We start from the raw sequence: 63,522 nt of genomic DNA, 5'->3' as shown, positions 1-63,522 counted from the left end.
TATCTGAAATTTGCAGGGCTTCATGTATTTAATATGAAACATTTGTTCCTGGGGTTTTAAGAGGACTGGGAGAGGGGTGGGGTTTTCTCTTAGTGTATTGATTACTCTGCTGTGCCTTTCCTGATTTTGCAACCTGTGTTTGAGTGCTCTGGGCGAGCTGGTGTAGACATTTGGGAGTGAAGTAGGTGGATGATGTGCAGTTCTCCTTAGTACTCTTCACCCAGCTCATGGTGGGCAATGGGTGTGGTCCTGCTAACTGGGAAGTGTGAATTCAACATCTTAATGGTGTTCTGCTCCCTCTGGCCATTTAGGTACTGGGGATGCTCCTGGTCCATTTACCGTGCCTCAGATTTGAGGTCATGGTTGTTGACAGTAGCACTTGCTTAAGTTTAAAATGTTGCCTTTAAACTAGTGTTTGAGATTTATATAATGTATAACATCATTATTGTATGTGATGCAACAAAGAAAAGGGGAGTAATAATACATAACCATAGCAGCCAGAGGTTTAATTGCACAGTGCCACTGTGGACTGTAACGTTTGCAGCTGGAGTTTGAATACTGTTTTCACATTCGCAACGTCGGGTGCGTATGCAATAAAATCTTGATAGGATTTGCATTTTAACATTAGCAAATGTGCAAATTTGGTCTCCTCTGTATTGGTTTGCTTTTGTTTAAAACAGATTTGGTGAATATAAGAGTTTGGCAAAGGGTTCCAAATTTCATAAAGGAAATTATGGTACAACCAGAAGTAACTCTGTTGCACATAAGATGTCAGTACATTGTGAGTGAATTGTTAAACTTTAATTCAAATCCCAGTGTTGTAAGGAACAGGTTTTTCCATACATTGTCTCCTTGGTTTGGGAGGGAAGTAGAGCATACCTTTTGATTGCCATCTTTACAGTTTTTGAATGTATTCCATGGTGTTAATTCATATAATCTCAGCCAGATGCAGATACATAGACAATTGTCTTCTTGTGGTCCAGAAGGGAATGTAACATGTAGCTTATGAATGCAGTTGCTCTTGTTGTTCACCCTCTAGTCTTCAGTAAGACATGTCAACGTTTTCAAAGGAATTTGTATAGGGAATAATTCCTAGCATTCTCATTTTTTAAAAAAACAAAACAAAAAAACATTTTCTGCTTGTAAATGATAAAAGTACTGTGAGCCTTAATTTTTATCCACAAATAAAAGCGACCCATTTGGATACTTGTGTGATTTCTTTAAGCTGTTTTTTGCAACCCTTTATTTTTTCTGTGACTTCTTCCTCTCTGAAACCTTATTATAGAGTACGTAATGTACACAGAAGAACAAAATCGTAGAAGCCAGCGCAGACTATGACAGCAGACCTAAACAGGTCTACTCAGAATCCAGTTTAGGTCTGTGCAATTGGTCTTACTCCCAAGAAAATATTCTTAGGAGTAACGACATGTAGACTCGGTGGGAGGAGAATTCCAGGTAGTTGTCTAACCTCAGCCACCCCATCACATGGAGGATGTAACAACATAGACTGGTCCAAGAGAAAGATCGGACTGGAAACATTAGAGATGCAAGAATTTAATCTTCTGCTCCGAACCATCAGATTCCCCTTGGAGTTATTACCACAGGACAATTTTTGGGGCAGATTCTGTGGATTGGTGAAAGTAATCAGGCTTAAGAACATGGTGATACAGAACTAGCATTAACTGAAGATCCTAAGCAAATTCTCTTCCACAGAGTTTTAACATTTTCATAGTAATGAAATACTGCACTCCCCTCCCCCAACACTCCCACTGCAGTATCTTTACAAGTGCTAACTTCAGGAACAGACATTTGGACCATGCAAGAAATGTGTAACAAATGTCAGTTTTTGCTTAATAAACAGATTGTTTGGAAAGGTTCCTATCTTCACTTACTCCACCCCAGCCCTTTCCAGCCAACAATACACAAAGAAGTAATATGGTTTAAGCATTTTTTTAAACGTCAATTCTACTAATAAACTTTAAAATGTGCTATAAATTCAGACTGTAAAGCCCTAAATGTTGCATTTTGGAGATGCTCTGATGAAATTTTAAATTGCACTTTATATATACATTCTCACAGACACAGGCTTAAGTGATCCAGGTATCTTTGTATCTAATTTCTAAGTGTGGCTCCCACACGGATCAGGGCCACAATTACCCCAAACAGATGTTTCTGCAGACTTGGGGAACCCCTTAGGTCTACAGAAAAATCTGACATTAGAAAAAATTAAGGTGAATGGTGGGGGCCGGGAGCAGAGATGGGCCCATGGGCCTCCAGTTTGTAGCTATTTCTAATACTACAGCAGATGACCCCCATTACTAATCACAAAAGTGAAATTAGGATGCCCTCCGATAAATTAGGGGTCTGTATATATATATTTTGGCAGGGAGCATACAAGAAAGTAAATGCCTACAAGGGGAGAATATGAGGGGAGGGATGGGCTTTCCAAATGATAGCCCCCTCCTGTGGTTCCTCACAGGGCTCCCAGTTTGTTTAAATCTATTCCTTAATCAGAGCAGCTTTACAGTACCTTCAAAGAATGTTAAAATGTGTGGGGTGGTAATTACATGAATCTGTTACAAAGTGGATCGGGAGACAAAGAGGCTAGCAGAAGACTGGATGAATCAGGCAGAGCATGACCACAGAGCCTATTAGGTGGCAGTGATGGCTGCCACCATTGCATCAACAATCTCATCCAGCTCAATTGTTTAAAGTGGTTTGTGACTTGATGTTACCTAAATCCAACCCTGTCTGATAATTTGACTCCTACTTCTGATGTCACTGTGAGGTTCTTTGCTGATAAAATTTCTCCTACCATTCCAAGTTGAACACATGAAGCTGCCTTATACTGAATCAGACCCTTGGTCCATCAAAGACAGTATTATCTACTCAGACTGGCAGCTCCCCAGGGTCTCAGGCTGAGGTCTTTCACATCATCTACTTGCCTAGTCCCTTTAAATGGAGATGCCGGAGATTGAACCTGAGACCTTCTGCATGCCAAGCAGATACCACTGACCCACAGCCCTCCCCTAAGTTGAGAACAGATCGGGTACCTGACATGTCAGAAGCCCTGCATATCCTTTTGTTGCTGATGGATTCAGATGGATCCTGATAATGATGCTGACAGGGTCCTTGGAAGTGTGAGAGCTTTTGACCTGTGTGTGGCCTGGTTTCTAAAACAACACTGGCAAAAGGTATTAAAGCAATTTGGTTAAAATCGTTAGCACCTCGCTCACTGATGGAGCTCTCCGTAGAGGGTTGAAGGTGGCTATTAAACCTTTGCTTTAAAATCTTTTTATTTTATAGGTCAGTCTCCAGACATATGACGGCAGACCAGCTCCAGGTGTTCTTGGATGACAGGTCGTTTCCACATGGGGGTGAACTTGTATGTTTCCCACTGCTGGTGCAGCTGCCGATACAGGACTGCAAGCATTGGGCTTCCCCATAGGTTGCCCTGTCCCAGAACCCCACCAGCAATACACACCCTCAGGGTTCTGTTCTTCCATTTATGTTCTTCAATATCTATATGAAGTCATTGAATGAGATTGTGTGGAGCTCTGGGATTGAGTGTCATCAATGTGTGAATGGTACCCAGCTCCTAAGCCTCTAGAAGGGTCCACTGAACCAGTGCTTTGAGGCTGTGGTCAGGTGGCTGAATAAGCTGAAGTGGTTTTCATACGAGACAGCAGTGATGCTGATTGGGAAGGATGATCCTTTCGAAGGATTGGATCTACTTCTCTTAGAAGGAGTGGAGTTGGCTTCTGCACAGTGTGTTAAGAGCTTGGAGGTGCTCATGGACCTAGCCTTGCTGATTGAAAAGCAGATTGGCATAGTGGCCAAAAGTGCCTATCGTCATCTGTACTTGGCTTGCCAACCCTCACATGAACATATGAAGCTGCCTTATATTGAATCAGACCCTTGGTCCATCAAAGTCAGTATTGTCTACTCTGACCGGCAGCGGCTCTTCAGGGTGTCAGGCAGAGGTCTTTCACATCACCTACTTGCCTAGTCCCTTTAACTGGAGATGCCGGGGATTGAACCTGGGACCTTCTGCATGCCAAGCAGATGCTCTACCATTGAGCCACTGCCTCTCCTCTCTGAGATTTAGACTACCTGGCCTCATTGATCGATGCTTCTGTAATTCACAGTTGGATTACTGTAATGTGCTCTATGTTTAGCTGCCCTTGAGTATAACCCGGAAACTGCAGCTGGCTCAGAATGTGGCAGCCTGATTATTGTCAGGGACTAGCTGATGGCAACATACCTGGCCCACCTTAAAACAGCTACATTGCCTGCCAGTGTGTTCCTGAATCCAATTCAAGATGCTGGTTATGACCTTGAAAGCCTTTCACATCATAGGACCCAAATATCCAAAGGACCATCTCTGCCTTCCTCTATGTCCATGTGTGCCAACTATAGTTTCAGGCTGGCCTCTAGCGTCAGTTCCCCCACTCAAGCTGGCTCACCTGACACCAACCAGAGCTAGAAGTGTGCACTTCAAAAAAATTCATTTTGTTTTGATGTATCAGGAAGGGCATGATTTTCATTATCAGGAACTTTTGAGGAGTGTTAACATTCTAGAAATCCATTTTAGGAACATCATTGGGTTTGGGGATAGCAGCATCTGAAAATCATGGCCTTAAGAACACCCAAAATTAAAACACAAATCCCTCCCATATGCAGTAAGAGAGGAAGGAGGAAAGGGAGAGAGTGCCCCGTTGGGCTATGACATTGTCCTTAATGATCCACTTCAGCCACATCTATTGCACTGGATCTTTAAAGTTTAATTTGGGGCGGGATTAAAGGGGCGCAGTCGATCTGGAGCTCTTTCCCCCTCCCCAATTTTGATGTTCCTGCTGCCTCTGCCAAACCTAAAACGATCCCAAAATTTCAGGAGATAAATTTGCATTACACCAAAAATGTTCAGTGTTTTGGGCCTTTCTGGATATCCCCAAACTGACCTGAGCAAAGTTCATGAGTAATTTCGGCGGGGGAATATCCAAGTGCACACCCCTAACCAGAGCTCATTGCTTTTCCATTGCAGCTTCGGCTTTGTGAAATGGATTTCCCAAGGAATTGAAGGGTGGTTGTGGCATCATTAGAAACCTCCAGAAAGCACTGCAAGCCCAATGGTCTCTGAAGAAGTGAGCTGTGACTCACAAAAGCTGATACCCTGCCAGAAATCTTGTTAGTCTTTAAGGTGCTATTGGACTCTTGCTTTTTTTCTACTGCAAGCCCATGGTATTCACCAGGGCTTTTAATGGGGTCTAAACTGTAGGTATCTTTTGTGAGGAGGGAATAACTTGGATTTTAATTCATTAGTTTTAAACTAACATTTCCACTGTGGCGTGTAAACTACCTTGAGCCACAAGGAAAGGTGGGATAAAAAATATTTAAATAAATAGCCGTCCAATCCAGGGGTGTCAAACATGAGGCCCGAGGGCTGGATCCGGCCCCTTAAGAGCTCTTATCTGGCCCACAAGCCAGCCGAGGTTCTGGGTTGGCGAGGCATGGCCCGGCCAGACCAAGTGACATTTATGTCATATCCGGCCTTTGTAACAATTGAGTTTGACACCAAAATACGCAGAGCTTTATTAGAGAATGATTGTTAGAATATTGTACAATTTTATTAATTTTAATGTGATAATTTTACCAGGGCTTGCTTTTATTGACCTTACACCTTTATATGTATGGGCAGTCTGATTCTGCGGTGCAAAACTATTGTGTCTGGAAATTTTGATGTGTTGGCACGTGATTGGTCAGTCGACCGTATTAATAAACTTGACTTGACTTGAGTTTGACACCCCTAGTCTAATATAACGTTTGCTGAAGGCCATGATTTACTTAGAAGAAAATACATTGAAATCAATCTGGTTTACTACCAAGTAAATATGTTTAGGCTCAGAAAAGGCTTACATATAAAGAAATGGTGTGGGGTGATCACAAGCTACAAGGTTAAAACAGTTTCAGTGGCTTCTATAGCACATTGGTTTGTAGGATTTTTCACCCCCATATTTCATTTCCCCTTGAGTCACGTGTGTCACATTGAAGAGGGGAGAATATCTAGTTAAATACTCTTGGTTGTCATGAGGATAACCACAAAATTAGATGTGCATTCCATGCTGTACCACCCTTTAAATTATAACAAATTTCAACCACAGCAAGAACATTACTCAACGTTCCATCTGATTATGTAATTGTCTCAGGGTATAAGCCTGAAAATTAACTAGGCGCATTAATAGAATTGCTGCTTGGTACTGTTCAAACAGTAAAGGGCATCTGTTTTTAACTACCTGCTGCTGTAAAAATGTATGGTTAATGTGCTTTGATAATTTAGAGTCAAAATCCCAAGTTCTCTTTATTGATCCCTTTTCTGGACATGGAGCAGTCAACAGGAAGTTTACCGTGTCGAGATATCTACCCCTTCCCCCAGCGGCTCACCATCTAAATCTCTGAGGGAATATATTAGTACTACAACCCTAAACAGAGTTACTCCATTCTAAGTCCACTAAAGTCAATAGGCTTAGAAAGTTGTACTCCTGGTCAAGATTAAAGTGTAAAGGACTTGAGAAACTGGGGAGTCCTAATAGTATTGAAATTAAGAATTGCGTTTTTTCAGTGCACACGATTTAAACAGATCAGGAGACCTTTCTCAGAGACTGAAGGAAGAAAACCACATTCCTCCGTGATAATTTCACACAAACTGGGCCCTGCACTTGATGCTTTGGATGGGAAGGCAGCTTTATGGCCCTGTGACCGTAGCGACATGTTTCCTTCTTAGTTAAGTTATCTGGTCAAGGCCTACTTTGTCATTCTCAGAGCCAGGTATACTTCATTTGCCCCACAGTTAAGAAGTACCATTAAATGCCAGCAGACAGACAATTCTTACACAGACCAGGCTGGTGATGAATTGTTCTGGTAAGCACAGCTGAGCTACTGGGTTGGATCCAATGGATGGAAACATGACTTTCCACAGATGGAAACATGACTTTCTCACATTTCGTCCCTCCTGCTACGGCTCAATTGCCCGCCCCCGCCCCCATGCTGCTCCTGGGGAATGGTGGCACTCCAAAGCCAGAAATTCTTTCATCTCCAGAAACACTCCTTTGGATCCAATCCGTAGCCTTGTTTGATGACTTTGGGGCAAACAACAGTGCAAGGGATGTGGCAACTGGGCAACTTGGCATGAAAGCTGACCACTATAAGGCCCTGGCTTGCTTTGGGTGGGGTGGGGGGAAACCAGTACTGCATATAGAGTGCAAAAAATAGCAAGTCTCTCTTGTCCTTCCAGAATGGCGTAGTGGTTAAGAGCGGTGGTTTGGAGTGGTGGAGTCTGATCTGGAGAACCGGGTTTGATTCCTCACTCCTCCACATGAGCGGCGGAGACTAATCTGGTGGACTGGGTTGGTTTCCCCACTCCTACACACAAAGCCAGCTGGGTGACCTTGGGCAAGTCACATTCTCTCAGCCTCACCTACCTCACAGGGTGTCTGTTGTGGGGAGGGGAAGGGAAGGTGATTGTAAACCGGGTTGAGTCTCCCTTAAGTGGTTGAGAAAGTCAGCATATAAAAACCAACTCTTCTTCTTCTTTCTCTGCTAACTATACCATTCCTTTGGCCCATCTTCCACCACCACTCCATCTATTGCTCACTGCAGCGGTGGACTCCCAAACCATTGTTCCTAGAGCCCAGTGTTATAGCAGCTGTTTAACTCCAGCTTATGAGGTACCAGTTCTTTAAAGCCTGAATGAAAGAAACATTATGTGTGCTTGTGTAGTGGTTAAGAGCAGTAGCCAGCATCGTGTAGTGGTTAAGAGTGGTGGACTCTAATCTAGAGCAGGGCTTCTTAAACTTTTTCCACTCACGACCCCTTTTCACTCCAGAAATTTTTATGCAACCCTGGGTATATAGGTATATAAAATAGGTGTACAAATCAAATATTTACGGATAATAAATCAAATTTTTCGCATCCCCCACATTCGCGACCCACCGTTTAAGAAGTTTTGATCTAGAGAACCGGGTTTGATTCCCCACTCCTCCACATGAGCTTCGGACTCTAATCTGGAGAACTGAGTTTGATTCCTGACTGCTCCACATGGAGCCAGCTGGGTGACCTTGGGCCAGTCACAATTCTCTTCGAACCGTCTCAGCCCCACCTACCTCACAGGGTGTCTGTTGTGGGGAGAGGAAGGGAAGGAGATTGTAAGCTGGTTTGATTCTCCTTAAAAGGTAAAGAAAATCAGCATACAAAAATCAACTCTTCTTCTATTCAGGCACTCCAACACTGAACTCCATTTCTTTGACTACGATTGAAAGCAGCGCTGGTAGCAGTGGTAGAGGAAGAGAAGCAGATTGGGAGAAAAGGGGGAGGGGAACATCCCTCCAGAAGTTCGTTGTGCCGCTTCATTAAAGCAGTTTATTAATAACTGAACTAACAAAATGTTATATTGAGTTTTCCATTGAGTGTTTTCCTCCCATCTTCAGAATGTTCTCAGTTACATTCAGCCCTGAAACTACTGTCCATGTAGTACATACGTAACTTGCGCATGATCATCACATGCTGGAGAAGAAGACGTGGCCCTTTTCAGAGTGTCTTGTTGAAAGATGTTGTAATTAGGTATGCTGCCTTTGAAAGATAAGGTTATGTGAGTACATTCTCTCCCAAATGTTATGTTATGTGAGTACATTCCCAAAGCTTACTCAGTCCTGGACTCCAAGCCAAATCTGTACTGTGAGCAAATATTCCCCATCCCTTTGCTTGATTCAGCTTTCCTAGAAGCCAACTTACTTTGTGATCCTAAGATTCTGGTGTCAACAAATAAGTTATCATGTGGCACATATCTTTGCCGCTCTAGCAGGCTGTTATGCCTGAGATGTAGGCAGATCTGTCATTGCCAACCTGATACAAGTTCAAGATTGGTGATTGATTCAGCATGGTGTCGTGGTCTGAGAGACTAGGAACTGGGAGATCCAGCTTTGAATTCGTGCTTTACTATGGAAGCTTGTTGGGTAATCAGAATGATGTTGTAAGCCACTTTAGTTCCCCACTGGGGAGAAAAGTGGGGTATAAACATCTAAATAAATACATGAGTTGACACCTCTCATTTGCAAAGGTAGACTTCAGATTTCCCTGTGGGGAAAATATAGTGGCATGTTAGTCAGTGGGTTAGAATAAAAAGGAAATGAAGTTGATTACAAATTAAAGGTTTTGTGGCAGCCCAGAGGGAAGGGTGGGGGAAAGCCGCATATGCTTCCCTGAGATCCTTGGAGGAAAAGCAGGATTAAGATGCATTAGATAGCTCTATCCTGTACATTTTAATCCTGCCCTTCCTCCAAGGAGTTAGGGAACATCACACGCAGAATGATACAGGAATCAGTCCAACACCATACAATAGTGACAACTGTTTTATATAATCAGATGTAATATATAAAGCCGCACCCCCCCCCCCATTTTTCTCCATATATCAAGTTAGGGTTTTACTGCCATCTTGTGCTCCAAATGAAGAATAGCGCTGCTTTTGACATGTCGTGTGTGTGTAAAGTGCCGTCAAGTCGCAGCCGACTTATGGCGACCCCTTTTGGGGGTTTTCATGGCAGGAGACTAACAGAGGTGGTTTGCCAGTGCCTTCCTCTGCACAGCAACCCTGGTATTCCTTGGGGGTCTCCCATCCAAATACTAACCAGGGCTGATCCTGCTTAGCTTCTGAGATCTGACGAGATCAGGCTAGCCTGGGCCATCCAGGTCAGGGCTTGACATGTCGTAGGCCTTTTTTTACTCTCTCTGTGCTTATGTTTGGCCTGGTAATTGTAGGTGAACAGTAAGGATATGCAAGTAGAAATGTACTAATCCAGGGGTGTAGATCTCATTTGTTAGGGGGACCTGGTATGACATAAATGTCACTTGGTCAGGCCAGGCCATGTGTACATAAATAAATAAATGGAGGGAGGGAGGGAGGGTAGAAAAGAAGGAAGGAAAGAAGGAAAGAGAGGGAGGGAAAGAAGGAAGGAAAGACGAGAGTGATGGAAAGAAGGGAGGAAAGAAAAAAGGAAAGGAGGAAAGAAAAAAGGAAAGAAGGAAAGAAGGAAAGAAGGAAAGAAGGAAGGAAAGAAAGAAAGAAAGAAAGAAAGAAAGAAAGAAAGAAAGAAAGAAAGAAAGAAAGAAAGAAAAGAGGGACAGTAAAAAAGGGAGAAAAGAGAGAGAGTGATAGAATGAAAGAGGGAGAGAAAGTGAGAAGAGAGAAAAAAAATAATGAAAGAGAGGAAGAGAAAGACAAAAAGGGAGGGGGAAGGATCTTGGCTGGGCTTGGGAAGCCCAGAAAGGGAAGGGGAAAGCTTCCCGGCTGGCATGCAGGGCTGCAGCACGTGGCCCGCGCACCCTGAGGAGGGGGAGGGAAAGCTTCCCGGCTGGCTCATGGGACTGTAACAGACAGCCCGCATGCCCTGGGGAGGAAGAGGGGAGGCTTCCTGGCTGGCACACGGGGCCGCAGTGGGTGGCCCGTGCGCCCCGGGGTGAGAGAGGGGAGGTTTTCTGGCTGGTGTGCAGGGCTGCAGCGCGGGGCCCGCAAGCCAGGGGGAAGGAGAGGGAAAGCTTCCTGTCTGGCGCGCAGGGCCACAGCGGCTCTGGGAAGCTCAGAAAATGTCAGGGGCGGAGGAAAGGGGGATTAGCTGCCTCAGCTCCGCAGTCCGGAGAAAAGCCCTCTGGGGGCCGGATCCGGCCCGCGGGCCGCATGTTTGACACCCCTGTACTAACCCATATCAGATTTGACCAATGCCTATATCGCGAGATATTATTAGTCAGATAATATTTCACCAGTGGAAGAATGGGAGGACTTCCTGATTCTGAATAAACTCCAGGTCTCGGTTGCTTGAGCTGTTCCATTAACTGGGCTCTGCTATTGTAGGGCAGGCAGAGGAAAGAGCTCTTCCAGCTGACAGACAGGCAGAGAAAATGGGTGGCCGTGGCTACAGCTGCCCCTCACCAATAGGTAGACAACCCATATTTCTAGGGAAATGTTTTCCTTATACTTACTGGCAGACTGGCAGGATAAATATAGGTAGCTATGGACAGAGGGACCTGGCTTCTATCAGATGGCAGACAGGGCTTCAGACGCTGGGGGTGAGGGAGCTACCACTACACTCCCAGGCTGTGCACCCCCTCCTGCAATAAATATTTAATTATTTAGTTAACATTGTTAACATACTACACTCAACAAAGTTCCCAAGGCAAAAGAAGCCAAACATCAGTGACAAGGAGATCAGATCAAGTGGGAAATAATAACAGATACAGGAGCTGAGATATCTCCATGGCTCCAATTTAATGTAAAGATACTAAGCAGCCATACATTCTTTTTTTTTCTTTTTCCATACATTCTTCTTGATACAAACACATGAACACATGAAGCTGCCTTATCCTGAATCAGACCCTTGGTCCATCGAAGTCAGTATTATCTACTCAGACCGGCAGCAGCTCTCCAAGGTCTCAGGTAGAGGTCTTTCACATCACCTACTTGCCTAGATCTTTTAACTGGAGATGCCGGGGACTGAACCTGGGACCTCCTACCAGTATTTCTCCCCAGTCACAATTACCCCAAATGTATGTGTGTGGGGGGGAAGAGAGAGAGGTAGTCCCTCACTTACATGTCAGGATAATTGGAGATGGGATAGGATATGTTTTCAACAAAACTGAAGCATGTAGATCGGGGTGCTAAACTCAGCTTAGCCTGCATCTTATTCCAGTGTCTGAGGCATGTTTTCTCCCAGCCAGTCACCAATACAGGAAGTTAACTGGAGGCAACATGCTGAAAGGAAATTAAGCACAGTGAAGTAAGGTGAGACGGGGCACGGGTTAGTCCCTTCACCTACGTGCTCCATTTTGAGAAAAGCTCACTCACACACTAATTGAGCCTCTCTGCAAGTGAACATTTTAATTGCCTCTAGAATGGGGATGTTCTGCTTGAATTCTGGAAGGGAGGATCCCTTGGGTGAGGGTTGAAGTACCTGAGAATTTCATCAGAAGGGGTGTGGATGTTTCATCTGGAAATATGGGTGCCCAGTGAAACCAACGGAAATTACTATCAAATTGATTTCCTAATAATTTTTGCCTTAATTCATATGTTAAAGCACTGGTTCCCAACCGGGGGTCCACGGACCCCCAGGGGTCCGCGAGAACTAAATTAAGGTCCGCGAAACAAAGTTATAAACCCATAATAAATTAATATTTTCAATTAAAAGTTCTCTATTATAAAAATATATATTCAAATATTACTCTAAGTTTAATGTTTAACAGTTATGATTAAAGTTTATTTTCAAATTCTCTGAATTTTTATTTTGAACCTTGGGGTCCCTGCACCGAACAAAAAAATCCTAGTAGTCCCTGGTCAAAAAAAGGTTGGGAACCACTGTGTTAAAGAATCCAACTCAAGCTCTGAAAACGATATACAGCCCACTTCTGATCCTGACTTTCTCTTTTGCACACCTCAGGAGAACAATCAAAAGTTACCTTTTCTCAAAGAAATATTTCGTTACAAACGTAACCCTCATTCTCTCCTATCTCCCACCGCTAGTTTTTTCCATTTTGCAACTTTAAAGAAGATCCAGTGCGACCATTCCAATAGCTTTATGACAAGATTTTGATTAACTGGTTTCAGAAAAGAAAACAAAAAGGTGAAAGAAAAATAAATAGGAACAACATTGGACAATTAGATCACTCTTAGTCTAAAGCCACCTTAGAACGTTTCACCAGGCATATCTACCTGAAATGCATCAAAAGGTTGTCATCTCAAAGGAATAAACCTTTAACTTAGGATCAAAGCAGTGAAGAGAAAAGAACACAGCCTTCTGCCTTCATTGGCTTAGTCCCCTGATACCTGTGACAGCTTTCGCAACCTTCTGGGTTCAGGTGTTTTGTGTTTCTAGAAGGTAAAGACAAGTAGTGGCAAGTCATATGGTGTTTATATAGTTTTATTTTTTGGTAAAAAAAAATCACAAACATAGACATACACCAATGATCTCAGGACAACACACAGCTCATTTATCTTCACAACAACCCAGTTAGGTAGGATAGACCGAAAGTAGCAATCTCCAGTCATTCTAAGCCCAGTTTCCAACAGGGATGTTTGAACAGCTGCTGGCTCAGCTCACAGATGTCTTGCAAGTCACGAGCGAATTTTTCATCAAACACGTTGGCTCGTGAAATGAAACTTTTTTGCTGCAGCTACCACACAACTGCAAAGCTGTTTGACAGTAGTTTGAGGCCAATAGTGGGCAAGTGAACAGATTCAAGATTCAGTTCATGGGCAACCGTGGCTACTGAACATGATATGTTCACCTATCAAACATGATCACCATAAAGTCGGCAGCATCCCCAGTTTCCAGTCCGATTATGTTGACCAGCAAAGTACTCATCTGAACCCAAATCCCTCCTACAAGCGGCTTCCTCAGAAGCAAAGTGAGGCCGAATCCATCCTTCCCCTCTGAATCCACCATGGGGAGGAAGAAGAGCACAACCATGAATTATTTTCTACAGAAGAGAAGTGCTTACACAGTACCATCAGTTTTAATGAATGAGATCTCCTGCCAGTGAGATTAGAGAAAGGTAGGGTTGCCAACCTCCAGGTGATAGCTGGAGATCTCCCACTATTACAACTGATCTCCAGGCAATAGAGATCAGTTCACCTGGAGAAAATGGCTGCTTTGGACAGTGGACTCTATGGCATTATAACCCATTGAAGTCCCTCCTCAGGCTCCACCCCCCAAAATCTCCAGGTATTTCCCAACCCAAGAGACAGGCAAAATCTGTTTGACAGTTGTCATCCTATTCAAAATTGTGATTTCTTGAATTTTAATTTCTTGCCTTTCATTTGAGCGACAACCCACAAATTCACCTAATTTTTGCTGTTATTATCAGGCAACTTACCTGTTATATTTTTATATTGTCTTTCTACACATGCATTCTCAAAGCCGTTTACATTTTGGGAAAAAAAATTAAACGAAAAACAAAAACAGCAAGTGTAGCGCTGGGTCCAGGCACAGAAAAAGAAAGGACAGGAAAGGAAAACGGAAAAAAAGAAGGCCAGGGGCACCTTGAAGCATTTATTCCAGCATGAACTTTTGAGAGTCAGAGCTCAGGAATCTATTTAAGAAAAAAAAAATTCTTCTGGATGTTTGTTTTGTTTTGCTACAATAGACTGACACGGCTGCTCCTCTAGAACTAGAATGGGGGAGAGGCTTATTCGTACCCTCCTTGGTTGCATTTGCAAACTGGAGAGAGGCGCTCCTTGTTTGGAGCTTTATAGCTTTATATTCCGGTAGAATAGTAATTGTTGTCGAGATGAAAATTGGCACACCGTCAGAATAAACAACAAATTACTAAAAACACCACCTACAGAACTTTGACTAAAATGTCTGTCATTTCTACTTTTACGTTTACTCAAAACATTGAGATACGGCTGATCAGTTTGACGCCTGGGAAACATATATAACCATTAAAATAAACACAGCATTAAAATATCAAATCTACCAAACACAAACTAGAAACAATAATACATGACAGCCAGAAATAACCTCCTCAGCTAATTGAGGTCTCCTTTGTGCCACATGGAGCTTTCTTGCAAACTGGGTTGTTTCGTTTGCTGCGGCATCATTGGGCCAGACACAGTTCTCTCAGAACTCTCAGCTCACACAGAGGCAGGCGATGGCAAACCGCCTTCAAAAGTCTCTTGCCTCGAAAACCCTACGGGGTCGCAATAAGTAGGGTTGCCAGGTCACTCTTCGCCACCAGTGGGAGGTTTCCGGAGCGCAGCCTGAAGAGGGCGGGGTTTGGAGAGAGGAAGGACTTCAATGCCATACAGTCCAATTGCCAAAGCGACCATTTTCTCCAGGTGAACTGATCTCTATCGGCTAGTACCTGGAGGCTGGCAACCCTAGCCATAAGTCAGCTGTGACTTGATGGAACGTTCCTCCACCACCTGTGCTCTCATCACATCTAGGTCAGACTACTGCAAAATACAGTCTGCCTTTGAAGACTGTTGCAGAGCTTCAGTTGGTGCAAAATTCAGCTGTACGATTGCTGATGGGATTGTGCTAACAGGAGAGCCAGCATGGAGTAGTCTGGAGAACCGGGTTTGATTCCCCACTCCTCCACATGAAGCCAGCTGGGTGACCTTGGGCTAGTCACAGCTCTCTTAGAGCTCTCTCAGTCCCACCTACCTCACTGGGTGTCTGTTGTGGGGAGAGGAAGGGAAGGAGATTGTAATTTGCTTTGAGACTCCTTAAAGGGAGAGAAAAGCAGGGTATTAAAAAAACCTCTTTTCCTTCTTCTATATCTCTTCAGTTTTAAAAAACACAACTGTGCTCTCTCATTACATTTTTCTTCTTTGAGGACAAAAGAAATGTTTTGGTCTGGTGCCTAAACATCAGTAAAGGAGTTGCCAGATGAATCTTGGAAGAGAAGGCATTCCAAAGGCAAGGTGTCATTAGGATAATTTGTCAACAGGCTTGGAGGGGGAAAAAGTCCTGTCCTGGTAATAGAAGCTTGATGTGTGAAGAAGGGCAACTGAAGCTTTTACAACAGCATCCCCTTAAGCATCTATTAATGGGGAAAGACAAGGGCAACCCCAGGTGCCACCACAGAAAAAGCCCTGTTTCTGGTTGCTACCTACCTCACTTCTGCAGGTGTGGGTCCAGAGAGCAGGGCTTGGGAAGAGGACCTTAACCGGAGATCCTTCAGCTGTCTGCCTTGCAAGGGAACTGTGTGCTCCAATTAACACTGAGAAGAAGGAAGTCTTTCAAGCCTCCTAGGCCCACGATATTTATGGCCTCAAAATTAAGAACCAGCATTTTGAATTGTGCCAGCAAATATAAAAGGGAGCCAATACAGATCTTTCAGCCAAATTGGACAACCAGTGCAGTAGTAGGGATTTGATGGACATCACCAACAGATAGAGGTATGGAATCAAAAGGGCACATGAAGATGCTGTTTGACTTCAAGAGGCAATTTTTATTTTCTAAGATTAAGTCAGGGCCAGATTGAGACATGCTGAATTTCTTAGCTATACCAAGTTTAAGAGGCCCCATAGCAGTGCCAAGAGCTAGCATGGTGTAGTAGTTCAGGTGTTGAACCTGGAAAACCCAGGTTCGAATCCCCACTCGTGTCATGGAAACTTGCTGGGTGACCTTGGGCCAGTTACACACTCTTAGCCTTGACCCTGGCAAATATTTGGATGGGAGATCTCCAAGGAATACCAGGATTGTGACACAGAGGCAGGCAATGGCAAACCACCCCTGAACCTTTCTTGCCTTGAAAACCCTAAAGGGTTGCTATAAATCAGGGTTGCTGTAAATCGAGCCCCCTGATAATCTGAGGCTCGAAACTGTACTGTACTTAAATCCAGCTCCATATTAACTTGATTAGCATGCTGAGAAGGATCCCTTTCAGTAAAGAATAAAGCAATTTTGCTGATACACAACACAATCAAGATGGAGGCTGAGAAGCATAATGATGAGGAAGAGGTTCTTTCATGTGCTGGCGTTTTGGATTTTAGTTGTCCCAGAAGCAAAATATTGTGACTCCTATGCAAGATTTAGCACTAGTTTTTTTTTTTTTAAGTATTGGGTTCCCCTCCCCTAGCTAACTGCTTTCTAGAACCTGTCCGATCAGATGATGTTGCCCGGCTGCATGACTTCTAGATCTTGGCTGCAAATACATGCAATAAAAGAGATTATAAGGCACTGAAGATGAATGGGAGTGAGAAGCGAAAGGGCCAATCTCCCTTTGAGAATATAAAGCCAGTTAATCAGATGTCTGCTCTGCACTAATTGGAACACACAGCTCCTCTTGCAAGGCACAGAGCAGAAGGAAAACATGATATTAACAAAGCTGTAGATCAATCTTAGGAGGCGCTATAGACAATATGTCAGTGCAAGCCAAGCTACAGGGTATTACTTAGTGCTTGCGGGAACTTTATAGTAGCCTCTGGTAATTCTTGAAATATGTTTTGCATGTAGTACCTTGTAATCCAATTAAGTCAGCAGCACAGCCTGCATTTTGTTTTAAGACTCTACAAACAGTGGACTCCATCAGACTCTGAAAGATATTTTTCTCTCTCTGCCCCCAACTCTTTCTTTCTTTCTTTCTTTCTTTCTTTCTTTCTTTCTTTCTTTCTTTCTTTCTTTCTTTCTTTCTTTCTTTCTTTCTTTCTTTCTTTCTTTCTTTCTTTCTTTCTTTCTTTCTGTTGAACATCAACCTGATAAAAAGGTGGGGGGGGGCTCCAAAGCTTGCATATCATTTTGTGATTTTTGGTTTGAATGTTTTATTTGTCTGGGGAATTTTTCTATGGGGCAACACAGCTACTTCCAATGTCTGACATACTACAAGTGAAGCACTTTAAAATGCTATATAAATTGAGAGATGGATAGAATTTTGTCTTCTATCTGACTCAATAGCCACCCAAGGAAATTGATACATAGATTCAGAACTAAAAAAGGAAATATTATCTCATACATATAGCACGAGGAATTGACAACTGGAGGACACAGTGATGGCTACAGCCACAGATTTTTTAAAAACAGAAATTAGCCATGATAGTGAAACTTATGAAGACTGTATAATAGGGTTGTCAACCTCCAGGTACTAGCTGGAGATCTCCTGCTATTACAACTGATCTCCAGCAGATAGAGATCAGTTCACCTTTAGAAAATGGCTGCTTTGGCAATTGGACTGTATGGCATTGAAGTCCCTCCCCTTCCCAAACCCCACCCTCCTCAGGCTCTGCCCCCAAAATATCCCACCAATGGCAAAGAACGACCTGGCAACCCTACTGTATAGCCTTGCATTCTACGCATTGCAGATGTTTAACTGGGGGGCGGATTGCTTTCCAGGGCAATCCCAAACAGAATTATATCCTTCTAAATCCATTGACTAGCTGGACCCTCACAGTCCATCCCTGAAGGGAGGACAGCTAGGCAGCAGCCGGGAGCGGCCAGCCACACCGCCTTCACAGAGGTTTCCCGGACGGGGAAAACAAACTAAAAGGAATTAAAAATATAAAAGAAGGAAAATGTCCCCACTGAAAACAGCGAGCCTACGCCACCCAAAAAGGTGGCATGGCAACGCTGCAGCACGAGGGGGTGTTCCCAGGGCCAAAGGGGTCAGGAAGCTTCCTAAAGCAGCTCTGCCCCCCGGAACGCCAAGGAATCCCAGTGTGGGGAGTTGCGCCACTGGAACGCCGGCTTTGCCCCCCTTTCAGTGTTGCAGCCTCAGTCTTAACCAGCACAGCTCATTGTTGGCTCTTAAATGATAGTTATTAGTAGCATTCTACATTTTTTTTGACCCTTTCTTTCACGCAAGCTATTGGGGTCCATCTTGATTGTTTGTTCATCCACTTCATTCTCCATTTCTTCCAGACATTCAACCCTGCCCGTCACGGGCCCTTAGTTAGTTCTAGAGCTTTATTTAAGTTTTCTGTAAATATCCCATATTTCCCCATTCCTTGATTTAATTCATTCTCTACCCTTATTCATTTTATATTTTTTATATTTTCAGTTCCCTCAGTCTCCATTAATGCTTTTAAATGAAATGCCTCATAATAGTGTTGTAGTTGTGGGAGACCCCAGCCCAACTCCTCCTGAGGCGCATGAATAATCTTCTTCATTACTCTTGCCTTCTTCCCTCCATATGTCCATTTCCTAATGGCTTCATCCCACGCACCCACTTGCCTTGAATTTAGTTGCACAGGGAGAGTCTGAAACCAATATATCATTTTTGGAATTATGAACATTTTAACTGCCCTAATTGTATTTAATATACTCAAACTTTTATTCCTCCATTCCTCCATTCTTTTACTTATCTTTTTCCATATCTCCTAGTAGCATTCTACATTTGATAGCAGGCCTAACTCACTGAACAACATGGAAAGGAAGTATTTTATCCCCTCTTTACGACAAAATGGACACATGTACAACAATATGGATGACTCTGCCTCTAACAAATTACTTGGCTGAGGAAGAAAATTGTGTGTGTGTGTGTGGGGGGGGAGACATGACAACATTCATAAATTTTAAAACATCAGGAGAATGTTTCCTGCCCTTTCCGTATTTCACAAATGAGATGCTCTCTTCCTGTCTTGACTACTGTGGAGCAGAGAAGTACTTTACATACATCCCCTGGGAACTCACCTGCTCCTTCACAAGCTGCTGAATAATAAACATGTGAGAGCCTTCATAAAAGGCTCCGGTCTTTTTTTTGAAACAGCAGTGATTAAAATGGCCCACACAAAGTTGTGGGTGCTCCTAGTATTATTTGTATGCACCCTGCAGTACTTGGCGGCTACGGAGGAAGAAAAACCCACCCCTGAAGGCGAAGAAGAGTGCAGGTTGCTTGGGAAATTCGATTTACGGGGCTACGTGGAAGCTGAAAACACCGATCATGTTATAGGAGGGATGTTTCCGATCCACTTCAGGACCATACTGGAAGAAGACCCCACTAGTACGCCACCAATGTCGCCACAGTGTGAGGGGTAAGTGACTTTTCCTCTTACACCATCAGTGCTGGGGAGACAATTGTGGTGTGGGAGCACATTATTAACAAGAAATGATGCAGCTGGAGCAAAATTGACAAAGAATGTTTTCTTAGGGTTGCCGCCCATAGAGTGGCAACGTTGTGCAAGAGAGTTTAAAGAGGGACAACACAAGCATCTTTTTTTATTTTTTGCGGAGCACACAGCATTGTTACCTCTGTTCAAACTGCTTTGGAAAGTTTTGGAGGTTCTCCAAACCCTGCAAACAGGTCCAACAGCGGGACAGGTGTGCACACCATGAGCAGTGATGTCTCTCCTACATCTCTAACTCCCTAAAACAATTTTTCTTACAGTCTGCAGTGTTAGATGTGCTATGGGGATTTCAGGTAAACTAAGTTATCAGTGAAAACAACACTGGTTGCCTTTATTTACCGAAGACAGTCCCAGTTTCCTAATGTCAGTCCCTGCTAAATCACTCTGTTTCATTCCAGTTTTTGTCCTTGGGGAACGCCCTGTTAATATTTTAATGGTGGGAGATCCTAGAGTTGTCATTGTTTAGGGTTCAGTCTTCTCTCTCCAGTTAAATGTCTGTCTGAATTGCGGATACATTTTGTCTCTAGTGTACCTGGAAATAAATTCATGCACATGGACAATGAAACCAAAACCATACATTTTTTTATTTACTTCATTTATACTGCACCTTTCTCCCTAGTGGGGACCCATAATGAGTTGCAACATTCTTCTCTATTTTATCTTTACAACAACCCTGTGAGGTTACACTGAGAGTGTGTGGCTGGCCTAAGGTCACCCAGCAAACCTCCACAGCAGACTGGGGATTCTAACCTGGGTCTCCCAAATCCCAGGCTGACATTCTAACCACTACACCATACCATACCTTCGAAATTAAAGTGCTGGAGGGGTTAAATGCTATTGCATGGCCAATTCTGCATAGACATTGTTTTGGAAACCTGGAACAAACACCAACACACCTGAAGAAGTCAGTGAATGCTTATGCAGACATAAAAAAGAATTAGTCTTTAAGGTGCAACAAGGCTCCTGTATATTTTAATATCAAAACCACACTCATGTCTTTCTTTCTCATGCTCATAAAATTTCTTTCGGTACTTTCACATGTGCACTTCAGTATGGGGGGAGGTCTGGAAAGAGTTAAATGGCATGCATGAATTCACCTAGGCAACACACAGAGGACAGCCTCCCATTTTACACATCTATTTTTATGTATTTATTTACTATATTTCTTACCCTACTATTGCTGAGGGATATTTTAAATTATTGATAGGGCAATGATTTTTTCTGATATAAAATGAATAAACACTGTCTCGGCTTTTATATCAGTAGAAGATGTGCTTGCCTCTTGCTCAGTAAATAAAGGCAACATAAGGCAGACAGGGTTAGAGGACATAGGGTTGCCAGCTTCCAGGTGGTGGTTGGCGATCTCCTAGGATTACAGTGTCCCTCCAGGTGACAGAGATCAGTTCCCCTGGAGAAAATGGCTGCTTTGGAAGGACTCTATGGCATTGTACCCTGCTGAAGTCCCTCCCTTCCCCAAACCCCACCTTCCCTAGACTTCACCCCCAAAATCTCCAGTGATCCTTGGCATGAAAATAGGGGTTTTAAGGGTGTCAGCTGGTCTCACTCATTTTGGAATACATTGGTAGAACCCTGCTCCAGACATGGCACAGTCACATAGGAATTGTGAGCGCTCCTCAATTCCTGTATGTGCAGCATCCATTTTTCTCCAGGGGAACTGATCTCTGTAGTCTGGAGATGAGTTATAACTCTGGGACACACGCACGCACACACATACAGACACACACAATAAACAGGGTTGCCAACTTCTGGTTGGGAAATACCTGGAGCATTTGGGGTGGAGCCTGAACAGGGCAAGGTTTGGGGAATGGAGGGATTTTAATGGAGTATAATGCCATAGAGATCACCTGCCAAAGTGGCCATTTTCTCCAGGGGAACTGATCTCTGTTGCTTGGAGATCAGTTGTATTAGCAGGAGATCTCCAGCCACCGCCTGGAGGTTGGCAACCCTAACAATAAATCATCAAATCTAAATTGACAAAATGCTGTCACAAACCAGATCTCCCAGGGTAACAGAAGTGGGATTTGCTTTGACAAATGAACATCACACATAGATACATGTGCTTAAGTTTCCTTACACACTATGGGAAGTTCCGGAGGGAGGTGGGTTGATTTTGCAGGCGGGGAACGACCATGCGTTTCGCCTTCGGAGATTTGCCACATTTGTGGGAGAAGCACAGGACAAAGTGGTCATGCATTTCCGACCTATGACTTTTATCCCAGTTTTTATCCATTGCTGCCCTGTATTTGTCTGATGCAATGTGGGAATTATGAGTCCAGACAGCATTTAAATCCATTTTGTAAGTGATTGTAAATAGTTATTTCCTTTTCAGACCTGAGTGTGAGGCTCAGCGATTTTTTTCTCACCCCATATTGCTGAAAGTCAAGGGTTTCTCATGGGGCTGCCAACTCTGGGTCAGGAAATTCCTGGAAGTTGGCCACCCTATTTCCCCTTCAGTCCATTCAGCATGCCATTTGAAGGCCTGTTCATTTCCTTCTCAGGAGACAGACTGCAAGACACCTTCTGTGACTGGAATTTAATTGTTGATCACGCCATTTCTCATTGCGTAGAAACGCGTTTCTACATCCCAACAAAAATGTCCGAATGGAAATAAAGGCAAGCGAAAGGAAAGGCAAAGCCTTCAAAAGCATGACAGACCTTTTAATTGACAGGCTGCTGTGACTCAGCAGTGTAGCAGCAACAACAAAACTCAGAGCAAAACAGGTTTTGAAAAACCTGGATTAAGGCTTCATTAATTGTGGGAGAACTTCAATTTGCCATAAAGGTGGTTTAAAAAAAATCAATTTGGCATCAGAAGCCAAAGCAGTTCAAAGAGCCTTGAGTCTCAGAGATATAGTAATATGGATTGCTTTTCGTGTCATACCTTGAAATTCTGTTTCTTGCCAATAATCAGGCTGCTGAAATGGAGGCTTTCTCCTACCACTTTAGTGCATTCTTATGTCAGAAGTGCTAAATGTCACTTCTTCTGACATTACCTTTAGCAGTGAAGGAGCAGCTCCAGAACAGGTGTTTCCTTGCTGCTCAGAATTCTGGAAATCTAGAGAACTTGGGAAGAATCCATATTGCAGCTCTGTGTCACACCAGTTCCCAGGACAATGCAGCTGGTGCCAGAGCATAGAAGGCACCAGAGCATAGAATAATCTCATGTGATCTTAGGCCAGGCCTACAGATGCTGCAGCATGAGGCAGTAGCATCTTGAAGTGAGTGGACCATACCCCTTCAGAGTGCAAGTCATTTATTTACTTTATTTATACCTTGCCTTTCTCCTTAGTGGGGATCCAAATGGCTTACACAGTTCTGCTGTCCTTCGTTTGATCCTCACTAGAATCATAGAATAATAGAGTTGGAAGGGACCACCAGGGCCATCAAGTCCAACCCACAATGCAGGAAATTCACAACTACCCCTCCACACCCCTAGTGACCAGAAGATGGCCAAGATGCCCTCCCTCTCATCGTCTGCCTAAGGTCACAGAATCAGCATTGCTGACAGATGGCCATCTAACCTCTTCTTAAAAACCTCCAGGGAAGGAGAGCTTACCACCTCCCGAGGAAGCCTGTTCCACTGAGGAACCGCTCTAACTGTTAGAAAATCCTTCCTAATGTCTAGACGGAAACTCTTCTGATTTAATTTCAACCCGTTGGTTCTGGTCCGACCTTCTTGAGCAACAGTAAACAACTCAGCACCCTCCTCTATATGACAGCCCTTCAAGTACTTGAACATGGTTATCATATAACCCTCTCAGTCTTCTCCTCTTCAGGCTAAACATACCCAGTTCCTTCAACCTTTCCTCATAGGACTTGGTCTCCAGACCCCTCACCATCTTTGCTGCCCTTCTCTGGACATGTTCCAGCTTGTCTACGTCTTTCTTAAATTGTGGTGCCCAAAACTGAACACAGTACTCTAGCTGAGGTCTAACCAGAGCAAAGCGATACCATCACTTTGCGTGATCTGGACACTATACTTCTGTTGATGCAGCCCAAGACTGCATTTGCCTTTTTAGTTACAGCATTTGCCTTTTTAGTTACTACAATCCTGTGTGGTAGGTTAGTAGGGTTGCCAACCTCCAGGTACTAGCTGGAGATCTGCTATTACAACTGATCTCCAGCTGATAGAGATCAGTTCACCTGGAGAAAATGGCCGCTTTGGCAATTGGACTCTATGGCATTGAAGTCCCTCCCCAAACCCCACCCTCCTCAGGCTCTGCCCCTAAAACCTCCCACCGGTTGCCAAGAGGGACCTGACAACCCTATAGGTTAGAGTGAGGGTATGTGATCGCTCCAAGCAAGCTTTCATGGCAGATTGAAGATTCAAACCTAGGTCTCCCAAATGGGAGTCCAACATTCAAACCACTATAACAATCCTCCATGTAAACAAACAACAACAACAAAACGAAAGCTCATACCCTGCCAGAAAATTTGTTCGTCTTTAAGGTGCTACTGGACACTTGCTCTTTTCAACAACAACAAAGACCCTGTTCACAAGCAAAAAATGAACCTATCAGGGAGGAAGGTCAAATTAATTATTTCCTCTGCTATGGTAATTTTCTATTTGCATGGAGTTCTTACACTGTTGTTGCGCAGATGAGAAGAAAATATTTAGCCCTAACTTCCTGTTAGAACTCTTTTGTAAAATTTCCAATAGGAGGGTCAGAAGGAAGGTGGAGGCTACTAGGGTTGCCAATTCTGGTTTGGGAAATTCCTGGAGATTTTTTGGAGTGAGACCTGGGGATGGCAGGGTTTGGGGAGGCAGTCGGGTTGCCAACCTCCAAGTACTTTTAAATATGACAGTTGCTGGCTATCACAAGGACAAAACAACCTTGTGCTAAATGAAATAAAGAGAGTATGAAATGAAGTCTTGTTTCATTATTTTTAGTTTTAAGGTTGTAGTTATTTTTCACTATAACAAATGTACATATTCATTCATATGTTCATTGCATAAGGGCGTGAAATAGCAACAAATATTGCTATTCGCTGTTTAGCATATATTACATAGAACAATAATATTCTGTTAATAAGAAGGCTGAAATTCGTTTGGTGGTGTTATAGGACGCCGGTAAGTGCCTGTAATAATTTCAGCCTTCTTATCAACCAAACGAATTTCAGCCTTCTTATTAACAGAATATTATTGTTCTGTGTAATATATGCTAAACAGCGAATTGCAATATTTGTTGATATTTCACACCCTTATGCAATGAACATATGAATGAATATGTACATTTGTTATAGCGAAAAATAACTACAACCTTAAAACTAAAAATAATGAAACAAGACTTCATTTTATTCTCTCTTTATTTCATTTAGCACAAAGTTGTTTTGTCCTTGTGATAGCCAACAACTGTCATATTTAAATATACTTCCTCACTACAGTTGTATTTTACTTTGTTTGAAAAACCTCCAAGTACTAGCTGGAGATCTTCTGCTATTACAACTGATTTCCAGCCGATAGAGATCAGTTCACCTGGAGAAAATGGCCGCTTTGGCAATTGGACTCTACAGCCTTGAAGTCTCTCCCCTCCCCAAACCCTGCCCTTTTCTGGCTCCTTCCCAAAAATCTCCAGGCATTTCCCAACCCAGAGCTGACAACCCTAGGAGGCAGCCATTTTCTGCAGCAGAACTGATCTCTTTCATATGGAGATCAGTGGCAATTCCCAGTAGGTTGGCAGCTATGGTTGGTAGCTCTGGGTTGGGAAATAGCTGGAGATTTTGGAGGTGGAGCCTGAGGGGAGGGTTGGGGGAAGGACTGCTATGACGTACAATATCATAGAGTCCACCTTCCGAAGCGGCCGTTTTCTCCAGGTGAACCGATCTTTCACCTGGAGATCAGTTATAGTCCCAGGAGATCTCCAGCCACCACCTGAAAGTTGTTAACAAAGTAAAATAGCACTACAGAGATGACTCAGCCAGCCATCCGCTTCTATGTAGAACAGTGGTTCCCAACCTTTTTTTGACCAGGGACCACTAGGACATTTTTGTTTGGTGCAGGGACCCCAAGGTTCAAAATAAAAATTCAGAGAATTTGAAAATAAACTTTAATCATAACTGTTAGTTAAACATTAAACTTAGAATAATATTTGAATATATATTTTTATAATAGAGAACTTTTAATTGAAAATATTAATTTATTATGGGTTTATAACTTTGTTTTGCGGACCTTAATTTAGCTCTCACGGACCCCCGGTTGGGAATCAGTGATGTAGAAGGTACACACCTTATGCTTGAGAATGAGTACATTTCAAGCTTTCTCATTGTCTCAGGATTTCCAAATTTGATGAAGCTGGAGTGAAATGGGATTTTTACCGGAAACCCAGCATTGTTTTTTGGAATCTGAGGACAGTTTAGAATACACAGTCTGATGATATTCAAAATATTTGTTGCTTCAACTGCGAGTTGAAATTGTCATTGTGTCAACTGTGAGTCATTCATTCTATATATTGTGTATTGAATGAACACTGATTGTGGTATAAATATTTACCAGCAACTACTGGGTTTGTGGCTGTAGTGCTTTTTTGCTTTGTTAACAACCCCATTTTGGCACTTCTTGTTGAAAATTTTGATTACCACCTGAAAGTTGGCAACCCTGTATCTCAACCATAGTAGTCAATTTATGTTATTACCAGATGTTTCTCTCATCCTCTCCAGACAGAATAACTATATACCACCTAGAACAGGACTCCTGTATTTTTAACAGATATGTAGAAAAGTGACTTTCAGCATGTCTGGCTTTCTCCAGCCCTGCAGGAGGAGCTCCACGCGTCAAAACTCCCTGACATATGCATTTGGTTACCTTGCTTCTGGGGCTGTGACTTGGGCTCGGCACCCCATGAGACGTAAAACAAAACAATCCTATCCCAGCCCATTTTGCTGAATTTCAGAGGACCTGATCCTAATGCTGCTTGTTCAGTTAATTATAATCACTGATTAGCAGCATAATGAGCAACCAGATCTGAAGGCAGAGAGGGCACATTTTAAAACAGTTACAAGAAACTGGTGACACTAAATCAGGGAAGCATCCAAAGGTGATGAAGTAGTAATAATGGGACATTTTCACTACCCTCCTATTGACTGGATAAATGCATGCTCCAGGCAAGCCAAAGGGATAAAATTTCTAGTCATCCTCAATGACTGTGCCCTCGAACAGTTGGTCATGGACCCAACCAGAGGGGAGGCGATTCTGGATTTAATACTCAGTGGTGCTGCTGGCGACTTCGTGCAGAATGTGGATGTGGTTAAGCCAATTGGCAACAGTGACCACAATGGCATCAAATTTATATGTATGTGAGAAAGTGCTTGAAAAATCTCACACAATTACATTTGACTTTAAAAGAGGAAACTTCTCTAAAATGAGAAACCTGGTAAAAAGGAGGTTGAAAGGAACAGTTACGAGGGTTAAATCTCTTGAAAAGGCTTGGGGGTTACTCAAGTTCTCAATACTAGAGGCTCAGCTAGATTGTATTCTACAGGTAAGGAAAGGCAGTGTAAAGTCCAAGAGGTCACCACCATGGCTAGAGGGAATGTGAAGGAAGCTATTAGAGAGAGAAAAGGCTTCCTTCACAACTGGAAGGTTTGCCCAAACGAGGCAAACTTGCACAAAGGAAATGCAAGCAAACAATTAGAGATGAGGGACATAGCGCTAAACACATCAAGACCAACAATATGAAATTCTTTAAGTACCATAGGAGCAGGAAACCAGCTAGGAAGCAGTCAGACCAGTGGAAGCCAATGGGGATAAAGGAACACTATGCGAGGATAAAGCAATTTGCTGAGAAACTAAATGAATTCTTCTCATCCGTCTTCACTGTTGAAAATTAAGGGCAGATACCTTTTCCTGAACAGATGTTTTGGGGAGGGGGAAATGAGGAACCAGGGCAAATAGTGGTAACAAGGCAGGAAACAAAGCAGGAAGTTCTAGAATGTATAAACAAACTGCAAACTAACAAGTCGCTGAGGCCAGACGGTATTCATCTCAGAGTTCTTCAAGAAATCAAATGGAAAATTGCTGAACTTCTAACAATGATATGTAATGTGTCCTTTAGATAGGGTTGCCAACCTCCAGGTACTAGCTGGAGATCTCCTGCTATTACAACTGATCTCCAGCCGATAGAGATCAGTTCACCTGGAGAAAATGGCTGCTTTGGTAATTGGACTCTATGGCCTTGAAGTCCCTCCCCTCCCCAAACCCCACTCTCCTCAGGCTCTGCCCAAAAGACCTCCCGCCGGTGGTGAAGAAGGACCTGGCAACCCGGCCCTCAGATCAGCCTCTGTACCAGAGGACTGGAGAATGGCCAATGTAACACCAATTTATAAAAAGGGTTCCTGGGGGGACCCAGAAAATTACAGGCCAGTTTGCTTAACGTCTGTTTCAGGTAAATTGATGGAAAGCATTATTAAAGATAGAATTGTCAAGCATATAGAAGTTTTTTGAAAGGGTTAATAAGCATGTGGACAGGGATGACCCTGTGGACACTGTGCATTTGTATGTCCAAAAGGCTTTTGACAAAGTCCCCCATCAAAGACTGCTAAGTACACTTCATAATCATGGGATAAGGGACAAGTCCTCTTATGGATTGAGAGCTGGCTAAAAAATAGGAAGCGGAGAGTAGGAATCAATGGTCAGTTCTTACAATGGTGGGATGTGAGCAGTGGGGTGCCTCAGGGATCTGTGTTGGGACTGGTGCTTTTCAACCTGTTCATCAATGACCTGGAGTTGGGGTTGAACAGCAAAAAAGCCAAGTTTGCAGATGACTCCAAATTATTTAGGGTGGTTAAAACAAAAATAGACTGTGAAGAGCTCCAAAAGGATCTCTCCAAACTGGAGGAATGGGCATTCAAACGACAAATGAGATTCAATGTAAGCCAGTGTAAAGTGATGCATATTTGGGCGAAAAACCCAGCTTCACATATACACTGATGGGAGCAAAATACCAAGAAAGGGATCTTGGAGTGGTAGTGGATCACTTGATGAAGATGTCAACCCAGTGTGTGGCTGCTGTAAAAAAGGCAAATTCCATGCTGGCCATAATTATACGAGGAATAGAGAATAAAACTGCTGATATCATACTGCCCTTGTACAAATCTATGGTGAGAACACACTTGGAATACTGTGTACAGTTCCGGTCACCACCCCTAAAAAAGGATATTGCAGACCTTGAGAAGGTGCAGAAAAGAGCAACCAAAATGATCGGGGCTAGAGCAACTTCCCTATGAGGAGCGGTTAAAACGCTTAGGGCTGTTTAACTTAAAAAGAAGGGGAGACATTAAACAGACTGTTTAACTTAGAAAGGAGAGACATAATAGAAATCTTTAAAATTATGTATGGCATGGAGAGAGTGGACACGAAGAAGCTTTTCTCCTTCTCTCATAATACCAGAATGTGGGGTCATCTGCTGAAGCTGGAGGGTGAGAGATTCAAAACAGATAAAAGGAAGTATTTCTTCCCACAACATGCAGTTGAACTGTGGAACTCCCTGCCCCAGGATGTGGTGATAGCTGCTAACTTGAAAGGCTTTAAGAGGAGAGTGGACACGTTCATAAAGGATAGGGCTATCCATGGCTACCAGTCAAAATGAATACTAGTCATGATGCATACCTATTCTCTGCAGTATCAGAGGACCATGTCTACTGTATTAGGTGCTGTGGAACACAGGCAGGATAATGCTGCTGTAGTTGCCTTGTTTGTGGGCTTCCTGGAGGCACCTGGTTGGCCACTGTGTGAACAGGCTGCTGGACTTGATGGGCCTTGGTCTGACCCAGCATGGCTTTTCTTATGTTGTTAATGCTTAAGGAAACTTAAACACTTCTTTTGACCTTGTTCAGAAAAGATGGGAGGGGCAAAGGAAGGGAGTCAAGAGGTGTGCTATTGTGTATGTGAGAGAAGGCTCTGCCAGGGGAATTGCACACCCGTTGCAACACTCTCCCACCTGTGACTCCAGCCATCAATGGGAGAGGAAGCAGGTGACCGGCAATGTAATCCTAAGCAGAGTTGCCCCCTTCTAAGCCCATTGTCAATGAACTTAGAATGCTATACCTCTGCTTAGATTGCACCGGGAGTCATCAAAGCAGAGTACGGGAGGAGAGAAGCTGAAGGTTGTACACTCGAAAGGAGCCTTTGCTTGGCTTAGGGATTCTTTACTCGTTTCAAAATGTTCTTCAGTACACTGGAGCTATTTTTGGATTGTGATATATGGCAAACCTTTGTTTCTATAGGAAAAGAGGCTTCAGGAGAAACAGCAAGTGGTGGTGGAAATTCAGCACGAGATCCTCTACCACTTCACTCCCTGCTGTCCCCTTCCTAAAGCCACTTTCCCTTTAAACCAACGTGTATTTCCATTTGCATGTAATGTATTCATGTGTGTTCAATGGGCAGTGCTCAAAAGGAGAAGGGGGGAAATCCTTAATAATACCCTGTTGCAGACAGGAACTGAAGTCAAGCAAGAGCCCGCCCTAGTGAGTTAATGACAGAGGGGAGATTCGCTGATACCTTGCAGATCACAGATCAATTGCTGTACTAGGCCAGTTTCCAGCAACGCCTGGAGACAAATGGCTGCTTTGGAAGGTGGATTCTCTTGCTTTATACCACACTGCAGTCCCTTCCCCGCAAACCCCACATTCCCCAGACTCCACCTGCAAATCTCTAGGAATTTCCCAATCTGGCATTGGCAGCTCTACTCTCCAGGGATAGGAGCATCACAGGTAGAACAAATTCTCTTGGTGCATTCCTGGTACCTGTAGTTGTAATCTCAATCAAACTTTACTCATGAACCTCTTTCTCCAGTTCCTTGAGAGTTTAACCTGGTTCACATGGTGTAGTACATGTATAGAACTTTTGCACACATTCAAGGGAACATGTGTAAACTGGTCCTTGCTTTCTTCCCTCCCTCCTCCATCCATTCAGTCTCCCTGGAATGTGCAGTTATGGTCACAGTGTTGGGAAATGTTTTCTGTCTCCCCCCACCCTTTGGTTAGGGTTGCCAACTCAGGATTGGGAACTCCCTGGAGATTTGGGGGCAGGTCTAGGGAGTACGGTTGCCAGCCTTCAGGTGGTGGCTGGAGATCTCCTGCTATTACAACTGATCTCCAGGTAACAGAGATCAGTTCACCTGGAGAAAATGGCCACTTTGGAAGGTGGACTCTATGGCATTATACCCCAATGAAACCCTTCCCCTCCCCGCCCTCCTCAGGATCCACCCCCAAAATATCCAGGTATTTCCCAACCCAGAGTTGGCAACCCTACTATGGCAGGTGGGGTTTGGGGAGGCAGCCAATCTCAGCAGGGATGTAGTGCAATAGAGTCCACACTCCAAGGCAGCCATTTTCTCCAGGGGAACTGACCTCTGTTGTCTGGAGATCGATTGTGATTCCAGGACATCTTCAGGGCTCACCTGGAGGTTGGTGAGCCTCCTTTTGGTGCATGCATTAAGTTTCTCACTTGGTCTAGGGCTTGAGAAGTGCTGAGAGCCAGCAACTCACAGAGTTTAAGTAATAAAACTTCTGGCACCAATGACTGTAAAAGAAACAGCAGCCATCTTGCGGTGCATCGCCAGATAATCTTGCATACATGCCAAATGCAAAACAGAATAAAAAATTATGTTTTTAGTCTTTCAACTGCCTGTTGTGTAAACTGGGAGAGCAGTAGATTTACTTTTGCTTCCTCCAGGGATTCCTTTGGCTGCTGAAGCAGTGGGTAGTGGATATTTAAACAGTATATTGCAATTACTGCCTGGGAGAGAGAGAGATGTCTGTGTTGTTCTGCTGCAATGTGATGAATAATTCATGGAGTACTGTTTATATGTTTGATTTCATCTCTCCCTTTTTTCTGGCGGATGAACTGTCTCAAATGTGTTTATTATTCAAATTGATTCAGTTTGAACAGGGCCTGGAAATTGCACATGAGAATTTCCTTATATGTCTGACTGTTTCAGAACAGAGTTCCTTTGTGTGTGTGTGTTGATTTCAAAGCACATAGCTTATGTACTCTTTCTTCCAGTCAGCGGAGGGTTACAGAAAGCTACTGCAGGCCTGTAGACTCCTTGTGAGCGCTGTCTCTCTAGGGTTGCCATCCACCAGGTACTAGCTAGAGATCTCCTGCTATTACAACCTGCAGGGATGGGTGGGGGGAGAACGACTTACTGACCACAAACTGAGGCCCAGGCCTCTATCACTGGCGATACATCAACGTCACTTCTGCTGAGTGCCAGAAGTGACATTGACACATCAATAACAACAGAGGCGTAGGCTTCAGTTTGCTGTTTTATGTCCCCCCGCCGGCTGGCTGAATGGCGCTGGAGTGAGGGGCCACAAAGCCCTGGCCCTAGTGGGGGTCTGGCAACTATACCATGAGTTTATGCTGACTGTTCTTTGTTGGGTTTGTAGTCTGGCACTCCTTCTCTGGTCTTGTAGTTGTACCCTGAGTCTTTTGTGCCTCTGCTCCAGTAACTTTGGCGGGGGGGGGGGCTCTCTGGTGACACTGCCAGTGGCTGGACCTCTGACACAGGTGAGTCCACTGCGCTGGGTGGCTGTAGACATGGGGAGGACCCATCTGCCTGAGTCTCCTCTGCCTGTGGCTGCTCAGCCTGCTGCTGATGCAGCTGCTCCCTTTCACTGCCTTCTGCTTCAAGGTCTTCTTCGTCTGAGGAACCCCAGCATGCTGACCCATGACACTGTTCCCCTAGTGTCCAACTGAAATCTACCCTACTGCAATATTAGACCAAGTCTTCCTTCTGAAGCAGCAGAAAACAAGTCTTTTCCCTCTTCTTTGTGACAGCTAGAAGTAAAGGCGGCATGGTAGAGCCCAATCTCATCAGATCTTGGAAGCTAAGCAGGGTCAGTCCTTGGAAAGGAGATCAACAAGGAAGACTCTGCAGAGGAAGACAATGGTTGCCATAAGTCGGCTGTGACTTAACATCCCTTTACACACACATCTGACAGCCCTTGAAGACACACTTTGCAATGATCCTGCAATTTCTTGTCCCCCGTTGAAGCCTAATCTCATCTGTGCTTCTCTAGAATAGCTGTACACCAATTCCATTATGACATGGTATTCTGGCTGCAATGATATCCAAACTTATTTGGGAGTAAACTAATTGAACTCAGTGAAATTTTCATCTGACTTGGGCAGATTAAATCAGTATCGTTATTTTTTATCATTCAAATGCTGTCAGATATCCAACAGTGTTACATGTCAGATGTTAAATATTCAACATTGTTGAATGCCAGCTACAAAATATTGTCAGTAGAGTCTATTCATGATGAACTGAATGCATCATTTGTATGGAATCTGGCAACTAGCAGAGCATCTGTATTCCTGCTTATTCTTGCTTTAGCCACCGCAGGATTTTGATTGTGCTGATTCAGTACTCAGGATTTTCATGGCACGCACAAACTCTCTGCTACTCCAAATGGCACACTGGGAGAGGGAATTACAGGTCAGCAACTCAGTCATTTCCCTTTACCCATATACTTCAATTGCTCCTCACCTAGAGCAAGCTCATACAATATTTTTTCCTGATCATGCAAAGAGTCCCTGTCTATGCATCCCCATGGAAAGCAGGTGAAAGCTGAGACTTGCTGGGTAAAGTCTCAGCTATGAACTGGGTAGCCTTAGGCAAGTCGCACTTAGCCCCACTCCGTCATCTACAACAAGGAAAAATAATCCTGGCCTGTTTTGCAGGGCTGCAGAATGGGTGTATGCTGTTATTTGTGTGTGTGTTAAGTGCCGTCAAGTCACTTCCAACTCATGGCAACCCTATGAATCATGTCCTCCAAAATGTCCTATTGTTAATAGCCTCACTCAGTTCTTGTAAACTGAAGGCCATTTGGGGTTGCCAACCTCCAGGAATTAGCTGGAGATCTCCTGCTATTACAAATGATCTCCTGCCAATAGAGATCAGTTCACCTGGAGAAAATGGCCACTTTGGCAATTGGACTCTATGGCACTGAAGCCCCTCCCCTCCCCAAACCCCACCCTCCTCAGGCTCTGCCCCAAAAACCTCCTGCTGGTGGCAAAGAGGGACCTGGCAACCCTAAGGCCATTGTCTTCCTTTATAGAGTCAATCCATCTCTTTTTGGGTCTTCCTTTTTTCCTGCTGCCTTCAACTTTTCCTAGCAGTATTGTCTTTTCCAGTGCATCTTGTCTTCTCATAATGTGACCAAAGTATGATAGCCTCTGACTTACTGATCCAGCAATTCCTATGTTTGAAAAAGTTGTTGAAAGTTGTTGAAAGTTCCTCAAGAACAAAAGAAAATGGCATAAACTTGTATTGCTTGGTTCACGCATCTATGTACATGCACACAACTGCATGCCTAAGGGACACCTTTGGAGCACGCTGTGTCTGGTTATGGGGTGTGAATTGGCCTGTATGAATAAGCTTTGATCATTGAGGGAAAATATGCATCATCGTGGGGAACAGTTCTGAATGCAATCATGTTCTTTTGCTTCTGCAGATTTAATTTTCGAGGTTACCGCTGGGTCAAAGCCATGATACATGCCATACATGATGTTAACAAAAACGCTGACATTCTACCAAACATTACTCTGGGCTACCAGATCTATGACACATGCTATACAATGTCCAAAACAGTTGAGAACTCTTTGGCTTTCCTTACCGGGCAGAATGAAACAACCCCTGTCTTCCGATGCAGTAGTGGCGCTCCTCTCGCGGCAGTCGTTGGAGCGGGTGGGTCAACCCTCTCCATCGCTTCCTCAAGAATCCTTGGGCTTTACTATTTCCCTCAGGTATTGTAAATCTCATCAAGTTTTAACTGTAAAAGAACAAGCAAGATGTCAGATGTGTTTTTAAAAAACGAGTATATGCTATGGCTAAGTTAGAAAATCTCCTGTGTTTGGTCTGAAGCCTAAGGCAAATGTACATGCAGATGAGTTAGGGAATTTATTTTCACGATTTAACTTCATGTGTATGGTATTTTAGACTCTCAAATGTAAGGACAAAGAAGTAACAAATTCTCATGGTTGAAAAATGATGTATATCAGATCTCTGCAGTCATACATGGTTTTGAACAATTTTGGAAACATCTGACCATGCCAGGACATAAGCAGCTGAACAGCCCTCTTCAGGTAACATATGCAGGGCAGCCTCAGTGCGTATTGGGAGCGAGCACACTGGCTCCTCCCTTGGCCTAACATGACAGACAGAACATGAGCATTATGCCTGTGCACATGCAAAGTTAAAGTTGCCAGTCCCGTGCTGGGAAATTTCAGGAGATTTTGGGGGTGCTTGCTTGGGGAGGGTGGAATTTTAGGGGAAAGTGACATCACATTCTCTATGCTGCCCTACATAATGGCCATCCCCCCCCTCCATGTTTTCTCCTGCTCCTCAAATTATCAAAGGCAGGGAACTGAGGGCACCAGAGGAAGACTGCCCACTGCTACTGGGCAAATGGTAACCCTTTCCAAAGTATACATGTGTAGGTTCCATCCCCATGATTGGGGAACTCTACTTTTGTTAACATTCCAGATAAAAGCTGCTCACATAGACTCTGAATGCATGCTGGTGCCATTAAAAAGTCAGGTAAAAAGATTTGTTACCAGAACCTATTCCTAGAATCACAGAATCATAGAGTTGGAAGGGGTCATACAGGCCATCTAGTCCAACCCCCTGCTCAATGCAGGATTAGCTTAAAGCATCTCTGAGAAGTGTTTGTCCAGCTGCTGCATGAAGACTGCCAGTGAAGGGGAGCTCACCAGCTCCCTAGGCATCCAATTCCACTGTTGAACTACTCTTATTGTCAAAAAATTTTTTCCTAATGTCCAGCTGGTACCTTTCCACCCATAATTTATACCCATTATTACAAATCCTATCCTACGCTGCCAACAGAAACAACTCCCTGCCATCCTTTAAGTGACAGCCTTCCAAATACTTAGCAATCATGTCCCCCCTCAACCTCTTTTCCAGGCTAAACATGTTATGCCTCTGTTGATATACCACAGGACTGCATTAGCCTTTCCCCCCACTGCAACACACCGAGGGCTCATATTGAGTTTACAGTTCACCCATACCCCAAGATCTTGCTCACACACACTGCTACCCAGAAGTGTATCCCCTGATGCAGTATGCGTGCTTCTCATTTTTGTTACCCAGATGTAGAACTCTGCATTTATCCTTGTTGAATTGCATATTGTTCACATCCACTTTTCCAGTGAATTCAGATCTTGTTCAGATCTCCAGTGGCACTGCGTTCCGTCTTGCTCAACACCTTGCAGTTTGTACTGTAGTGCTCACCGGAGGCTTATTAGGGAAGCCAACCACTCTGTTGTCCCTTTGACCAGTCTCCCCATTCCTATGCAGGGCCTCATGGCTTCTGTTAATGAAATCCTCCCCTTCCTTGATCTCATGAAGGCTACCAATCCTTTCCTCCAGCCTGCGAACATTCTCTTCTTAGAGCCCTATCAGCTTACACTTTTGACAAGTGAAGCCATTCTTCTCAGGGAGGAAAATAATCAAGGCACACTCCCTGCAGGTGACTGGAAATGGCCTTGAGCATTCCTCGTCACCTTCCAGGTAGATTCCTTAACCCTAGAATCCCCTTTGTCTGTTGATGTAACCTGGAACTTACAGGCCTGACCGAATGTCTACTGAAACCCCTAACACATATAGGATGTAAAAACTGCTTAGCTTCTTACAGGGCCCCCAGGCCCAATCCCCAGGCTAAGAGCCACAGGCCAAGAGCCTTTTGACCCTTGGCAAAGGCTCACACTTTGGATGAGGAGGAGCTGTAGAGTTCAAAGGCTTAACAGCAGCAGCAGAGGGCTATGTCGACTTTTTAAGGACAGTTGTTTTCTGTGTTCAGGTCCCTGGGCTTGTTTTAATGGCTTGTTGTTTTCCATTGATAATTTATTATTTTAATTGTAAGCTTCCTTAAACAGGACTCTGGACAGTCAACGTAGAAATCTCCTCAATAAATAAATATTAAACAAACTGTGCATAGATCAGGGTGGGGCTGGTGAACTTGTTCCCACTCCCCACTACGTGTGTTGAAAGCTATCTCCATATGTCATCTGAACAGGGCTATTAGGGAGACTTAGGAGTTATGCAGAAGTTACTATAATCTAGCTGTTGTCTTGACTAGACATGAACAGCGTCCACATATAATTTCTCTGGACTAAAGTTGCCAACCTCCAGGTAGTAGCTGGAGATCTCTTGCTATTACAACTGATCTCCTGCTGATAGAGATCAGTTCCCCTGGAGAAAATAGCCACTTTGGCAATTGGACTCTATGGGATTGAAGTCCTTCCCCTCCCCAAACCTCACCCTCTTCGGCTCCACCCCAAAAACCTACCGCCGGTGGTGAAGAGGGACCTGGCAACCCTACTCTGGACCCAGCACAGTCTTCTAACGTGGGCCACCCTCTCCAATTACAACGTATACATACATTCTTGAGAGTCACAAAAGAAAAAAACCCTATTATGTTATTTGCCAAATATCATGGGTAGAACATATTATAGGAACAGGCTTGCTGCCCCAACCAACCCCCATCCAAATCCTGGTCCCCCGTAAAATGTACTCATCCCTCCTCCATGCTTTGGCCCAGGCCCTGGAAGCATTTATAGCCACGCTAGCTCAGGGAGAACAAATGACTGCTTAGGGATAGGGACATGCTGGCACCTGGAGTAGGGTTACCAAGTCCCTATTCGCCACCGGTGGGAGTTTTTTTGGGCAGAGCCTGAGGAGGGCGGTGTTGGGAAGGGGAGGGATTTCAATGCTATAGAGTCCAATTGCCAAAGCGACCATTTTCCCCAGGTGAACTGATCGGTATCAGCTGGAGATCAGTTGTAATAGCAGATCTCCATCTAGTACCAGGAGGTTGGCAACCCTAACATGGAAGGACAATTCAATTTATTTTCCCTCTACTCTGCAGACTCAAGCTCAGCCCCAGTGGACTTCCTGAACTGAGTCTTGGCAAATCGGATACAATGAGCTATCCACTGCTCTCTACATTGCTTCCTGCCAATACAGCCACCTCTTATCCCTGTGTGGTGTTACTTCCTTCTCCGCCACCATCTCCACTGCTTTTATGAGAGCACAAATAAGTTAAAATTTTAAATTGTGGAACTCCCTGCCCCAGGATGTGGTGACAGCTGCCAACTTGGAAGGCTTTAAGAGGGGAGTGGACATGTTCATGGAGGAGAGGGCTATCCATGGCTACTAGTCAAAATGAATACCAGTCATGACGCATACCTATTCTCTCCAGTATCAGAGGAGCATGCCTATTATATTAAGTGCTGTGGAACACAGGCAGGATAACGCTGCTGCAGTCGTTGTTTTGGTCTTCCTGGAGGCACCTGGTTGGCCACTGTGTGAACAGACTGCTGGACTTGATGGGTCTTGGTCTGTTCCAGCATGGCTTTTCTTATGTTCTTATGTCCTCTGATGGCAGAGGATCCACAGAAATAAATAAAGAACATATGAGGTAGCAAAACTTGCTTCAATCCCTTTTTCTTTTTGCTTTTATTTTAGGTTGGCTACGCCTCATCTTCCTTACTTCTCTCTGACAAGTATCAGTTCCCTACTTATCTCCGCACCATCCCAAGTGATAATGTGCAATCTCAAGGGATGGCCATGTTAGTTAAGCATTTTGGCTGGAAATGGGTAGGAACGATTGCAGCGGATGACGACTACGGTAAATACGGTGTGAAAGCATTTAAAGAGAAGATCGATAAGATAAGCAAACCTGGAGAGATCTGCATAGCTTTCTCGGAGACGATTCCAAAAATCTACTCCAGGACAAAAATACAAACAGTAGTCGAAACTGTAAAACTAACAAATGCCACAGTCATTGTGGTCTACTCATCTGATATTGACTTTCATCCTCTATTGGAAGAGCTTATTATTAGCAATATCACTAGCAAAACGTGGATAGCCAGTGAGGCCTGGGTTACATCGGCCTTAATTGCAAGGCCTGAATACTTCCCTCTCCTTGGTGGGGCCATTGGCTTTGGAGTAAAAAGAGGTCATATCCCAGGTCTCAAAGAATTTCTTCTCGACGTACACCCGGGCAGAGATCCTGATGATGATCTGGCCATTGAATTTTGGCAGTCTGCATTCAACTGTACTTGGCCTAACGCCAGTATACCATACAACACAGACAACAGGAAAAATGTAACCGGTCATGAGAACAGAGTTAATTTTACTTCTGACCACTACTGCACTGGGAAGGAGAAACTTGAAGAACTTAACAATACCTACCTGGATGTTGAGGAACTTAGGATAACATATAATGTCTATAAAGCTGTCTTTGCTGTTGCCCATGGCCTCCATAAATTGAGCCTCTGTGATACCAATGTACGACCTGGACCATTTATTGGCACCCCTAGCTCCTGCGCCTCAATAGATGAATTTGAACCCTGGCAGGTATGCACTTATTTATTGCAAAGGGGTAGCCGTGCCAAAGCAAAATAAAACAAAAGTCCAGCAGCACCTTAAGGACTAACAACATGTATTTCCATATGAGCTTCCATGAGTCACAGCCCACTTCTTCAGATAGATATGTGATGGGGAAAACATACTGGGAGATCTTAGGGGAAAGGCTGGAGGGGAGCAAAGTCTTGGTATTAACTATATGAGTCTTTCAAGTGTAAATCTCAATCTAAGGGAGAAAGGGAGAAACAGATGTAGAAAGATTAGGTGCGAGTCCCATCATAAAGAGCCAGAGTGGTGTACTGGTTAAGACGAGCAGACTCTAATCTGGAGAACTAGGTGTGATTCCCCACTCCTCCACATGATGGGCGAACTCTAAAGTGGTGAACGGGGTTGGTTTCCCCACTCCTTCACATGAAGCCTGCTGGGTGACCTTGGGCCGGTCACAGTTCTCTCAGAACTCTCTCAGCCTCACCTACCTCACAGGTGCCTGTTGAGGGGGGAAGGGAAGGTGATTGTAAGCTGATTGGAGACTCCTTTCAGTAGAGAAAAGCAGGGTATAAAAACCAACTCTTCTTCTTAAGCAACAGAATTAGCAGTCACATATACTGGATGATAAGGGAGGTCAGAGGTTTGAACAGATAACCAAATAGTTTAAGTGAAAATTAACCGAAATTGGTACCTAGTTATAGTCTGATAACACATTGAGAACATGCAATTAAAATCTCTAAAAAGTGAATACAGTACAGCTGTTAGAGATTGTAGTGTCTGAGGAAATCCACGTCTTTGTTTAAAGCAGGACGACATGTAGGGTTTAATTGTTTGATGCGTTCTAATTCATTCATTTCACATTGTATGCTACCTCTGAATGTTTTCATAGAACAGTGTTTTGAGCCCCCTCCACAGAATACTGTTAGCCACATCAGGAAAAAGGATCTACCACATTTCCCTCTCTCAGTTCTGTGATCCTGATTAAGTTCTCCCTTTCCCCAGCTGCTTTTAAGTGCTGAAGAAACTAGTAATGAGAGATCTGACATGTAGTTTGGTCCTAAGTGACAGTTTGTAAGCAGTTTAATAGACCTATATGCAAATTATGCATTCCAAACACACACATTTTTTAAAAAAAATGCTTCCCCTGATTATATATTGAGGTGCAGGGCTATGTTAAAACCCTGGTCAGATGCAAAAAAGAAAATAATGAGAACAAATGCTCAAAAAGTATACAGTATTGGATTTTAATTTTGAATGCTTTAGACTGTCTTTCCCCTTTCACTTGACCAGAACTCTTTGGTTGGGGGGAACAAGTGGAGCAATTTGCCCCAAGCCTCTGGAAAATAATGACCCCTTCTCTTGGGTGTTTCTTTATAAACTTTCCAGCATGTGATCCCTCAGCCTTTGCACACACATGTGTGGGCCCTTGTAGGGTACAGCAGCAAGTTCCTCAACATCACACTTGCCCCCACGCCTCATAACCCCCCCGGACAGCCTCGTAACTGAACCACTCCCTTCCTTAATATGAAAAGATAACTCTGTTGACAGAGAACACTTCTGGTCCAAATTCTGATTGCTTTACGTAAAGTGTGAATGACTTTGACAGCCCATTCTTGAATCATATAATCATTGAATCATAGAGTTAGAAGGACCACCAGGGTCATCTAGTCTAACCCTCTGCACAATGCAGAGAATTCACAACTACTTCCCCCCACCACACACAGTGACCCCTATTCCATGCTCAGAAGATGACCAAGATGTCCTCCCTCTCATCATCTGCTTAAGGTCATAGAATCAGCATTGCTGACAGATGGCCATCTAACCTCTGCTTAAAAACCTCCAGGGAAGGAGAGCTTACCACCTCCCGAGGAAGCCTGTTCCACTGAGGAACCGCTCTAACTATTGGAAAATTCTTCCTAATGTCTAGACGGAAACGCTTTTGATTTAATTTCAACCCATTGGTTCTGGTCCGACCCTCTGGGGCAACAGAAAACAACACTGCACCATCCTCTATATGACAGCCTTTCAAGTACTTGAAGATTGTTATCGTATCCCCTCTCAGTCTTCTCCTCTTCAGGCTAAACATACCCATCTCCTTCAACCTTTCCTCATAGGACTTGGTCTCCAGACACCTCATCATCTTTGTTGCCCTCCTTTGGACACATTCCAGCTTGTCTACATTCTTCTTAAATTGTGGTGCCCAAAACTGAACACTAGGTGAGGTCTAACCAGAGCACAGTAAAGTGGTCAGGGATGGCATGGCCGCTGCACCACTGCAGTGCCTCCAATGAGGTTTTGCAGCTGCTGTGGGGGGGACGACAAAAAGGGGTTTTTATTTTTTAAAACCTCCAAATGAGGGGGGAAATCCCCATAGCAAACAGCGACGCTGCGTCACTAGGGTTGCCAGGTCCCTCTTCGCCATAGGCTTCAAAAAGGTCATGTCACCGATCTGAAGAGCACAAAACAGAACATACAATAAACAGTGCCAGATACAGATACTGCCCTTAAAACTCCAAGTCACTCTTCCCCCCTCATTTGTGGGTGACCACTTTATGTCCCAAATTAGCACCTACTTTCACCATTGAGAGAGAACTACCAAATATAATCAAAACTGCCCCACCAACCTCTGATACATATATAAGGATTTATTTATTTATTATTTTGGTCCACAGGGGAAAAAGAATCCCAAAAAGACAAATTGTGTAACACCTTTTTAAACTCAGAACACACACACTGTCAGAAAACTGCATTCCAGCTTCTGAGTTCTCCTGAGGAAGATTTCTGGAGAAAACTTCCACGCTGTTTGGTGACATTTTGCTTGCTTATCCCATTTCCCCACAATCACACAAGGTGACTTATAGCATTATTCAAGCATAGATACAAACCAAATCCAAGACAGCCAGTGTACATTGAACTAAGACAATGGATTGCAATATTTTCATTTTGAAGCTTTTCTCAGGTGTGTAAAAATGTCTTGTCTGTTCATGGCTCCAGCCTCTGGATTGAAGTAAGCACAGATGAGACCACGCTGAGAGTTAGGTACACTGATATATGTTTTTTCATTGAAGATCCATGTGTTCATCCCATTTTATGTCCTATTTAACTCTACGCCTCAGGCATAGTAAAAGCATACTATGACCATGTGATGAGTTTGTGGTAACCTCCTCATGTTTGCCTCACCTTTCGTAGTTAATGTACTACATGAAGAACGCGATGCAGTTCACAGTGCTGGATGATTTCGTAAACATAGATACCAAAGGAGACGTGTACACCCCCTACGACATTCTGAACTGGCAGATGAATGGCACAGGTGACATTGCCTTTGTGAATATTGGAAAGTTCAACTGCACTGGGGAGGAAAGTTTTGAGTTTATGGTATACAATGATTCTGTCTTCTGGAACAATCCGGCATCAGCAGTAAGTGATTTTTTTTTCTGTCGGTGTGCATGTCCTGAGGTAGACAGGCTGTGCCACCATGACCACCCATTTCACATTTTTGCATATCGCTTAGGGTTGCCAGGTCCCTCTTCGCCACCAGCGGGAGGTTTTGGGGGCAGAGCCTGAGGAGGGCAGGGTTTGGGGAGGGGAGGGACATCAATGCCATAAAGTCTGATTGCCAAGGCAGCCATTTTCTCCAGGTGAACATATCTCTATCGGCTGGAGATCAGTTGAAATAGCAGGAGATCGCCTGCTAGTACATGGAGGTTGGCAACCCTAATATCACTCGTATCATGTATAGGATTGCCACCAGTTCGTAATTTTCATGCAGTATGAATAAGGATGTGTGTTCATCTCTGCCTTGTGCCAGTACAAATGGGAATCCTCTCTTGAGAGCCACACTATGTTTTATTTTCAGAACCCACGTTCGACATGTAATGACAATTGCCAACCCGGTTATCGAAAAGGGATTCAGCAAGGAAAGCCCCCCTGTTGTTACGACTGCATAAAATGTGCAGAAGGACAGTTCAGTAACATAACAGGTAGGAATGACTTTACACATTTTAGCTGATGCCAAAAAGAAAGACTAAGCAGAGGTGCTCCAAGGGCTGTATCAGGATCTAATCAGCAGGAAGCCTTTATTATCTGAACATTGGACTAGATGAAACTAGAACGACATATTCCACAATACGATTTGTATTCTCTCGTTTTCTTCTTCTGCACCTTCACTTAAAGAAAAGTAGACATTTAAGTCATCTTGGCAACTGCAAGGGTAGCTTTTTGTACTTGCCCTAATATACTTCAATACCCTGTCAAGCAAGAAGGGCCCTTTTCAACATGTTCCTCTTTAAGATACTTAAATACTTGCTTAAAGACAAAAGCTTTGTTAAATTACTGCAAATCACCTCCAAAGCACACACACTAAGGCCATTTATGCAGAGCTGTTTCCCTCGCAGTCACCCTGCCGACTGCTTCAGGGCTTCCTTTTGATTATGCATGCCTTTTCCACTCGTCAGAGGTCACTTTGCTCTCCCCGCACATTTCTGTATGTTTTGCCCGTGTTTCCCCAAATCCAGAAAATGTGGGCAAAACGTGTGGAAATGCACAAGGAGCGCAAGGCGACCTCTGACAATCGGGAAAGGTATACATAATCAAAAGGAAGCCCCGAAGCAGGGGTGACCATGGGGAAACATCCCTGCACAAATGGCCTAAATCATGGCTGAATTTCCAGTTATTTCTCAGAACACAACAACTAAATGTGGAATGCCGTCCCCCTTGAGACTAACCTGTCATCTACTTCATTCTCTTTTAGGCACTAAGCCAAAATGTTAGGGATATGATCTTTTAAATTGCTCTTACAATCTACTTCTGGTCAGTTTAGAAACTTTAGAGGATCATTTAGGTTGCCAAACGTTTTATGCTCTGTGTTTTTATGCTGTTTTACGGTCTGGGTTTTTATTGGCTAGGTTTTTTTATGGTTTGTTAATTTTAATGGGTAAGAATTTTTGGTCACAGTCTGTGATCTTTTAAAATTAGGGGGGGGGAGATATTTATTCACTAGCAAGCAGTTCTGATTCCTAAGAATACAGAAATATAAGAAACTCATCACAACATTAGCAGGAATGTTATAGAAGCTGGTATAAAAAAAACAAAAGCCAAAGGCTAGCTAAGTTGTTAAAGTCACTGGTTTTACTTTGACATTCCATTTCAAGAAATGGACACAAGAAATGCTGGAACTTTGAAATAAAGCTGGTCAAGGCAGGCTTCGCTCCATTCCTTCCTGTTCTCCAGTCCTTGGCACAAAGTTGACAAAGTATATTAAAACTTTTAACTCCTTCCCTCCTATCTTATTGACCTGTCCTGATATGGGGCTCTGGAGAGGTCGCCCCTCCCCTCTCCATTGACAAGCATTAGCTGACTCGCAAAGGAACAAAGAATCTGACTCTTACCTTCCAATGCATGCCTATGGAGGTGGGAGGGGGCGACCTCTTCTAGATCCCATAACTTCAGACCCCCTGACCCAAACTTCATCAAACTTGGGTGTTCTTGCAAGGAGAGTCCCTGCAAGCTACCCTGAAAGTTTGGGGGCTCTATCCCCAAAAATGTTCCCCAGGGCCGAATTTTTTCAGGAAACCCGAAAATAAATTGAATTCCCATATTTACCAATATGGGAATTTGGCTTATTTCGGGTTTCCTCAAAAAATAGGGCCCAATAAACCCAAACCCGAATTTTACCAAAAAATGTTTTGCACACCCCTAGTGCTCTCAGAGGGCTGTCCAATTCCTGCAAAGATTGTTGGATATAAATATCCAAGTGAATATTGGATTATTAGGTACTCTGAGAACTGCCTCTCTTTATAAGCAGTTTCTTCCCCTCCCTTTAACCCTTCCAGTCTATTTTACTGATTTATCAGATTTTGAGTATAGAAAGGCCTTTACTAAGGCATGTCTGGTTACTCTACAGTCATTTTTTCACAGAGGTTTGCAGCGGTTTCACTTTTGTTTTGCCACACTGCTAATTTTTGATTTTTCATGACTGCTTCGAATTTGAGGAAAAACCCCGCTTCATCCCCACGTCAAGTCAAACCTGTTTTGGTCCATTCTTTTCTTTTGCTACGTGATCTCCATGAAAAACTCCCTGGAGTCGGATGTATTCTTCCCGCCCATGCAGGCAAATTTCTCCTCCCTCCCCGTGACTCTTTAGATGTACATTTCCCCATTCAAATTCTCAAAACTCTGCTTTGGGGGCTTATTGTTGAGTTTTGAGAATTCGGATGGGGAAAATGTGCATCCTGAGAGTGGCAAATCCAAGACAAAACTCCCTCCCATCACTCTTCTGAGGAGGGGCGGCCAGTCTGCTCTGGTTCTCCCTCCCCCCCCCCCATGCATCCTGTGCATCCCCAACCTGGTAAAAGAACAGAACAAAGGAACTATGGAAATCTTGGGAAAGTGTGCGGATCGGCATGCTGCAAAGGGAAGGGAAGGGAGAGTGTGCATCCAGAGAGCATCCAGAGAGCGGCAAATCAAAGGCAAAATTCCCCATACATTCGGTTGCAAGTGGAGTCGAGCGGTTTGGTCTCCTGAGTGCTTGCCACCAAGGCTCGCCCCCAAGGCTGCTAGCCCTCTTGGATGTAAGTTCCTGGCACTGGATGGCCAGAGCTGTACTGGGGTGGGGGCACAACGATGACCGTCTGTCAAAGTCTGGGAAAGGAGGGGAGTGTCGGCAAGTATGAGGGTGGGGGAAAATGGGGATCATGGTAAATAGAAAAATTATACAAGGAAACCAGAGGGACTGGTGCTTGTTTTTTTGCGCTGGGGCCATATCCACAGAGGTGAACAGCACAAGGTAATCCGCTGGGTGGAGTTGGGCAGAGTTGGGGGCGGACATAAACAATGAGCTTATCAGAAGGGGAGGGCTCCAGCAAAGGGGAAGACCAAACCATTGTAGAATACTGCCTGCTTTGTTCCCATGAAAAACCAAAACTACTTCGGGATTGATGGGGATGATCCGTGGCCATGAAAAAAAATTTTTTAATCAGTTTTTTTTTTTGCTCCATGGCAAGAGAGAAGCAAAATCTACTGTGAAAAGTTGGCCTACCATTGGCAATGGTAAGAGGTCATTATATTGAGGCCTCTTATAATGAGCGAGTCTGCTCTTGTGACCATAGGTCTATTGAGGGACAGGCTCATGCGATTCTTTGGTGCCCAAAATTTTCAGTACATCGTGAAAGATATCTTGGGAATATTTTATCATGAAGCTCATGGAGTTCAGACCAGAACAAACTCGTGATATTACTTGCAGATAGAGATAAATGGGCAACAATACAACTGGCAAAATTTGTGGCCCGGGTTATAAAGACACAGTCAAAACCCTCTCATGCAAGTTTGGTCCACTGGCTTTACCCTGGATCACTCATTATTATAGGAATAGTAAGCTATTGTTAATTCTGTTTCTTTCAGCTATAAAGCTTGTGTTTTAAATGCTTATTATATATTTTAATCTTCTAATGTAAATTTTATGGATTTTACTTGATACCGTGATTGTTTTATTTTGTTGTTTCCATTGTTTTGCAATTTTTTTTAGCTAATGCAATAAAACAAAGAGATGTCCAATTCCTGCATGTAGCTTCAGCATCTGGTTTAGAGTTGCAGAACTGATGTTACTGCACAATTCCCAAGCACCAGCAGCAAACCTTCTGATAGTAGCATCCTTATCAAAGCAGTCCATAGGGTTGCCAGGTTGCTGGAATTGGTGGGCAATGACTGCCCATCCAGCAGTCTGCTTGGAGCGGCCGCCACACGTGACATGCTTACATCACTTCTAGGTTTAGTCCTGGAAGCACTGCATCATGAAGGGGCCTTTTACCACTCAAACCCCAGGGACTAAACCTGGAAGTGACGTAAGCACATCATGCGCAGCTGCACACAACCACCTGCCCCAAAAAACCTCCCATCAGTGAAGAGGGAGGACCTGGCAACCCTAGCAGCCCACCAGTTCCTGGTTCTGCCCTCAAAATCTCCAGCCAGTGCTTACTTTCTAGAAATAGGGGTGCTGAGGGTCAGATCAGCTTAGTAATAACACACCCTGATCAGAGGAGTCCTTATCTCTAATCCCTGATGTGTGTACACTCTCTGTATCTACTTCACAACTATTCAGGGGCACTTTCCTCTATTCTCACTTCCAGGACTGAACACAGGAATTGAAAACATGCTGGAGCTGAACCTTAGCACATATTAAGCCTCATAACACTTACACATTTTCTGTTATTATTTTCCCTGCAGATGCAAGGGAATGTAACGCGTGTCCGGAGGATTACTGGTCCAATACCGACAGAAGTGGATGTGTACATAAACAGGTGGAATTTCTGGGTTATGATGAAGCTCTGGGAACCACATTAATTGTGCTGGCCATATTTGGGGCTTGTGTCGTTCTGGCAGTGACTGGTGTCTACATAAAGTACAGGAGCACGGCTCTCGTGAAAGCCAACGATCGAGAGCTGAGCTTCCTCATTCAGTTTTCTCTGGTCATAACCTTGATGACTTCCATCCTTTTTATTGGTAAGCCAGTAGACTGGTCATGTCAGTCCCGCCAGGTGTCCCTTGCTTTGGGCTTCTCCCTTTGTCTTTCCTGTGTCTTAGGAAAGACCGTTATGCTTCTCCTGACTCACCTGGCCAAAAATTCAAAAGTTGCCGAGAAAGCTCGAATGGTCTTCCGGCCAATTTTCCAAAAAATTATCGTTGTCCTCTCTGTACTCACTGAAGTGGGCATTTGTACTGCCTACCTCATAATTAAACCACCCCATATGTATAAAAACACCCAATTCCAAAACATTAGAATCATTTTCGAATGCAACGAGGGCTCTATAGTCTACTTGTGCGTCATGTTTGGGTTCGATGTGTTTCTGGCCCTGCAATGCTTTCTCACAGCCTTCATCGCTCGCAAGCTCCCCAACAACTTTAATGAAGCAAAGTTTGTCACCTTTGGGATGCTGGTCTTCTTCATCGTCTGGATCTCCTTTGTCCCGGCTTACTTAAGCACAAGAGGGAAGTTCAAGGTGGCCGTGGAGATATTTGCCATTCTGGCTTCCAGCTTTGGCTTGTTGGGCTGTATATTTGTGCCAAAATGTTACATCATTTTATTGAAACCTTTAAGGAACACAGAAGAGATAGTGCACGGCAAAGCCGCCACCAACGACAAGAGCGCGCCGCCAACCTCCGCATCATGTACCAGCGAAGTTAACAACACGACCGTCTCCACAGTTCTGGAGGATTAGACCCTTTTCTAGCTCTTGCCTGTTGCAAATTCCATTGGCTTTCTCGCATCTTTTCTTCCTCTGCGTTGACAGAAAACAGATACCTGGTTCCTATGGAAGTGGCATCTTCTGCTTCTTGCAGAATTGCACAGATACAGCATACCTAATTGCTTGCTGACAAAATAATGAACGGTACACCCCAAGGAGCTTTTTAATTTTCATAGTTGTTTATATCAATTCCGACTGTAATAGGCCAGCGGTCAAAAAATTTTTTTTCAAAAAGCAACCATCTCAACCTGTGACAACTAATAGTATGAGAGTGTCTGTAATATTTTACAATAAATTAAATTACTTACAGTTTCTTGTGGTATTTTTTGTCAATTTGGAGCTTCAATGGAAACATATCTTTTCAGCTGATTTATCTCTTTGCCAGTTCCTTGAACAAAGTTCACATACTTCTGGAGCAAATGCTGTGCAACCATCTCTTGAAGTGAACATATGTGAACACATGAAGCTGCCTCAGATTGAATCTGTCATCTGCCCAGATCCATCATCTGCCCAGGTTAGTGTTGTCTACTCTGACTAGCAAGGGCTCTCCAGGGTTTCAGGTGGAGGCTTTTCACATCACCTACTTCCTGGTCCCTTTTAATGCCAGGGATTGAACCTGAGGACTTCTGCATACAACGCAGATGCTCTACCATGGAGCCAAGGCCCCTACCATTCTCCTTCTTTGTGACCTGTTCTGGTCTGCATGAGATGTTCAGTGGTGACAGGCAGATGATCGTCCCACCATTGATCAGTGTTTGGACAAGATGCCCATTGGTTCCTCGAAGCTTTATGAAATACTATGTGCTTAATTTTCTGCCTGAGAACAACAGCTATCTTGTTAGGATGAAAAGAAGCTGACATGCTAGATCAGGCCAGTTATATACATCCTTAGGGCCAACACTGATACTGAAACTCATGCATCATGATGGGGGTTCAGTATATTCTTGCATTTTACAGCATTTCTCTAGCCAGTCTCAAGTCTCTACTGCTAGTATCCATGTCGGCCTGTTAAAATAGGATCAGGTCTTGTGATTAACCTATCTATAAATTAATGCAGAATTTGTAATCGAAGGCCTTATGCATAATGTGACCTGTGGGTCTCTCTTGATTGTGATGGTACTCTGGACAGCTTCTGGAAAGCCAGTGTGGTGTAGTGGTTAAAAGCGGGAGACTCTGATCTGGAGAACTGGGTTTGATTCCCCACTCCTCCACATGAGCAGCGGAGGCTAATCTGGTGAATTTGATTTGTTTCCCCACTCCTACACATGAAGCCAGCTGGGTGACCTTGGGCTGGTCTTGCTTTTTTTCTTTCACTTTTTTTCTGTCACCTCAAGTACCCCTAAGGTTGTCATCCTCTATTTGGGCTAGGACTTATATACCCCGAAAACAGGGCAATATTATGACATCTTTCATGTGAAAAGCTGCAAGGGACAGGAGAATAGCACCCTTGGGGGCTACTCCTAGTTTAGTATCCTAGGAATTACAGCACATCTTAGTCTAGTGGTATGCTGGAATAGGGACATATCTGAAACTATGCCTGGCCTACTTCTTGAGGAGTGCTGTGGTCCTAGCTTCAGTCTATGTGAATATGAAAGACCATTCTCTGCCTGAAACCATGAGGAATCACTGCTAGTTGGATTAGAAACCACGTTACTAGATGGACCAGTGGTCTGCCTATAAGGCTGATTTACACATTAATTTGTTTGCTCTGCTGGTACATAGGGTTGCCAGGTCCCCCCTCCCAATTGGTGGGAGATTTTAGGGGGTGGGGCTGCAGTGGCTGGGAGCACGCATGCGATGATGGCACTTCCGGTTTAACTTTCTGAAGTGCCGCCGTGGCCAATTTAACACTCAAAACTCCACATTTTGGCCAAGCCACCAACCCCGGCTTTGGAGCAGCTGGGTGGATTGGCGAGCAATTGCCCGCCATTATCCCCCACATGGCAACCCTACTGGTACAAGTGGGATCACCATGCATGCACATATTCAAGGTAAGCAATGAGTCAATGAAGACTGAGGAAGAATTCCCAAAAGGGATGAGCAAAATGTACTAAAAAAAAAAATGAAGGGGAAGGGGAGGCTTTTTGGTGAAGACTGCTTGTAAGTTTTGACAGGACAAACAGTAGCAGCTTTACCCTTGCTGGAATGGAACATTCCATCATCCTGCTATGGTTTCTGCAGTGCATCCCTGACACGGAGAAAACAGGTTTTCCCCAGCTCTATTTAAATCTGTTTCTGTTGATGTTACTACGGGGAAAAGAGTCAGTGAGATGCTGACATCGTTGAGAGCACAGTATATCTAATTCCTCATATGCTTTACATTGTATTCACCTTCAGTCGATTCAAACAGGGGGAAACAACTATTGATTTGTTTGTGAAAGGTCTTTCCTGGATGGCTTAATCGGTGGGAGCAAATTGCTTGGCAGCTGGAAGAGCAGTTCACCCATGCATCTTGTTATCAGGAATGTTGTTTTCCAAAGCTGGACAAAGGCCAAGAAGAAGAAGAGTTGGTTTTTATATGCCGACTTTCTCTACCACTTAAGGGAGACTCAAACTGGCTTACAATCACCTTCCCTTCCCCTCCCCACAACAGACACCCTGTGAGGTAGGTGGGGCTGAGAGAGTTCAGAGAGAATTGTGACTAGCCCAAGATCACCCAGCTGGCTTCATGTGTAGGAGTGGGGAAACCAACCCGGTTCACCAGATTAGTGTCCACTGCTCATGTGGAGGAGTGGAGAATCAAACCTGGTTCTCCAGATTAGAGTCTACCACTCCAAACCACCACTCTTAACTATACCATGCTGGCTCTCCAACCAAGGAGGTTACCTCAGCACAGAGGAAGAACCAGGACTTTCTTAGAAGTCTGCTTTGTGTTTGATTTACCAAGCTTGGCAAGCAGGGGCTGATTAAATGTCCACTTCGTTGGTCCTCTCCTCTCTCATTCATAAAGCCATCCATCATTGCCTACCAGCATGAATTTGTTAAGGCAGGCTTAGAGAAATGTAAGCCATCCACTGGATCCAGCTACTCATGATGGACATCCCAGCAGTATTCAATATTGTCTTCTAACTAGGTCACCACTCCCTGGTCTAGGTCACTGTAGGGCCATCCTGAAGAAAAATGGATCACAGTTGTAAGCTGAGGAAAACCTAGTTGAAGACCAAAAGCAGTTATGTCTTCAAACTGGGAAGCTCTAATTTTACTTAAAGCAGGAATCTCAGTTTCTCAACAGCCCCACACAGTAATTTATTTAGTAATTGCTAGCCCAGCCTGTGATGTGCCAAGTTTGTTTTCTTCCAGTGATGTAAACAAAGGACATTCTTCTATAATAAGAATTTGATTTCTGTACCTTTTCATTTATTTGAATTGTATTCTTAAGCTATTTTCTATGTTCAGAATTTCTATCTATATTAGTAGGAAATGAACTTGCACAAACTTTCCAGTTATTTCCAGTTTTTTTAAATTCCTTTCCTCAAAACTACCACACAAATATGAAACAAAAAACCCCAGTCCTCACAAGAAGGAAAAGGAAGACGAGGAGGAGGAGCTGGTTTTTATACCCCGCTTTTCTCTACCTTTAAGGAGTCTCAACCCGGCTTAAATCACCCTCCCTTCCACTCCTCACAACAAACACCTTGTAAAGTAGGTGGGGCTGAGAGAGTTTGGAGAGAACTGTGACTAGACCAAGGTCACCCAGCAGGCTTCACATGGAGGAGTGGGGAAACAAATCTGGTTCACCATATTAGAGTCTGCTACTCATGTGGAGGACTGACCATGGCTGGTATTTGGATGGGAGACCTCCACGGAGTAACAGGGTCATGACACGGAGATAGGCAATTAGGCAATGGCAAACCATCTTCTAACATCCCTTGCCTTGAAAACTCTATGGGGTCGCCATAAGTCAGCTGTGACTTGACAGCAAAAAAAAAATGTTACAATCTTTAAATTCTCATACTGCTGCATGGGAATATCTCCTTTGATAACGAGAATGTGTTTATGGGGCTCCAGATGGGGATTTGAAGATTCTTGCAAAATTGACATTATTCCATGGCTTATGTGTTTAGTTGGTAGTAAAAACCAAACTATGCCTCTCTAATAAGGTTGCCAACTCCAGGTTAGGCATTTCCTGGAGATTTTGTGGGGTGAACCCACATGAAGCTGCCTTATACTGAATCAGACCCTTGGTCCATCAAAGTCTACCCAGACTGGCAGTGACTCTCCAGGGTCTCAGGTAGAGGTCTTTTGCTTCACCTACTTGTCTGGTCCCCTTTAACTGGAGATGCTGGGGTTTGAACCTGGGACCTTCCGCATGCCAAGCAGATGCTCTCCCACTGAGCCACGGCCTCTCTCCATGGCTTTCCAGAGTCTCAGGCAGAGGTCTTTCACATAACCTACTTGCCTGGAGATGCTGGTGATTGAACTTCACTGGAGATGCTGGGGTGAAGTCTTGGGTGGGCAGGGTTTGGGAAGGGGATGGACCTCAGCCTGGTATAATGCCATAGAGTCCACCCTCCAAAGGAGCCTTTTTCTCTAGAAGGACAGATCTCTGTTGTCTGGAGATCAGTTGTAATTGCAGAAGTCTTCAGGGCCCACCTGGAGGTTGTCAATGCTAATCTCTAAGGAGTGGTGGCCCTTGCTGCTTCACAACTCTCAGTATCAGCTGGATAGTTTTTCCAGGGTCCTAAAAGTGGGTCTTGTTTTATGCTTATTGACTGAGACTTGGAAGAAGGGCGATCACGGCGACCCCTTTGCAGTGATCAAAGGCATGGGGCTATAGTGCTAAATGCAAGCCACTCAAACAATCAATGGGCATATCTCCCAATCCCCCACATATATAAAACTCAATTGCTGGTGTGAAATAGTTGCTTTGATAATCTGAACCAAAAACATTTTGCTGATCTCCTGTTTTCATTCCACTAACTCTACATGGCATAGCGAAGATAAGGTTTCTTTTTTTTAATCGGGTGGAAAATGAGAGGGTCTTGGATGCAATGCTTCTTTAAAGAAAGCTGTTGGCCCAGGTTAAAACCTGCTGCAATGCTTATGGACGAACATCTCTTTTGGTCCTGGGCCATAACCATACACAGAGGAAATCTGCTGACAGTATTGTAGAGCCTCGAGGGGCAGAGTATTGTTTCTTGACCTCAGGTACACCCAGCAATTTAACACTTGTTCTTAATCTCAGTGGAACACTGGCAAAGGAGCAACTCTGGTCTAGTATTTTCTTTCCAGGAGCATTCTCGGGGAACAAACTGGAGAGAGGCTCCAGGCTTTAAGCTCAACTGACATTTGTTTTGTCAAAACAATGTCTGACACCATCCAGGCCCTTTGTATTAAATATCACAGCATCCCCCTAAAGGGAACTGGTGTCTTTTATTAGGTAAGGATAATTACTACTTCAAAAATAATAAATCTTGAAGGTTTCTGTGCGATAACCTATACTGTGTGTGTGTGTAAAGTGCTGTCAAGTCGCAGCCAATTTATGGCAACCCATTAGGGTTTTCAAGGCAAGAAAATAACAAGGGTGGTTTGTCATTGTCTTCCTCTGCATAGTCTCCCTGGAATTCCTTGGAGGTCTCCCATCCAAGTACTAGCCAGGACTGACCTTGCTTAGCTTCTGAGATCTGATGAGATCAGGCTAGCCTGGGCCATCCAGGTCAGGGCAACCTATACCACACACATCCTTTAATAGGAATGTTCTTTTCCTCTTTGTGTATATTCAGGATGCCAACAGGGATGCCTATTCAGACAAGATCTAATCAAGATCTAACCCAAATAATACTCATTCTTTAATATCGTTACTATAACTAATTTGACTGTAGGCAGTGGAAAGGGCAATGAAGGGAGAAAATGCCTCAGCAAATATTTCCTTGACAGAAATCTCCCCCCACAGAAGAGTTTGTTACAGTGCAAACTGTATTATCCTAATTGGTGTTTCTCTGCACAGAATCCCCACTTTCTGCCCGTCATTGCACTGGCTTTGCAGGGATTCTGGTTCTGTATTAGCTACAAGAAGGGTCCTGTTGGCATGAACTATTTTATTCTCTGGGCTTCACCTGTTAGGCAAAGACAAAGCTTGGTAAAGACAGGGCTGTACAGACTGTGAGAGGATAGAGGCAGAGGCAGAAGATCCCCACACCCCACCACCAGCACTAGCCTGCCTTGAAGGCTTAGTAGCAGAAAGGAGTACAATAAATGTTTTTTTTTAAAAAAATGTAAATTAATTCTCACCCTGTGCACCTCAGGAGATCTGCTGTTGTGCTACAAATAAGCTAAAGGCTCCTGTCAGATCAGAGTCCCCAACCAAAAATGAGATTGTCCCCTGCATCTGTTTGATTTACTACTCTGCCTGTCTCCACCCAGTCAACTGCTGCTAAGGCAGATAATTCTGTCACGTTTCTGCAACAGGTGGGCTTAGCTCATTCAATCACTCCCAATGCAGTAAAGCACAGCATTATCTACTGCCTGTTGCATCTTGGTATGAGGCACAGCTCCGGCCTGGCTTGCCTCCGATCAGAAGGATATTGGGGTGGATCCTACGCCTATCCTACTAGTCCATTAGGGATGCCATGTCTCCCAGACTGTTAGGAAACTTCTGGCCAGTAGCCCTCTTTCCCCACTGCTGCTCAGTTGGGCAGCAAGGGGGAAATGGGAGGGGGATCACCATTGCTTGCAATGCAGTTGATGTCACTTCCTAAGTGACCCAGAAGTGACATCACCGCACCGGGGAACGCTGTAGCATTCACTCAAAATTCCATGTTTAAACCACAGATTTTTGCGTGAATTCTAGAGCATTGCCCCTATGCAATGATGTCATTTCTGGATTGTGCTCGAGGTGACTTCACTGGTAATATAATGACATCACTGGAGAGCCCCCCTCCCATGCCAGTAAGTTAGCTTTCCACCCAACAAAGTCTGAAGCTTTCCTCTAGCCTAAGGAACCTTCCACAATTTAAGAGGCCCTTCTGTTGGAGGAAGGCCCCTTAGGATGGAGGAAGGCTCCTTGGAGGATACATGGATCCACCCCATTTACATGCTAAAACACATAAGTGTCCTTGTCAGGTGGCAAGGTGAAGGCTGTCTCTGATTTCAACTCAGGAAAAAAGAGTGTTTCAGCTACCTGAGAAAGAATGTCAACAGGTATTTCAATAAGAATCTGAAAACTATTTTTAAAAAGTTCACCAGGAACTGCATTCAGTCCATAGGATGCAGTTGTTGACGTGGCCAGAGCCGACGCCACTGAAAATTCACTCATCAAATCCAGGTTCTTCAGTTAGGCCAAGGCGGGATCAAGCCCTAGCAAAGTTACAACAGATGCAATCCACTCAGCAGAGAACTTAATTCCCATCACTGTCTCTTAATTGAAAATTATTAATTTATTTACCCAGGAGCTTTGTAGCTGGCCACCTTCACTGTGGCATAAAAATAAAGGACTGGGGATTTATCCTGGGTCCTATTGGCTGGATTTAAAGCAATTAGCATATTATTCTTACTAAGGTCTCCACATTGGCTTCATGTAGAAGTGTGCTTTTCTTTTCTTTTTTTACACTCTGGGTTGCCGCTGATTGCATTGGTCTTGCTGCAAAGTGCCAGGCGCCCCATTGGGAGCTAGGCTACGGCAACAGCACAACAAATTGTAAATTGCTGTAATAATCAACCGAGCCAGCGGCTTTAATGAGCGTACTCGACTTCTCTAATTCCACGGGCCATCAAGAGAATTACTTGCGAGCGCTGCTCTTTGTCGTATGGCGCAATGTTCAGCCAAGGATCTGCACGGAAACAATAGCTCCCCCAACTCCTCTTTCCTTATCAAATTCAGGCGGTGTCCTAGAAAAGTCTTTGATTGGAACAGTGGTATCAGTCTGGGCAGGACTGGCTACAGTTTTAATGAGGGCCTGTGATCTTTAGGACTTTTAGACTACCATGCTTTTCCCTCTGTAGAAAGGGCAGCACAAAGCAAAACACACTGAGAGTCTCGGCAATGCTGAGAACAAAGAATCCCCCCCCCCACAATAATATACAGACCACACTGTATTAAGCTCTCCAGAGAACTATAACAAACAGCCATGCCAAAGAACTGGCATGGTAAACTTCCGCAACTCACTGCATGATTCATGCAACATTGATTTCTTTCTGACCCAAAGCCTCTGAGTGGGAACGGTGTAATGCTTGCCAGAAATCAAAACAAGAGGTATGAACAACAATATAAAGTAGTCTAAATGGGCAGAATACCAAGACAGGCAGCGTTTTTTTTGGCTTTCTGGGTCTGAATGCAGGATCACCCCCTCTGGAATAGACTGCCTTTTTATTCATGATGTCACGGTGGGCTGGCAACTGTGCATCCCCAAGGGAATCAATCCTCCTGTTCTTAGGGAAAGCTCACGGGAGTTGTCTAACTTAGAAACGTAGAAACACAGGGCTGGAAGGGACCCCAAGGGTCATCTAGTCCAACTACCTGCACAATGCAGGAAATTCACAGCTACCTCTCCCCCCACTCCCCCAGTGACCCCTGCTCTATGCCCAGAGGAAGGCAAAAAAGAAGAAAAACTCCAGGATGCCTGGGCCAATCTGGCCTGGAAGAAAATTCCTTCCTGACCCCAAAATGGTGATCAGAATTACCCTGGACACATAAGAAAGGGCCACAAGAGCCAAGCACTGACTCATCCCTCCTGCCCTCATGATCTGCATTCAGAATGTTCATGCTGCATACGCACAAGCTCGGTAACACCCGGCTGCCCCACACATTCACTGCAGGAAGGAGAGTGGGCTCAAGCAGGCTGGGCCCACCCCCTCCCTCTGCACAATCACCTGGACATAGGGTTACCAACCTCCTGGAAGTAGCTGGAGACCTCCTGCTATTACAGCTGATCTCCAGCCGATAGAGATCAATTCACCTGGAGAAAATGGCCGCTTTGTCAATTGGACTCTATGGCACTGAAGTCCCTCCCCAAACCCCACCATCCTCAGGCTCCGCCCCAAAAACCTCCTGCCAGTGGCGAAGAGGGACCTGGCAACCCTACCTGGACATCTGCAGGGTGTGACCGAGTGGAGGAAGTGGCTGTATGTATACCCCTTCCTGTGATCATCTATGTTGCTTTTCGACTGTTGCTTATCATGGGGAAGGAGAATTCTCATGGCTACTTCCTCTGCCAGGTTACCCCTGCAGACAATCAGGTGATCATGCAGAGGCAGGGACAGTATTCTCATGCCCACTCTTCCTCTCAACATGCTCAGTGAATGTATGGAACTGTTGTGTATACTAGGTAGGGTTGCCATCTCTGGGTTGGGAAATACCTGGAGATTTTAGAGATGGAGCCTGAGGATGGTGGGGTTTGGAGAGGGGAGGGACTTCACTGGGGTATGACGTACAGTTGCCAACATCCAGGTGGTGGCTGGCGATCTCCTGCCGATAGAAATCAGTCCCCCTGGAGAAAACGGCAGCTTTGGCAATTGGATTCTGTGCCAATGAAGTCCCTCCCCTCTCCAAACCCCACCCACCTCAGACTTCACCCCCAAAATCTCTAGGTATTTCCCAACCCGGAGCTGGCAACCCTAGTATGAAGCCATAGAGACCACCTTCCAAAGCGGACATTTTCTCCAGGTGAACTGATCTCTGTTGCCTGGAGATCAATAGCGAAGATCTCCAGCCACCAGTTGGAGGTTCAAGTAACAAAAGACCTATGTTGGAGGTTGGCAACCCTACTAGGCTACTGTATAAGGGAGTTCCTTAGGACTGGGGTTGTTCTAAGAAATGCAAGCACCTGATTTACACTGACTCAGTCCACTGGTTTATCAAGATCATGAATATTATCCGTTCTGACCAGGGTTGCCACCTCCGGCATGGGAAATTCCTGGAGATTTGGGGGGGGGGTGCCCGTGGAAAGAGGAATTTGGGGAAGGAAATCATCTAGAATCTATTGCATATCATAGAGTTTGCTCTCCAAGGCTGCCATCAGAAAAATGTAGTGTGGACATCAGTTATAATTCTGGGAGAATGATAAGCCCTGCCTGTACGGTGGAAACCCTGCAGTGCTTCCCCATTGATATGGACCCTGGAACCACAAAGACAGGAAATGGAAGCACTCTTACTGTTTCGTAGGAACACCTAAACTAGCATTGTGCAATCCTGGAGAAAATCTGTCATCTGAACTGAGCTTCAGAAATGATGTTTCTGTTAACCATGAATACAAATAGCATTACTGTATTGCTTGAAAACAAATCCAGGAGCATCCATCACCGGGAATGTTGTTTAAAAACAAAAACAAAAAGATTTGCAAGCAAATTCAATGTAAGAGAAAATGCTTGGGAATTTCTCTTTTAGTTCATTGCCGCTGTACTGCTTCTGATGGGCTTATGGCTCCCTTTTATTTATGTTTCTGGAAGAATATACATCTCCAGTGAAGAAAAATGACTATTGGTATAATTGGTTTACCACCTGTATTATTTTTTAAAATCTGTTTTCACCCAGCATTATATCATCCGTAAATGTGACAAGTTCACCTGCTCTCCATGCACTCTTTCTCTCAGGCATTCCCCCAGCACAAACAACCAAACAAAAACTGTTCAACTGGTGATCTTTGGGGCATCCTCCTTCAGTGTTCCCCATTTCCAAGGGGGGAAAAAGTTCATGGGGAGTCTTTACAAGAGGAATGCTTCAGGCTCAAGGTTATTTATTTATTGCTAAAAACCAGTGTTTATAATGTTTCTGCTATGTCAGTGGCTTTGCTTCTCTGCACAGCTTCCATATGAGTAAGGAAGGGGTGGTTTTATGATTCCTCCTTCTGTGGCAACCTCTGATTCCCCCCTCATGCTGTTCCAAAGGGACCCCTGCCCCCAGGAATAGTATTTCAGGGGGCATTTTGAATGGCGGGGGAGAGGGAGAGCTGGCATGAGCATGCTAGACCCGACACCTGAGCCTCTATCTGGGGTAGGGTTTCCAGTTTCCTCTTCGCCACCGGCAGAAGGTTTTGGGGTGGAGCCTGAGGAGGGCGGGGTTTGGGGAGGGGAGGGACTTCAATGTAGCACTGCCAGCTTCCAGGAACGATTTGGAGATCTTCTGATATTACAGCTGATCTCCAGGCGATAGAGATCAGTTCATCTGGAGAAAATGGCTGCTTTGGACTCTATGGCATTGAAGTCCCACCCCTCCCCAAACCCCGCCTTCCTCAGGCTCTGCTCCAAAAACCTCCTGCCAGTGGCGAAGAGGGACCTGGCAACCCTACTTCAATGCCATAGAGTCCAATTGCCAAAGCAGCCATTTTCTTCAGGTGAACTGATCTCTATTGGCTGGAGATCAGTTGTAATAGCAGGAGCGCTCCAGCTAGTACCTGGAGGTTTGTGGTAAACAAAGGTTAGCGTGCTGTAGGATACTCAGCAAACTAGAAACAGCAGAGAATGTTAATAACAGCCAGCGTTGGTCCCTGAAGAAGGCGTTAATCGCTGAAACAGAAAGATCACCGGGCTTCTGTTGAGAACAACTGCACTACTGAATTGCTACTCTCAAGAAGCATATCTGTGGAAGAAAGGGAGGTTGGCACCCCCTTTCATGGACTTACCTATAATACTGTTATTTGTTTGTAACAAGGCATAGTCCTCTCTTTGGCGTTACTTTTCAGGCAATAATTAACAACACATGTTTTTGCCTACATACTATCAGTGGTGGATATGTTATTAAATACCACTACTTTATAATCATTGTGTCTAGCTTTGTGAAGTGCTGTTTCTAGTTTGCCGAGTACCTGGAGGTTGGCAACCCTAATCAGGGGTGTTGAACGCAATTGTTACGAGGGCTAGATATGACATAAATGTCACTTGGTTGGGCCAGGCCATATCTCGCCAGCCCAGATCGAAAGTGGCTCGCAGGCCAGATAGGAGCTCTTAAGGGGCTGGATCTGGCCCTCAGGCCTTATGTTTGACACCACTGTTCTTCATGACTTTTGGTGCTCACAAGCATCTGCCTGCTTGTGCCTGCGCGCTCTCTCTCTCTGTTCACTCAATGCTTGTCGGAGTGGTGTGTAGAGAGGCTTATATTGTGAGATATGTTAGTGTTATTGTCTCTTCCCTTGCAGAGGAGATAAGAGAATACATCTCAATCATGAACTATCAGGCTTTGCAGCTCAGATTTCTTAGACTTGACATGACACTCGATCTCAGGATATGGGGACTACTATACAACCTTTGGTGTCGCTTCCAAGTAGGGTTGCCAACCTCCAGGTACTAGCTGGAGATCTCCTGCTGTTACAACTGATCTCCAGCCGATAGAGATCAGCTCACCTGGAGAAAATGGCCACTTTGGCAATTGGATTCTATGGCATTGAAGTCCCTCCCCCTCCCTAAACCCTGTCCTCCCGAGGCTCCACCCCAAAAACCTCCCGCCAGTGGTGAAGAGGGACCTGGCAACCCTACTTCCAAGTCTTCAGTGGAAGCCAATTCCATGGCACAAGAATATATGCCCAGATAATTTTAAGGCTGCTATATTGAAAAATGTGAACCACACTCCACACATTGGAACTGTGTCAGAACCACTTGCCAAATACGACTGGCTGAGAAGATGAAGTGCAACATCTCTACTGAACAATTTAAACATACCAAGCAAGAAATGTTTTAAATACAACACAGAAGTGCTAAATCTAAAAACCTCTGCTTCCTATCAAGGTTTAGTACTGTTACACCCATGATGGACTGTCATACCACACTTCAGGTTGATAATAAGGGTAAATAAATCATATTTGTAAATTTTTCACTGCCATCTTTCCATTCCAGGAACTGAGCCAGTTTGAGGTCAGCTTGATTTATCAAGGCCCTTATTTATAAATGATCCTCACTAAACTCTGAAATCAAACTATGGAGGGAGGGGGGAGGACATTATTTACAGCTATGAGCGTAACCCAAGTGATAAAATGCTGCACTTGAAGAAACTTCAGAAGTTGTGTGGTGGTCTGGAATGAAAATGGCTTTGCAGTTCTTAGTGCCACTTAGATAAAACTGGCCATTGCTTTATTGGCAGTTAGGGTTGCCAGCTCCAGGTTAGGAAATACCTGGAGCCTGGGGAGAGCGGGGTTTGGGGAGGGGAGGGATTTCGATGGGATATATGCCACATAGTCTATCTTCCAAAGCAGCCATTTTCTCCAGAGAAACTGATCTCTGTCACCTGGAGATCTGTTGTAATAGGAGGAGATCTCCAGCCACCACCTGGAGGTTGGCAACCCTATTGGCAATAACTATGGTTCCATCCAGCAATAGATTTAATACTGGCTCAATGCAAATACTCTTACAGATTTCGTGTGAGCAGCAGATAATGTGTCAGGTGAATAGTAGTTGAACACCCTTCTACCACTACTGGCAGTAAAGACAGCTTATGATGCCAGTATTCCAGTCATGTATTTCATCACAACTCTAAAGAAATTAGCATTCAACTTAGGGTTGCTAGGTCCCTCTTTGCCACCGGCAGGAGATTGTGGGCATGGAGCCTGAGGAAGGCAGGGTTTGAGGAGGGGAGGGACTTCAATGCCATAGAGTTAGGGTTGCCAACCTCCAGGTACTAGCTGGAGATCTCCTGCTATTACCACTGATCTCCAGCTGATAGAGATCAGTTCACCTGGAGAAAATGGCCACTTTGTCAATTGGACTCTATGGCACTGAAGTCCCTCCCCAAACCCCACCCTCCTCAGGCTCCGCCCCAAAAACCTCCCGCCAGTAGCGAAGAGGGACCCGGCAACCCTACATAGAGTCTAATTGCCAAAGCAGCCATTTTCTCCAGGTGAACTGACCACGTCACTTCCAGGTTTCCCCAGAAATGATATCATACCATCCCCCTGATATCATACCATCCCCATGTCCCCACTCCCCTGGACTCCTGGTGGTTGACACACTGTTCCACTTCAGAACTACCAAGAGCCACCAAAGGCCACAACTATTCCCTCTGGGTCCCCCTCACTCCACCCGATGCAACCTAAACATCATCTGGAAGTAAATCATATAATATGTCCATCTCCAAGGGCCCATAGGGTCACAAGGGCCCCTGAATTTTGTCTCTCTAGTCCCCACTCTCTCAGCAGCCCTCTTCCAACTCATCTTGTCCAGTCTCGGGCACTCTGCATTAGTAGCTGCACTATGCTAAAATGGTAGTATACACAATCCCAGGAAGCAAAAGTAAAAGTAGACACTATCAGATCCTTAAATAGCTTCAAGCATTTCTCAGTTGAAAACAAACCTGGTAGTCTTCTCCTCAAATCAAGGATCACTAACTGAGCACCATCCACTCACTAATGTCCTTTCATTTTGACACACTGATGATACACTGTACTCCTTTACGCAAACATCGCCTGTCTCTGTACTGGCTTTTGAAGTTGGGTTGCTAACAAACCAAAGTAAAAGCATTCTTTAAAATGACAATGTTTAATCTCATCCTGGAGTTGATTGTATTTATTGTAGAATACCAGCAAAATGTGCTTGAGGAGTGAATAGAGATTCTGAAAGTATCAGAGGGCAACAGTAAGCAAGGACAATGTCTACAGCTCCCACTGTTTTGTGCAAAATATAATGCATAGCATTATGTTGTTTTTTTAATAGCCAATTACTGTAAAATCAATTTGCAGTGTAGAAAGTAAAGGGCTGGGATTAAGCATTAATGGCCCATTTTCCAACTTCACATTTAATAATGACAACATGACTCTTTATTTACATTATTACATATGTGGTTGAAAGCCAGGGATTACTAGACACCTGATTATGCGAAGTCTCAGAAAACCCTATGCACTAAAGGATTGGCTTGTCCATGATTTGCGTATAGGTGCAACATGAATCTAAAGCCATGTATACATTCCTAATGTTAACAAAATGTTTTTGAGAAACTTCTCAACATGCCCTTATTTTCAACATGTCCTGTCCCCCCATTTCCCATAACAATATCCTAGGCCTTTTATTCATGGCCGTTTCCCTCGCCGTCACCCCTTGGACAACTTCAGGTCTTTGCTTTGATTATGCATGCCATCTCAGAGACCGGTTTTATCTCACATTTGAAAATGTGGGCAAAATGCAGGGAAATGCAGAGGGAGAGGGAGGTGACCTCTGATTTTCAGAAACGGCATACATAATCAAAGCAAAGACCCTAAGTCATTGGAAGGGTGACCGTGAGGGAAACAGCCATGCATAAAAGGCCCTAGTGTTACAGAAATTTTGTGGTGTTTCAAAGATGGCCATCGTCAGTTTAAGCTGATTGCTTCCTAATAGTCAAAGAGCATATATTATGTTTCCTCAAGTGGAAGCTAATGGTTAG

The 63,522-nt window shown here is 44.2% G+C and overlaps 1 protein-coding gene across 1 annotated transcript; it reads left to right on the top strand.

The window, feature by feature from the left end:
* The first annotated feature begins 19,259 nt into the window (after positions 1-19,259).
* Positions 19,260-48,218, top strand: LOC130478234 (vomeronasal type-2 receptor 1-like). Its single transcript, XM_056850385.1, has 6 exons — positions 19,260-19,513; positions 34,085-34,376; positions 38,116-39,009; positions 42,196-42,423; positions 42,863-42,986; positions 47,227-48,218. Exons 1-6 carry the CDS (start codon positions 19,260-19,262, stop codon positions 48,216-48,218), a joined length of 2,784 nt encoding a protein of 927 aa, XP_056706363.1.
* Positions 48,219-63,522: the final 15,304 nt, after the last annotated feature.

Source organism: Euleptes europaea, chromosome 5, assembly GCF_029931775.1.
Source record: "Euleptes europaea isolate rEulEur1 chromosome 5, rEulEur1.hap1, whole genome shotgun sequence".
NCBI lineage: Eukaryota > Metazoa > Chordata > Lepidosauria > Squamata > Sphaerodactylidae > Euleptes > Euleptes europaea.
Note: the sequence above shows the minus strand (reverse complement) of the source record. Positions and strands in the feature narration are given on the sequence as shown.

What these genes read in the sequence shown, in the direction of transcription:
- LOC130478234 (XM_056850385.1), top strand. Translation starts at nt 19,260, where the DNA reads ATGGCCCACACAAAGTTGTGGGTGCTCCTAGTATTATTTGTATGCACC. An exon ending in GGCTTTACTATTTCCCTCAG is followed by an intron (nt 34,377 to 38,115) that starts GTATTGTAAATC and finishes CTTTTATTTTAG; the next exon opens with GTTGGCTACGCCTCATCTTC. An exon ending in ATGAATTTGAACCCTGGCAG is followed by an intron (nt 39,010 to 42,195) that starts GTATGCACTTAT and finishes CACCTTTCGTAG; the next exon opens with TTAATGTACTACATGAAGAA.